The 72,089-nt window shown below is 37.4% G+C and overlaps 3 protein-coding genes, 1 long non-coding RNA gene and 1 pseudogene across 4 annotated transcripts; all 5 read right to left on the reverse strand.

Annotated features, from left to right (window-relative positions):
* Window positions 1-9,349: 9,349 nt before the first annotated feature.
* On the reverse strand, window positions 9,350-15,914 carry LOC110715032 (protein DETOXIFICATION 12-like). Its single transcript, XM_021893608.1, has 7 exons — window positions 15,407-15,914; window positions 11,601-12,145; window positions 11,428-11,514; window positions 11,237-11,293; window positions 10,892-11,130; window positions 10,398-10,603; window positions 9,350-10,189 (listed from the first exon to the last, which is right to left on the reverse strand). Exons 1-7 carry the CDS (start codon window positions 15,728-15,730, stop codon window positions 10,106-10,108), a joined length of 1,542 nt encoding a protein of 513 aa, XP_021749300.1. The 5' UTR covers window positions 15,731-15,914; the 3' UTR covers window positions 9,350-10,105.
* A 10,728-nt stretch (window positions 15,915-26,642) lies between these two features.
* Window positions 26,643-29,945, reverse strand: LOC110715041. Its single transcript, XR_002510197.1, has 4 exons — window positions 29,524-29,945; window positions 27,599-27,752; window positions 27,338-27,465; window positions 26,643-26,982 (listed from the first exon to the last, which is right to left on the reverse strand). It is a non-coding gene; the product is annotated as an uncharacterized LOC110715041 (long non-coding RNA).
* Window positions 29,946-41,417: 11,472 nt separating this feature from the next.
* Window positions 41,418-47,388, reverse strand: LOC110715048 (annotated as a pseudogene).
* Window positions 47,389-51,315: 3,927 nt separating this feature from the next.
* On the reverse strand, window positions 51,316-52,659 carry LOC110715676. Its single transcript, XM_021894280.1, has one exon. It carries the CDS (start codon window positions 52,657-52,659, stop codon window positions 51,316-51,318), a length of 1,344 nt encoding a protein of 447 aa, XP_021749972.1.
* A 453-nt stretch (window positions 52,660-53,112) lies between these two features.
* Window positions 53,113-54,261, reverse strand: LOC110715684. The gene has a single exon (XM_021894292.1). The coding sequence runs from the start codon at window positions 54,259-54,261 to the stop codon at window positions 53,113-53,115; it is 1,149 nt and encodes a 382-aa protein (XP_021749984.1).
* Window positions 54,262-72,089: the final 17,828 nt, after the last annotated feature.

Genomic DNA, 72,089 nt, shown 5'->3' on the forward strand with positions numbered 1-72,089 from the left:
GGTTCACTAATAAATAATAGGCATAACAATCAATTATCAATGCATCAATTCATCAGATCATAAAGGGCTTTCGCTACGTATTAAAATCACAAAATTAATCTATCGGTATTAAATCACATCTCTCAAATCTTGACTTAACCATTTATAAATTAATCTGCCTATTGAAACTAAGCCTAAACATCAATTCTCATCTCTCGAATCTCGAATCAATTTATATAACTTATACAATTAAACTAGGCCTAATCTAATTGCATAGCGCGCATTAAATCAATCAAGCATTGACAATCAACAATAATAAATTACCCCTTCATATTATTTATAAATCCCCACAACCCTAGAAATAAAGCTACTCACACATATTTAAATCTAAACTAAGCAAAGCAAATAAACAAGACATGATAATCAAAACAATTAAATTACTGAAAATAAAAGGGAAAGGAATCGTTACTAAAATAAACGGAAATATGAAATTGCATAAACCAAAAATGTTAAGAGAACAAGAGTATTAACCAAAAGCTTCAAACCAAAATCTGGAAATTAACTAATGAAAAGACGTCCGTCAATCTCGTTTAGAAAAGCCTATTTATACTTAACTAAAAAATCCTAAATTAAAGCAAATTAAAATTCACTAAAAACACTCCTCCAAAACACGCGCCCGGTCGGGTAGCATCTCGCCTAGCTGGGCCCGCCTTTTTGCTGGGATAGCCTCTGCTCGCGCCCGGTCGGGCGCACCTCAGGGCGAAGGGCTGCTTCTCTTCCTTCTTCCTCGCCCGGCCGGGCGCGCCTCAGGGCGAGGGCCTTCCCGATCAGGAGAGCTCTCGGGCAATCATGGGTCTTCGATTGGGCCGCTTTCTTGGCCCAATCTGGATTTACTCTTTGGGTCCTTGAAGCTCGGTCCATTGCCTCGAACTCTTCTTCGTCGAGCCCTTTATCACCGGTCTTAGGCTACGGAATATGGTCATATGAACGTGCTCCTACTCCAATGCTCGTAGTGGCTCCAATAAATCTGGGTAAATGCTCCAAATCTGCAATTTCCTATAAAACAATACCAAATCTACGAAAACACTAGAAAACGCATATTAGTAATAAAAGTGGCTCCATAGAGCCAAAAATACTCCTAAATGTGACCAAGGGACGGGGGTAAAACACTATATAAAATGGACATATCAGCGAGCATGAGTCACACCCCTTTACTCTATACAATCAATAACAATGGCATCAAGCACCATTTTGTCTACTGTAGTCATAGTTCTCTTGTTTTTTATATTGGCAAATGCAAATTGTAAGCAGTTAATATAATAATGATAATTGTATTGTTTATTAGATATAAGAATGCCATTTAAATTTATATTGTAGCGGCAAATAAGTTTTCCCTAAACGTGTATAGGTGAACACCAAGAAAAATTGAAGATAGTGGAGCATCAAAAGACTATGTTGAATAACATAGAAAATGAATTTGTTTCCGTAAAAGTATACCTCAATATATGCAGACCAACAACTCGGCATGGACCATTAGAATATTGTAGTCTTGAAATCAAATGTTATAATAATCAGGCTCAATGTTGTTAAGAATACAAGGATGGTGGCTGTATGAATTAGCTCTAGATTTAAAGCATATATAATAGTTATCCTTGTAATCAAAAGAGGAAAATTTATCATATCAGGTCTTGTTATGTGCATACAACATTTGAATCATGCTTTCGCCTCGCCATTTTGTGTCCTTGTTCAAGTAGAGTGAATAATATCTAAGGTAGCAGAGACCTCTATTCCTTTTTCAGTTAGGTTTCCTTGTGGACAAGAGCAACAGGTGGTGCCTACGTCACAGTTTCCTTTGGCTCCCACTTTGCAGTCCATGGATACTCCAGTATGATAGAGAATATTATTGAGATATTCTCCTCATAGGTTTAGGATATATTTAATATTTATATTATCATATGTTGACAAGTTTTCTAACACAGTTAGGATTGTCGTACATATTTTAATCCCTATAAATATTGATCAATGGAATACTCTCCGATTACGGAGTTTCAAAATCTAACATGGAATTAGAGCCAACTTGACATAGAGGTCACGGGTTCGAATCTCATCCACCCCCCACCTTTAAGTGGAATATTAAGCGTTGAGTATGAGGAGGGCCCATGTTGCATCCATACTTCAAGCCCAACGGGCTCTCGTGTGAGGGGGGGGGGGTGATAGAGTATAAAAACATAATCCTGGGCCTCAACCATCAGCTTAAGCTTTTGGTTTTAGTTGGTTCTTTAACATGGTATCATAGCCTAGATTTTTTTAGGGTTCCACAATTTTCCTAAAAAGATCCGTTCTTTTCCTCTCCTCCACTTTTCTTTTCTTCTACTCTTACGTGGTAATTGCATGCACTACCAAAACATCCTACAAACATCAATTTCTGGTGATTTGTTCTAGATTTTCCGCACGATAATTCTTTTTCTGATTTCTTTGGTGGAGCCTACATACTTCATAAATTGGTTTTTACTTGTTTAATTAACAATGGTCGGCGACGATGATGAACAACCAAAACAACCTCCTCCTCCTCCTCCCTCTAATGACTACCACCCTGCTAACGCCATTAGCAACATCAAGAACGAAGTTCCCAAAATTCTTGATCGTGACAAAGGGAATTATGGTAGTTGGGTTGAGCTTTTTGAGATTCATTGTCATTCTTGCAATGTTATCGACCATATAGATCCTAAATCTCCTCGTCCTACAGACCTCACAACAGCGCTGTGGAACCGCCTTGACTCGATTGTGAAAAAGTGGATCTATAATACAGTTTCTACAGATTTAAGAAGCACATTTTGTACAAGAACGCTACGGCACTGGAAACTTGGGATAGGCTCGCTAATATTTTTCAAGATAACGGTGAAATTCGTGCTATTTATCTTGAGAATCAATTTAACAATCTTTTTGTTGAGAATTTTCCAGATGTGTCTTCTTATTGCTAGAAATTGAAGGAACTCAAAGATCAACTAAATAACGTTGGTTAACCCGTGTCCGAGAGAACTTTGGTTTTACGTCTTTGTGCAGGTTTAATTGACTCAGACTATGATGGAGTGGCTCAATCCATCACTCAGATTCGACCTCTTCCCGGATTTGATGAAGCAAGATCAAGAATTTTGTTAGAAGAGTCTCAAAAATCAGCAAAAGACAACTCCGGACAAGCGTTTGTTACGCAAACGAACAACAACACCACCACCACCGCGACAGCCACCCAACAGCAGCAACCGCCGCAACAGCAAGGCAGGGGTGGTGGTGGCAGTGGACGTGGAAACAAAGGGCGGGTTGGCAAACCTAAGGGAAAAGGCAGAGGGTGTGGTCAATCCCAGCAATAACAGCCAACCCAAGCCCAGACCACCAACCCCAACCATCCAGGCCCAACTCAGCAGCAACTTTGGGCAAGTTTTTAGCAGTGGGCTCAGCAAGCCGCATGGGCCAGGCCTCCTGCTCCATTTCCGGTCCAACAAAAGAGGTCAATCCTTGGTCAGCCCAGACCACAACAAGCATATGCAGCACAACCCATTTATGGGCAGCCCATGACTCCAACGAACTTGGGTCGTCATTCTCTACGATGACTCTTCCAAACCTCGATAATCAGTGGTATGTGGATTCGGGTGCCACATCTCACATGACGAATAATGCCGGTAATCTCTTACCCCTGTTTAAATTAAGCACTAAAAATCATATTTTTGTTGGAAATGGTCATCATATTCCAGTAACATGTCATGGTCATGGCACTCTTCCCCATCCTAAAACACCTCTTATCCATCGTGATGTCCTCCTAGCACCTCAACTCATAAAGAACCTTATTTCAGTCCGTAAATTTACCACTGATAATTCTGTGTCTATTGAGTTTGATCCTTTTGGTTTTTCTGTGAAGGATCTTCATACAAGGAGAACAATAACGAGATGTGATAGTTTGGGAGATTTATATCCAGTTAGAACCACCAAGTCCACTCCGTCAACTTGTCTTGCTACTTCCCTCACTGTTGTTTCCCCATCTACTTGGCATAGTCGTCTAGGACACCCTGGAGCTCAAGTTTTTAGCTATCTTAAGTCTAAAAATTATATTTATTGTAATAAGGAGCATGACTCCACGTTTTGAAATTCATGTCAATTAGGAAAACATACTCGACTTCCCTTTGATAATTCTAATAATACTACAGTTTGTGCTTTTGATATCATACATGCCGATTTATAGACATCTCCCATTCGTAGTACTCAAGGTCACAAATACTATCTAGTCTTATTAGATGATCATACTCACTTTGTGTGGACCATTCCTCTAAAATACAAATCTCAAGTTTTTCATTCATTTATTAATTTCCGAAATTATGTTGAAACCCAATTTGAACGTAACATTAAATGTTTTCAATGTGACCATGCAAAAATGTTTTGAACATGGGATGCTTTTCCGTTTCTCTTGTACACACACTTCCTCACAAAATGGTAAAGCTGAACGTATAATTCGTACACTTAATTATATTAAGCGTACAATTCTCTTTCATGCGTCTCTCCCCCCCTCATATTGGTTTTATGCTCTTGAAACGACCACTTATCTTTTAAATATTTTGTCAACAAAAGCTCTCAAAAACAATACTCCTGCCTTTGCCTTGTTTGGAAAAACTCCTTCGTATGATCACATCTATGTCTTTGGGTGTCTTTGTTTCCCTAATTTGTCTACCACAGCTTCACATAAATTAGCTCCTTGATCGACAACATGTGTGTTCTTGGGTTATCCTATTGACCATAGAGGGTATAGGTGTCTTGATCTCACCACCTATAAAATAATCATCTCGCGTCACGTCATTTTTGATGAAGCAACCTTCCCTTTTCGAAATGTAGCTCAATTTCATAGCCAAGATTACGATTTTTTAGGTGATGATTCTCCCTCACCACACTTATTGCATCCCCTTATTAATAGGCCGAAACAAGCAAGCCCACAATCTTCTCTAGCTCAAAACTGTGGCTCACAAACCACAATAAGCTCACCACCTCACACAGGCCCACACACAGAGCAAACCCACTCACAGGTAGTCTGCGGCCCAAATCTTACCCTCGCCGCGGTCTCCACTACTTGCCCATCTATCTCACGCCTCTCCCTCACCCGCAGCGCACTCCCCTAGCCCATCAGTGCAACGAGCCCTCTTCCCACACCAACCTGGCTCAAGCCCACACACTCATCACACACCGGCTCAAGTCTATACACCTCCTCCCTTGCGAGGAGTGCCACCCATTCAACCAATATATCCATCACCTCAAATGCAAACCCGAGCACGCCATGTTATTTTAAAACCAAATCCAAAGTATGCCCATGCTTTAATTGTTCAACCAAATAGCCAAACTCCACAAAGATCTCCATTGCCAAAATCTCATAAACAAGCCTTGGCCGACCCAAATTTGAATGCGGCGATGCAAGATGAATATAGTGCTTTGATTGAATCGGGGACTTGGGATTTGGTACCTAGGCCTACAGGGGTAAATATTGTTAATTGTATGTGGATATGGAGTGTAATACCCGAATATTTTAAGATTTTATCAAATATATTTTATGGCTAAAATAAGATATTTTAAATTATTTTATAAATTCTTATACTCTATTTTTGTTATCCTTTATAAATTATCTTAAACCCTACATATATATATGGCCATATGTGCCGCCGTGGATGAAGAACTATGACGCAAGACAATTTTTGTACGAGTCTCAATCATCAAATTCAACCTCTCAATTCCTTATATATACAACACCTTTGATTATTCCCTGCTAGCACTTGTTTATCGTTCGGCAAATCATTGTTAAAAAGAGCTCTGACACATTAAACTCCCACCATATAATGATCCTCTTACTTTACAAAAATCAACCTTTTTTTTTATGCAAGTACACTATATGTGTTAATGTGCGATCTCATGTTTTCCGAAGGTAATCACACGAAACTTATTTTGGAGTTGTTTGTATTATATTACGTATTATTATGTGTGAATTGTTTAATTTATTATTTGTAATCTTGTACATATATATGATAAATTAGTATGGTATTATATGATTTGATTGGTTTTGAATAACGTATTATTTTTGTTGTATTGATTGATCATGTTATTATTATATATTTCTAGGGTTTTTAATGTTGCTGCTATAGGGAGTATTGTTTTATTGAAGTTTAGGGTTAGTAATGCAGAGTATTATTCTTGGGTTGAGAATTAATTAAATTTGGGTATTAGAATTATTGTCCTATAAGAGTTGAGATTACTATGATTGAATCAAGTTCGAATGGTTATATTATTTGGGAACATGTGCCATTATTGAGATATTATTGTTTATTAATCCGTGAATGGTAATTTGATCGATGTAGGAGATCAAAAGGTTGAAAATTATTATTTTGTTCTTGGTTTGAGGCTCGACGTTAATTACCTTAGTCCTTGGCATGTTGGTAAGGAGATAATGATCATGAGTTAAGAATGAGGTACAATATTTATTTATATTTTTCTATGGTCCCCTACAGTGGGATTTGACCCATATTGATCATGGTTTAAGGTGTTTTCTGGTTATTGAGAGTATTCAAGTTTTTATACTTGTTGGTTTGTTATTCGAATTACTCATGTCCAAGGCTCGGTATAAAACAAAGAGCGTGGCACACTTATGGGATAGATGAGTTAATTGAGTAAAGGTTCGTATTATTATTCGAGGTTGGGTTTGACAAAGGTTATTTCCAGAGTACAATGTGTAATGTAGTTTTGAACTACATTGTTTAATTGAGCTATTAGTGTTAATTATTCTATTATACTCTGTATTCTGATATGTGATGATTACTCAGCTTTTTGTTGACGTGTGTGTTGTTTTTGTTGTGCTACTTGTGTTTGCGGCCATGTCTTTTTCTTATGGTGGCCTTGCGACGATCTATTTCGGAATTTGTCCTTAATGGTGAGCAGTCTAGTTTGTCTAAACAGGTTGATCAAGTGATCGTAGCTAAAGGAGCTCAATTGTTTCGATTAGTATTTTATAACAAGTTTGTAAAGTTGTATAAATAGCTCACTTAGATTATTGAGTTGTAATTATTGAGATTTTGTAAGCCTTAGCACTTGACAAGTTGTTAAGTGTGGTGGTAATACCTCCGATTTAGGTGTATGCTTCCGCAGTTTTTTTTCAAAGGTTGTTTAATTTTCCTTTATTTATTATTTATTATTTTTTTATTAGCTAGTAAATTGGGGGTGTTTCATGGAGACATAAAGAAAATTCTAAAGATGACCTTGAAAGGCACAAGGCTCGTCTTGTTTATGATGGCCAGTCGTAGGAAAAGGGTGTTGATTGTGATGAGACTTTTAGCCCGGTTGTTTAACCGACTACTATTCATACTGTTCTCAGATTGGCTTTGGCTCGTAAGTGGTCAATTCATCAACTAGATGTGAAAAATGGATTCCTTCATGGTGATTTAAAAGAGATTGTATACATGCATCAACCACCTGGTTTTGTTAATAAACGTGTTCCAGATTATGTTTGTTTGCTCCGAAAGGCATTATATGGTCTAAAACAGGCTCTTCGCGCCTGGTATCAAAGGTTTGCTAATTTCTTGATCAAGATGGGTTTTGTCATTGCAAAGAGTGATACATCGCTTTTTACTTATCGTCATGGTAATGATATGGCATACTTACTTCTCTATGTTGATGATATTATCTTGACTACTTCCTTCGATGGGTTGCGTGAGAAAATGCTTACTCAGTTAAAACTGAGTTTTCTATGTCTGATTTGGGGTCTTTGAGCTATTTTTTGGGCATCTCAGTGACTCGTACACCATCTTACATGCTTCTTTCTCAAAAGAAGTATGCACAAGAAAGTCTTGAACGTGGAGGTATAGCTAGTTGTAACCCTGTTGTTATTCCTGTGGAGGCTAAGTCTAAACTTAGTCTTAATTCGGGTCCTCTAGTGAAGGATCCTACCAAATACCGCAGCCTTGCAGGTGCTCTTTAGTACCTCACTTTCACTCGGCCTGATATTGCGTATGCGGTATAGCAGGTATGTTTGTTTATGCACGATCCTCACGAGCCACATCTTGGTGCATTACATCGTATACTATGTTATGTAAAAGGAACCATTGATCATGGGTTACATGTATATCCTTCTGCTACTACACGGTTAGTTACTTATACAGATGCGGATTGGGCGGGTTGTCCTGACACCCGTCGTTCGACTTCTGGTTATTGTTGCTTTTTAGGTGATAATCTCATTTCTTGGTCATCGAAGCGTCAATAAACATAATCTAAATCTAGCGCAAAAGAAGAATACCGAGGCGTTGCTAATGTTGTCTCTGAGGCTTGTTGGCTTCGAAATTTTTTACTTGAGCTACATTGTCCTCTCCGACAGGCCACTCTTGTTTATTGTGATAATATAAGTGCAGTTTATTTGTCTACGAACCCGGTTCAACACCAACGCACGAAACATGTCGAATTGGATATTCATTTTGTTCGTGAGAAGGTTGCATTGGGTCAAGTTCGAGTACTACATGTTCCGTCCCGACATTAATTTGCTGATATATTCACAAAAGGCCTATCTCGAGACTTATTTTTGAATTTCAGATCCAGTCTTAGCGTACGACCTCCTCCTGCTATGAATGCGGGGGTGTGATAGAGAATATTATTGAGATATTCTCCTCATAGGTTTAGGATATATTTAATGTAAATATTATCATATCTTGACAGGTTTCTTAACACAGTTAGGACTGTCGTACATATTGTAACCCCTATAAATATTGATTAATGGAATACTCTCCGTTTACGGAGTTTCACAATCTAACACAGTATTGAAGTCTCGTCCAGAGGAAGTGATTACCTCTATTAAGAGAGAGGTCTCCCATGATGTGAAGTCTAGTGTAGCAGTGTCCTATGACCTTACTCACTTAAGATCTCCTGTGGCGAGGAGCGATAGTCGGTGCCCATTCTAGAGGTTCTGCCAGTTCCCATTGTATAATCGTCAATTGCTCCAGTGGTGCATCACGGTGCGGGGAACATGACTACCCTTCCAGACTTAGGCAATCATATGGAGGGAAGAGTTCACAAGGATTTGTGGGAAATGTTCATGATTCCAGTTTTCGGTTCTCCAATTTACATTCTACAGCCAAAACTTCGGGTCAACCATCTCACCTTTAACATTTATTTATCATCCTCGGTTAGAAAAACAAGTTCACTAGTTCTAGATCTTCTACAAGTTGCTAGCCAGGTGGTTCTATGGGAGCAAAGTGTAGTCAAGGGCCTAGTGTGGACTTCAAGTACACCAACTTGGCTGGAATAAAGTTTGCTCATTAGTGTCTTTCATAGGTTATTTCATAGTATAGTTTGTAGTATAGGGTTTTTTTTTTTTTTTTTTTTTTTTTTTTTTTTTTTTTTTTTTTTTGAAAACATAGTTTGTAGTATAGTTAGTTGGTACTCTTTGTTATTTTCTTTTTCTTTCTTTATGTACTCTTTGTGAAAAAAAAACACTAAAGACGTACAAAGATCCTCAGTCTCAACCATTAGGCCAAGACCTTATTGGTTACTACAACGTACTTTACCTTTTTTAAAAAGATGAAAATAATGTCACGTGAATATGTTGGGCTTGATCATATATATTCCATTTGTTACCCAAAAAAAAAAAAAAAACCACCTACTTTACTAATTGAAGGCAATTTTAAAGTTTAACTCGAAACCAACCTGAAATCTAGATCTAGGGATATCATAGACCGGAAATCGGACCTAAATCAATCGGTCGTGTTATTTTAGATCTAGACTGGATTGTCCACACCTCTAGTGGTTATTGTCCACCCTAGTTATTGACAATAGAGATACTTGAAAGTTAGAGCCAGCAATACAGAAGCTAAATGAGATTTTTCATTAATCTACTGATATGAGCACTAAAACTGATCCTCATACATTACTTTAGCACATACTCGTATAATCATTTCCTTCTACTTTTCATGATAGCACAAAATTGTGGCGTAAAGTGCCATTACTCACAGCCAAATATTGTATTGCTGTTTGTAATGTACGTGTATGCGACAAACTCCAACAGTTGCACCATTTGTCTGGAACTTTTGCTATTAAGAGACGGGATATGCTCATATGAAAACTAGTGAATCAGTAGTCGTTGCTCATCTATACTTGACTCTGATCCATAACTCGTTTTGGAAATTCTTTGCCATGCTTTATTTGCCTGTAATAGAAGAAATAAAACCAGCAGATAAGAAAATTGAAGGAAAGTGGTGAATCATTATAATATGGCCCAACTTATCCTACCAGATATGATTAGTATATTATGAAAATTAGTCATGAATATACGTTATCTTTTATCAGTTTCATATTTAACGCTTTAGAGTAAACAAATGCAACTGGCAGCAGTTGTCGAAAATGATTTGACATACCGCTTTTTCCCAGTTAGTACAGCATGTTATGATAGTTAAAAGAATTGTTTGTGCAGTAGCACCACAGAGAATCCCAATCCAGAGGCCTCTTCCTCTCATGTGAAACCAGAAGCCTAACATTGCAGCAACTGGAATTCCGAAAAGATAGAAAGCAGCAAGATTCACAAAAGCCCCTATATGTTGCCAGCCACATCCCCGAGCAACACCTGATTATTGCAACAAGCAGAGTTTTAACAACAGCAACAGGAAGTAACAACATTCCTTCCCTCCGTTCAAAATTAGTGGTCACATTATCCCAACCCTTCATAATTAAGAATACAACATGATTCTATACAAAAATCCTCTGAATAATTGTTTTTTTAATATCCTCTACCCATAGCTTACTTGAACCGTAGTAGCATATATGAGATCCAATCATTAACCATTATTATTTTAGAAATTGTGACGATTTTCACCAGGCATCCTGACTATTCAGCAAAGTTCTCAGTACATACCTGAAAGAACACCTTGTAGGCTGTCTATTATAACACTAATACAAATCCAAGGTGCCATTGTGGTGACATAATCTACAACTTCCTTTTCATTGCTGAAAGTGTAGCCAAATACTTTCCGTGTAGCGAAAAGGACTGAGCTAACAAAGACACCATTTGCTACAGCAATCACCAAAACTCCACAGGCAGCTATTCGAGCCCTCTGTGGGTTTCCAGCCCCAAGTTCATTCGAGACTCTGGTGCTGTATATGGGTCGAAAGGGAAATATACAAAAAATCAATCATCAAGTTTAAAATCAAGTCAAAAGTACTAGACCACACAAGGAATATTATTATTCCCAAAGCATACCTTGCAGCAGCTCCTACTCCATAAGGTATTGCATAGAGTGTTGAAATAGTTGTCAAGCTAATGATAAGGTACAAAAATGAAGTTAGTGTCAGTTGATTTTCAAGCAAGTTTGCCTTATTTTGAAGATGAGGATTCCTATTATTGTTCGTAAATGATGCAAAACGATTCAATTATGAAACTTAAAGAATTACCACACGGAAAGAACAGAAGTCTCAAGTTCTGGCTTTGGTAGAAGGCCTGATAGTAAAATCAGCAACTCAAATGACCACCATTCTAAACTGCAGGCATAAAAAAAGTAACGTAAATAACATAATCCTTTGAACTCCTACATACACCATAACATCTTTAGAGCAAAAGGACTTACCAAATCATTATAGCAGAAGGAATAGCTAAACGGAAGAACTCCCCAATTCCATGGAATATTTCCATAGAGAGTGGAGAACGAGTAGCAGCACACGAAGAAGAGAACTTCATGTACAACACCAGAAAAATCACATTCAACCAATTTGATATACCCATAGCAATAGCACCACCAAGGTTTCCCAGTCCAGACTTGAATACAAAAGCCCAACAAAGGGGTATGTGGAGACACGAAGTGGCACAGGAGCTTGCAACCATTGGCATGATCAAACTTTGGGATTGGAAAAACCGGACAAGAGGTTGAAGAACTGCATAAGCAAAGAGGGCAGGCAAAAGGTATGTTGAGAATTTACCAGCTTCACGCGATATTGAAGGGTCTTGACCAACAAAAATGAGGACTTCTCCCATGTAAATCCATAGGGCAGAGAGGGGGATGCACACTAACGTAAGAGAAAAAATGGCGGTGTATGTTTGCGTTCCCAGTTTCTTGTACTGTTGTGCTCCGTAAGCTTGCCCACTAATGGTCTCTAACGCGCTTGCCATCCCTAGCTGTTTACAAGTGCAAATGTTTAACAACTTAACCTCCAAAGTCTGTAACATTAAAATATTTTATATTCACTGAAAGAAATAAGATTCAAAATGCAGTTGATTATTTTTTTCTCATTTTATTGCATGTCTATTAATTACTGACTAGCATAACTAGCACAATGAAGATTCATAGAACTGATATTCCAAGAATAGCAGTTACTTTTCTAAGAGTCCATGTTAGCTGTTTACACTAAATCCTTGAAAATAAAATGAGTTAGATTAACAACTTCCGAGAGGCACTCATTAGAATATCCAAATACTTCAACTTTAATCTATCTTTGGCGGTTACACCATCAAAATTAAAGAAAGCTCTATAACAAAGAGTTAAAATTGGGTAGTAGTGAACCCAAAGGGAAAATTATTTAAATTCTCAGACTTTTAAAATGTTTAAGAAGAGCAATTTTTTACTTGATCATTACAGTTTTTTTTTTTTTAGTTGTGATTTTGCTTAACAAGTATCAATAACCCAGTATACTACTGCAATTGGCGAGTACAAAGTGACTATAAATTCCAGAAACAGAAAGTAATTGATAATTTGATAGTGCCTTTCATAAATATGAGGTGGGGAGTCGATTTCCCTTTTCTTCCAATGTTGGGGTCATGATCTTCATCCTTGAAAAAAAGGAAGGCTAAAAACAGCATAGTGCACTATTAAGATATGTTATTACCAAGCCTAAAGTGAATTTAGTAATCCCTTTGTCCATTTTTATTTGTTCCGTTGGAGTACAAATGTACAATTAATTTAACAAGTTTTACTTCAATGAAGTTGATGACACAGAATATTAGTTGGTCAAATATATCGTTTGTGAGTACTGAGTAAGCAACGATTATCTATGGTCGTTTATGATATGGAGCAAATGCAACGAGATAACCCAAAGAGAAAGTACCAGTAGATCATATTTAAAAGGCCGGAGGGAGTAGTTAGCCAATCATTCATCAGTTTTGTTTGTAAGTTGTAACTATACAGCCTAGTAAGTCCAAAGACAGTGACAAATGTGGCTTTCCAAGTTTAGGAGAAGCAAGCCAGGTAACTACAAATAGAAGTATGACTTGACATAAGACCAAGTTATTGCTACACTTGCTAGTTGCTATATTACCATGTACCACTACCTCATTAACCTTTTTTAAAACACAGATTCAAACTGTATACTGTCTTTTATAGGTTACTAATATATATGGATGAGAATTTATCAAGATGCTCTAAATCGAATTCTCTTATAAACTATCTTTTGTCTGCGACATACCAGTCCAAAGTCAATCAAGTCGGAATTATTTAGTAAATCAAATCAACAGATTTGAGCTTAATGATCCTGTTTAAAAAAAAAAAGAACTTAATGTATGTACTTGGTCCCCAAGAATATACCAATTGCATCTTATGACATAAGTAGTGATGTTAGTTAGTTCCATAAATAACTTAATTCTAACAAGTTGTATACCAGATCATTTGGTATTATTTTAGCCTAAGACCCAAGATTTTTTTTTGATTTCGAAACTTATCTAGTGGGGGTGTCTAAAGATAAGGATCCCTTACCTTTTCCTACTTCTAAGTACATGGCCTACATATATTGGATTAAAATAAAGATACGTATAAGGATTTTGCCGATGATTATTTTCTTTACCTTTAAAAAAATCCTAGACTGTAGTGCTCAATTATTGAAATACTTTTAATTAAGATTAAAGGCGTTTGATTTTAAGACATTTAAGGCCACTTTAATCAAAAACATTTGCTAAGGCCACTTTAATCAAAAACATTTGCTAAGGACACTTTCACTCTTTAGTAAAAGTAAAACCAATAAAATTCCTTATTACACTCAACATTCTCCAGAGCAATCGAAAGTGCATAGTACTCTATATCTCTTACTACCTTATTTTCAAAATAATGAACTTGTTATCTTAGGCAAATACTTAAAGAGACATGTGAGGGTGAGAGAAGTTCATAGGTCATGCTTGGTAAGACAAATATATTTTAATAACAGTGATAACTTTTGATACGTGGTAATTTGGTAGTGTGTCAATTATTTTAAACAAAAGATAAGGGAATATTAGTTTTTACTCGTACCATTTTATTCATCTATTCAAATATAAGATTTTTACACTTTTATTTTATATAAAAGGTCAAATTATTACATTAGACCTTACACCTTCTTACATTCAAATATTAGATAAAATTATACGGAGTACTTCACTATCTTCCATCACATATACTCTATAATTTTTCAATAATTAAATACTTCACTTTCTTCTTTCACGCCTATTTTTTCAATAATGTAACAATTAATAATCAAATTACTTATCAACTAAGATTATTTGCCGAGTGACTAAATTAAAGCGGGGAGTAGTTAGTACGTGACTATTAATTGTTTTAAGACGAAAGTAAAACTTCTTTGATCAACTTATTATTAGTGTGTGAATATAAGCATAAGATGTGTCCATTCAACAAATCAAAGGGTACAAAATTCATCATCTTTGATCAACTTCAAAGTTGCAAAATTCTTATTTAGTCAAGACTTTTAACAATGAGATATTTACCAAATATGTAAATAATTATTCTAGAAAAGGCTGTTGTTTAAATATGCGGCCAATAAAAAACGGTGGTTGCTATCACAGTTGGCTTCTCAAGGCACATGTTCATCCAATGGACACTTTTATAATTTAAAGTTTCCAAGATATTATTGATAGGTGGCAACAATTACTAGACTACAAAATTACTTATTAATCTAAAGTTTCTTTTTTTTTTTTTAAATCTAATTAATAAGCCTTTTCATACATTCATTAATGTTTGATTGTTATTTAATTGTATTTTAGTGTAATTCATGTGATTTGTTTGTGACATCGTTAAAATAAATCAACAGTAGATTTTTTTAGTGAGGACACTCTCTCTCTTATTTGCTAGTGCACTCAATTTTCTTGATTGTTTGTTCAGTTGGAGCATCATAATAAGCAATGCACATAAATAGTGTTGGATGTACAATAAACTCATACAAAAAAAATTACCCTCGAGTTCATATACCATAATGTATAACATAAAATAAATTATTAGTAGACATTCTAAAAAATACGGAGTATAGCAAATGTAGCGCTAAGGACTGTATACAAAGGCCATTTAATAAATTATACCAAAACAAAAGGATAGATACAACGAACCGCCTCAAAACAAGATAACCCATTCAACATGATTTGTATTGACTTACTTACTAAAAATAGAAAGGAAGGAGATAATACCAGAAGGCTGAAGCCGGTGACACCGCAAAGCGAAACGGCGATGGCGGTACTAGCGAGAGAAAGCTCGCCAAGATGACCAACCATTATCATAGAAATGACTTGTAAAAAATATTGAGATAGAACAACCGCAACCATTGGACCTGCTAACCAACTCACTCTCTTAATCTCTTCTCCAATATCTTTCCATCTTAGGAGTATTATTATTCTTTCCTGGGTTTTTTCCTCCTTTGATAATAACCCCTCTTCCATTTCTTCTCTCTCTTCAACTTTGGTGCACAATTTTTTCAGTTGTGTGCCGCCCCCTTTTTCTTTACTCAGATTCATATATATAGGACTATGATTATTATATTATTACTTTTTTTTTTTGTTTCGAGTTATTGTTATTATATTACACATCTCGTCTCATACTTCTTCCGCTTTGTTTTAAATGTTAGGAATTTTAAACTTAATAGTTTCATAATACTCTCTTTGTATTTTTTTATTTTAGGAAAATTTGATATAAATAATTCCAACTGTGCTCCATTTTCTTTTAATAATTAATACCAACTTTAAATTATTCTGGAATAATATCAACTTAAGAGCTTTTAATTTCTTCAATCCCAATTACCGGTGGGCGGTTGATTGGGTTATTTTTATTTTTATTATTTTTTCAAATGACACATATCACAAGTTAATTGGTTAAAAAAAATAAAAAAATAAAAAAACCCACCAAACCAAACCCCAACCACCTTAAAAGATCCGACCACCCGCTCAGCCCTGCCCCCTCCTTCGCCAAACCGTCGGCCCACTCCCACCCCTGGTGTCACCCCTCCGATAGCTTCCCTCTAAACCACCACCCCTCTAACCCCCACACAACCACCAATAAAACTCGTTCCCCACTTCGAAAACCTCCAACAGCCACTCCCCTTACCCCAAAACCCTAGCGGCTAGGGTTTTCGATGGTGGGGAAGGGGTAACTGTGGGTTTTCGAGAGGGGGGGATTTCAAGGGAGTTTCGAATGGAGGGAGGGGTTTAAATGGAGTTTCGGTTGGAAGTTTCGACGGAGGCGGAGTTCCGGAAAAGGGGGGGATTGGGGGTGGGGGTAGGTCGCAACACCGGCACGGGGGGATGGGGGAAATTGGCGCAACATTGAGGCATGGGAAGGGGGGTGGGCGCGACTAGCCGGCGTCAGCCGTCGGGGGTGGTAGGGGTGGGGTTAGGGTAGTCCGGTAGGGATAAAGGGCGGGTTTTCTGTTAATTTTTTTTTAAAAAAAAAAATTGGTTTTTATTTTCTTTTTATTGGACCAATTACAGCTAGACACGTGGCACATAAGATGTTGTAACAGGTCATTGATTTTTGTTGACCGGTTTGGAATTGAAGAAAGTAAACAACCCTCAAAATTGGGATTATTAAAAGTATCAATTTTTCCTTTGTTTTTTTAAAAGTGAAACGATTTGGCTTTTTGCGTTATTCACCTAATCTACTATGACTAAAAAAAAACAAATTTCGTATATTCTTGTGAATACTTGATGAAATTGTCTAAATGAATAAATTACTAATAAGAAAATTTGACTTTTACCACCTCCAAAAAAACCACTTATTGGCTTTTACCACCTACATAAAAAGTAGTTTTATATTACCACCACATAAAAAAACGAAAGTTGGTTTTTACCACCAATTACCTCCAACTTACAGATTCCGTCCATAAATCCATTAGTGGGGCCTACCATGTACACGTGTCACCATGTTATTGGGTAATTTTTTAAAAATAAAATAAAAATAAGGAAAAATTGCTTTAAATAATACGACCTTTCACCCGTCCGCTAAAAACAAGTCCACCTTTTGATTATCCCTGAATAATACCACCTTTAGTGCTACTTTGCTTTAATCAGGTAAAAAAAAATTGTAATCGGTTATAGCAAGTGAACGGGTGATGTGTCTTCCTCTTCCCCCTTTTGCTTCTTTTATTTATCCCTTTAATTTGTTCTTCGCATATTTCGCCATTAACACCTTCTCTCTGTTCCAGTCTTCTTTGTTCTTCGTATTTTTCTCCACTAAAACATCTTTTTTTTTTTAAAAGGTCCACTAAAACCTCTATTAAATGGTTGGCAAGAGGAAATCATCTAGTGGTTCTTCGTCAAGCTTTGCAAGGGAGGAAAACCAGAAAATTCGTTGTAGTTGTGGAAGTTATGCAGTGGTGAGATATGTAAAACAGGGTTCTAACATTGGGATGAAGTTTTACGGCTGTCCCTTTATGGCCGGTTTGTTATCAATTATAAATTGCTATGAATTTTATCAATGTTGATTAATTTGACTTTGATAGGTTTGTAATTGGATATTGTGTTATTGTAGGACACTCAATGTGAGATGTTTAGGTGGGTTAATCAGAGCAACCCCATGGAAGATCTTCAATATCATGTTTTGGAGAAGGAAACAAGAATTTGCGAGTTAGAGTATGAGCAACAGTGCAGGGATGATAAAATCAAGAGATTACAGTTGAAGAAAGATAACCTTGAAGAGGATGTTCAAGAAATGAAGAATGAAGTGTATGCGATGCGGGTAGAGATGATGAAGTGTTCGAGGAATGAGAAGAATTTATCCATGGCTTTGGTTTTTTCTTGGATTTTCTTTGTGTAGTCTTGTGTTATCTCAAATTGTAGGTGGGGTTGTAATTTAAGATTTCCTTCAAGATTTAGTAAGGGGACTTGGTTTGTCATCTTTTGGTATTGTATTTGTAGTTGTTATGCAGTTGCAATGGTGCTTGAATAATGAAATGCAATCAGAACCAATTTGATAACATAAGCCTTGTCTATATAAATGTGAAAGCTGATAATAATACAGTAGTAACTGCATATGGGTTGACATACAGAAGGATTGTTCAAAAGACTTAGCTTACACATGATAAATTGTTCAAAAGACAAAGAAATACACTAAATTATTGTTCAAAATACTTAGTGTTAATCATAGTGTCTCAAAATTACAGAATGTGAACCCAAATTTTTATGGATGTTGTTGATGCATTGTAGAGGTTTGTCTTGACTGTGTGGATATGTGTGGCTCTTGATTCCTTGCTCTGTTCCTTGTGAAGGGGGCTTGAAACAGAAATTTTAAAAATTAAGTTAACATTTATCAAAGAATAGATTAAGCACAAAATAGATGAAAAGCAGCTTACTTGTAGCACTGGGGTACCATCGGCACTGAAGAGCACACCAACCCCTCCTCTGCCTCTCCCCCTTCCTCCTCTGGTTCCTCTAACTGAAGGACCTGCATTTGCACCCCTAGCAGCACCTGACTGAGTGACAGCACCACCTCTAGCACTACCTCTGGCACCCCTACCACTGTAAATTACCCTTTCACCCCTGCCTAAATGAGTTGGTTGTGCTAAAGGTAGTGTTATCTAAATTAAGTACCAGCACAAGCAATTTATTTGCAAGAATGAGAAATTCCAAGTTTATATGAAATTAAGAGCTATCTAAATTAAGCAACCAATTTACATCATAAACATGCTTAATAAGGAGTAAAATTGTAGAAGATTAATGGTATAATCAAACGCATAATCCAACAATTGTATGCCATAATTAATCAAGGTTTAAGGATTTAAAATTTTTTGTTCCAAACGAAAAATCTCTCGAAAATCCACTTTCTAGGTAGATTTTGGCCTTTGGAAGCCATTTTTTAACACTTAGTGAATAAAGGTTGATTTAGAACATCGATTCCACCTAAAATTCATTATTTTTGAGTCGAAATCTGGGTTCATAGTTATAAATTAGCAATAATACAATTTTAATCCAATTAAAACTGAGGTCCTAACCTAATTAGGTTGCTAATCTAGAAATTTAAATCCATTTTAAATCACCTAATTAATTTTTAGTTGTAAAAATTAATTGCAAGAGGCTCTTATACCGTTGTTGAGTTTTGCGGTGTCCGACACCGCACGGAAACAAAACCCGCAAAAGGATCGCATGCATAATAATTACAACATAACAACATAGCATGCAATTAAAGAAAGCATAAACACATAAAGGGAAGATAGAGAAAGAAAGGATAAGAGTAGCTCACCTTTGACGTGTGCTTCGCTCGTATCACGAGTTCAGACTTGAAAAATTTCGAGACTCGCAAGTGCAAGCCCTCCAATGTCTCACACCCTCGTGAACCGAATCGGCCCTTACCCCGTAGCTTAGACGAGGCTAGACCAAAATAAACTAGAGTATTACAAACTTAAAGGCTTTCTCACGCTTTTGGGAGATACCTTATTGAGAACTCAAGTGAGTGATCCCATTACCGACCCAAGGTGGGTATTTATAGCGAAATGCTCCCAAAAGTTTCCATCAACTTTCCATGTGGGAGAGTTGTTGAAATGAGAAAAAGGTTGAATTAATACACTCGTTTAATCGTCCCAAGATCTTAGATGTTATCATAATAAGACGAAACACGGGATTTCTAGACCCATTTCAAGTAACATGAATGAAAGGGTCTAATGCTAAAAAAAATAAACAAGTCATCGAAGCCACCCAATATTGGGGGCTACGACACTCGAAAATATAAAATGGGGGCTTGAAAACCCGAAATATAGCCAAACTATACCAGTTCGATGATGTCTTCAAGAATTTCCTAAACTAACTTGTTTACGCAAATCTTGAAATCTCATGTTTATAAGTGAATAATAATAACTATCGATTATTATTATCATTGATAAAACTAATTTTGCAACTTAAGCATGACAAAAATAAACATGAGTCGCAAGAACAATTTCATGCCATTATCAAGTTCAAAAATTCAATCCTAATTTTAATGCATAATTGTTGTACTAACACTTCAATCTACATTAAAATTAACAAGTATAGTCCATGTGAGAAAAAAAAGAAATAAGTTCAAGCACGAATTCGAACTCAAACAAAGAAAAACTCATATATGCTTGTATACACTCATACGGACTCGATACTTTACCATTTCACATGAAATTTGTTGCTAGATATTCCTTAAACATGTCACAACAACATAGAACAAATTCATGAGAACAAGTCGAATTGAATACTCCCAATTACAAAAATTAAGGTTCTTCTTTCGATTTTCCCCATTTTATTGACCAAATTCAAAGTTTGTCACAATAAACAAGGGGTAAGATTTACTTTCCTTAGCTTCAAACGACAGCAAAATCGGAGCCCTAGAGAAAGAGATAAAAAATGGCAAATGACGAAGAAGAGCACGAGCCGCAAATTGTGTTTCTTCCAGAATTGTTCATTGTTTAAGTTATGCGCGCAACTCAAAAAGTTGCGTGAGACAACTGCGCGCAACTCACAAAGTTGCGTGAGACAACTGCTCGCAACTTCTAGTATTACGCGCAACACTCCAACGCAACCCTCAAAGATTGTGAAGTCTTCCAAACCAAACGTTTTAGCTCGTTGAGTTCGCGCCTTGACATGCTTTCTCACGAAGTTTTTAAAACCTTCAAAAACCTTTTATTGCTTTGCATCCAGTAGTCTCTTTTCTTCTTTGATAATTTTTTGCATCATCCTACATGCGCACCGTGCTTTGTGCCTTCCCAAGCATACATTTTGGATATTTTTCGGAAAGCGTCTAAAAACTATCACGTAGTGTTGCTTTACGTAAAAGCTCACATAGACAGTTTGGCATTTCTTGTGCTGCCGTTAAAGAAATGTCACGTTTTTTGTATTTTTGTTGTTACTTAAGAAAAATACCTCGTACATGCAGCGTAAAATTGTACGGCGTACATATAGCGTAAAATTGTATGGTGTACGTGCTACGTAAAATTTCACTAGCAACGTGATCTACCTCTCGTCAAAAAACGTAGAACCCTCTTTCTTTTAGGCGTTAGCTTAACGAGTCTACAAGGCGCGCTGACCTTCGGGGCAGACGACCCCCATTGGAAGCAAATACGGTTAGCTTAAAAGTTGTCTTGCTTTACCAGACAGTTAGGGTGTCCAACTACCACCTGTATAAAGAGCGGCCCCAACTGAAGCTGCACCTATTTAGACACGTGCCCCTAGTCCTGAGATGCGTGTTTTCATCTCGTGGACAAAAATGTTGAGGGAGTTGTTGATTTTCTTCTCCTTCACTGGATTTGGATATGTGCCTCTAGTCCTGAGATATGTATTTCCATCTTGTGGACATCGAATATTTGTTTTGGTAGCGTATGTCAATATTTTATTCAAATGTTAGGCTACGAATACCAAAACGCCCCCCCCATTTATCATCTTTTCCTTTATTAAAATCATGGACTAAAGTTTCAATGACCGATCGAGGGACTTTAGACCGCTGATGACATATTGAGAGGGTATCATCCTCTTTTATTTTTTTAAAACCAGGTACCTTATCTTAACATGACATCACCCAGGACAACCTTTACTTGTAAAAGCGTTCTACACTGGCAAAGGGTCAATCTAGATTCTTTAGCGCACTAAAATAAGAAAATCCCTTTTCTTGTCTTAGTAGCTACTTATCTTGAACACTTAGCGAATCGAGAATAGTTTTGCCATTCTCAACACTACTGGAAGATTCCTTATCTTTAAGAAACTTCGCAGAATGAGTCTCAGATTTATTTCCTTGACTACTTTGATCATCATCTATTCTCGACTCGATCAAAGTGGGGGTTAACTATAAACATCTACTTTTGGTCCCCTATCCCGACCAGAAGTGCTATGACGATAAATAATTCCATCTTTGTGCTGGATTAGAGTAAGGAATGCTTATGGACTACTAATTAAGGCCTAAACACATAAAACTAGCTAGCTTGACCCAAACGAAATGAATTAAAACTCACTAACACTAAGCCCGATCAGAAATTAGGCCTTATCATGAGATTAAACCTAATTTCGAACGGATTTAGAGCACCTAGGTTAAAATCTAGGGATGGCGCAGAAAAATCCGCGCGCAACTTATGAAGTCGCGCTGGCGTGGCGCGCGCAACTCCTAAGATTCTACGCGGCACCCAGCACATCCCCTTAGAGATGCGCTTACCATACAACCCCGCGCAAGACTGGAAGTCGCACTGCCTTGAGGAGCGCAATTAAATCACTTGCGCGCAGCAGCCGCGCGCAACCTATAGAGTTGTGCGCGCCACCTATTGCGACCGAATCTCCGAAAGCCTAAACTCACCCATTCCCTATAAATAGGGGTTCAATACGAGCCTTAAACACACAGAAAAATAGCCTAAAAAGTCAGCAGTAACATCTTTGTGAACTTATGCAATTATCAACCCTCTTGTTCTAAACACTAACCCTTTAATTGTTTTGTTCTTACGGTGGAGGTTCCCCAACAAGAAGGTGTCCATAAGCATTCTAAACGAAGATCTAGCAAGGAAAAGTGGTAATTCCCGAGCACTTAGATAAATCACATTACTTTTCTTGTCCTAAATCACTTCAATTAATTAATTAATGTTGCTTGATCACGTTAAATAAACATTTAATTAATTAATTTGACATAGTATTCGTTAAACAAGACTAGAATTGGACAAATTAATTGATTGTTTTATCACCTAAGCCAAGGCGAATCTTGTTTATTATTGTTCTTTCACGAATTTGGAATACATAAGAATAACGACATTCGTTGTAATATAATCTTTATGTGATTAAAGCGTGTAGCTAAAATCAACTTAGTTTTAGGAACCACGTTAAAAAATGTTTGGTGATGAAATTATGAAAAAAGAAGAGCTATTAGAGGCCGCACTTGGGATAGGATAGTAATTCCCTCCTAAAGGGAACGTTATTTTAGTACCTTCGCTCCTAAACTCATTTTTGGTACAAGTAGACCAATTTGGGCATGGGTAAACTTATGATTTCTATTAACTATCCCTTGAATTTTTCTTGGGAGAAAGACATGAACAAGGTTTATGAGTTTTCCTAAAACTCATTGGCGATTCCCTATTAGTTTCTTACAAAAAATCGTAAAGATAAAATCAATTCTAATAAGGTCCCCTAAACAATCAGGAATTCAAATCCTAACACACCTTTAAAAGTGTAAAGTCCTAGGCTTTTAAAAGGCCATGGGCATAGAGAAAGTGGGATCCCCAACGAGGGGCTACCCTCCTCACACCAGGCTGGTTTTATTCCAAGAAAACACATTGGTGACAACATTCTCTTGACTACTGAGTTGATTAAAGGTTACACTCATAAATTCATCACCCCCATATGCATGCTCAAGGTTGACCTCAAGAAAGCATATGATTTAGTTGAATGGAGTTTCCTTGAAACTGTTCTTGGTGAACTTGGCTTTCCCATTAGAGTGATTAAATAGATTATGGGGTGTATTAGCACTATCTCTTACTTCATTCTTATTAATGGTTTTCCTACCCCCTTTTCCAAGTTTAGAAAGGTTTAAGGCAAGGTGATTCTATGTCGATCACCTTTCCTTTTTGCTATTTGCATGGAGTATTTATCTAGGTGTCTGCAGGAAATGGTAGCTAATCCTGAGTTTAACTTTCATCCTAATTGTGAGAAACTTAGTCTCACTCATCTTATGTTTGCAGATGATCTTCTTTTATTTTCCAGAGCTGATGTTATTTCTGTCCAGCTTCTGTTAAATGCTTTTTAGAAGTTCTCTCAAGCTTCTGGTCTCTCAGCAAACTTGCATAAGAGTGATGCTTATTTTGGAGGTGTTGATGCTGATTTCCAAGCTGCATGTCTTGTTGAATATCTTAGGTATGGTTGCTGGTAGTATTCCTTTCAAGTATTTGGGTGTTCCTCTTTCTTCAAAGAAGCTTACTGTCATCCAATGCAGGCCTTTAGTTGAAAGGATTACTTCTAAAATTGACTCTTGGACTGCTAGAAATCCCTCTTATGCTGGTAGATACAGTTAATTAAGAGTGTTTTGTTGGGCATCCAAACATATTGGGGCTCAGATTTTCATCTTGCCAAAGAAAATTCTTCAAGAAATGGAAGCTAAACTTAGATGCTTTCTTTGGACTGGGACATGTAATCCTTCTAGAAAATCTTGAGTTGCTTGGAAGTTTCTTTGTCTTCCTAAATCTTGTGGTGGCTGGAATATTACTTCCCTAGGTGACTGGAACACTGCTAATGTCACTAAGATCCTTTAGGATCTGTCTCATAAAGCAGACAACCTTTGGGTGAAATGGGTTGTAGGCGTCATTCGAAGCGTACCTACTTAAGCATGTGGCGAATATGCTTGGCACTCTTAGGAAGCGGGATTTGACATATACGATTAGGGACAACGATTAGGGTCAAAACAAAATAAGGAGCCGTCAACAAGTTTTTTAAGGAACTTGTAAACCAGTCACGGATCATTTAAGGCAACCACGATAAAAGGACAACGATAGGCAACAATGATTGACCCGTGAAGGTTACACCCCATTCATAATCCATGAGATTACTAACTCCATATGGTTCGGAACCACGAAAGGAGGATTGGGGATGATGGTACGAAGTGAGTCATGGAGTCACATTCGCCCATATTGGCCTCTGCTCGATTCTTATTGTGAAAAGTATTTTCAGCAAACTCAAAGGCACACAAACAAATATTTAATTTGCTCCAAACTAATATTAAGCTAAATTGGTTGAATGTTAATTCACCCATATAATTCTAAATATTGTGATCACTTGATTAAACAATAAGATTAAAAAGGATCCTAAACCGGTCGTCCAAATTATCTTATTAGGCGTTATATTTAATTACATATTCCCTGTAATGCAATATGGTGATCATAAATATAATAAAAATCAACATCAACATTGGAAGCAATTTAACTATAATAATAACGATTAGTATATGAAAATCATAACAAAAATCGTTAGAAATATAATAGGAACAAAAGGAACATGATTCCTTACTTTGATTGTATTTGTTTGCAACTATAAAACAATAAATGCGTTAGTAATTTCAAGGAAAATAATAAACAATCAATGGAAATTAAATTAAATTAAAGTAAGGTTGATTTGGGGCCAAACCCTCTAACAGTTCTACCTTTCACGCCTTGGTTTTAGTGTAGAACTTCGAGTAAAGTACGGACTACGGAGAGTGGTTAAGGGATGTATTGTGAGAGAATAGGGAATGCTAGTTTTTAGGCTAGAGCATAAGAGAGAAAGAGAGAATGATTTTGTCTAAGAGAGGAAGAGAGGATTATTTGGTGCCCGAAAACTAAGAAATCAGCAGGGTGATGCACAAAACCATAGAATTGAAATGCGCCGCGGAGAAACCCTAGAAAATTGCCGCGTCACGGCAGAAATTGCCGTGACACTGTGCAAATGGCCGTGACACGGCAACTCTGTTTTCTAAAATTGTGCCCAAATTCATTTTAACCTTTTATTTAACATTTAAGCATGTGATAATAGGCGTCGTTTCAGAGTTCCGGACTTATTTAGGGTTTAATATTTATTAATCGGACTTAACTAATAAGTAAAACGAAATGAAGTAAAAAGGGTTTGAGCTAAGATGATGGTTGGACTATGCTTTAACTAAACATTAGGATTGATCTGTTGACTGATTTGTAAGCTGTGTTTGATTGAATGTAGATTTTAAGTACTCCCGAGATTAAATACTCGACCCGACCAATAATGGCGGTGAAAGGTTTTTCACCATCGGGTTTGGTTTTGGGTAGAAATTTTTAGGTGTCTACAGAAGCCCCCACTTTGACTGAGTTTGTAGAAACGTGAGTTTCGAAAACGATAGTCAAAGTAGTCGATTGGGACGGAGAATGATTTAAGACGTTCTGCGATCCTAAATCATTCTGTATACGCCGATACCTGCAGAAGAGCGTTAGTTCCACAGATAAAAGAGTAAAGGGATAGAATGCGCATCTGACATCAATACATGGCACAAATATGTTTTGGTAGTTTTCTACGCCTCGAGGAATCCACCGGATGATAATTTTCCACGCATCGGGAATTCTATTGCGAACCACTACGCCTCGAACGATCCACTAGATATAACGCGAATAGCTTCCACGCCTCGAGAAACATGTCCACTAGTAGAAAAAGTGGCATTTGCTACGGTTATTTTAGGGGCATTTGCTACGAATTTGAACCGTAGAACTAGTGGCGTAGCGAACAAGGAAAACTATTTGCTACGGTACAAAACCGTAGCAACTTTAAGTTTTTTGAAAGCGTTTTTGCATTTTTTGCTATGGTTTTTTTTAAAAAAAAAACTGTAGTCTTTTGCTATTTTTTGCTACGGTTTTTTGTCTGAACCGTAGCATTAAGTGGCTCAAAAAAAATATACTCCGTATTATTTTTATTTTATTTTTTTGCATTTTTAAAGCTTAAATAGTGATGATTGTATAACATATACATAATAAAAGAATAAAATTCATAGAATTTATCTTAGTTTTACAATGTAAACTTTTTACAAATAACAAAACTTTACAAATAAGGCTAGCAGCCTATTCAGCAAACGAAAACATCAACAACATCAACTTTGGACAGCAGCATATGGACTTTGCACAGTTTGATTGAGTACGAACACAAGCATGCTCGATCACCTCACGAGTAGAAAAAGGCAAATAGGCACTGGCCGTTCAAAACCGACTTAGGGCACCACAGAGGCAGATCAGCAGCAGCACAGAAGTAGCAGCAGCAGCAAAGACAGAAGCAGCATCGATGTCATGATGCATCAAGTGCAATATAACCTGTAATATGATGCTTTAGAGAAAACTCACATAATATAAAACTTCATTGACACTAGTGAATTTAGCCTTAAGACAAAAATATAGCTTTAGTGTTCAGATTATTAGATTTTTCTTCCGACAGCTAACATAGACATGAACACAAGCCAACCTCAGAAAATTCTCCTATTTGGCTCAGACAAATTCCCTAATTTCCAGAATATGACTAAACCATGTACGTAGTATAATATCAACGATTCTTCTGTTCCAAACACATTCACTCCATCACTCAAAATCTCCTTCCATTAAGCAGCAATAATAGTTTCTTACTAAAACAATCGAACAACAAGCTGATGACAGACGGTGTTGAACAACTTACTTGAATTAGCATACCCCATCTGATCTATCAACGTAGCTTACAAAGACAACTAGGCTACCTTGAGTTGGAAACCCAGAGAGACATGAGACTTGAGCCTAGAAGCTTAGAGATGAAGTGCTCTTCCGATCCTGCAAAGAGAAGTAAATTATTAAACAACAAGAATTGACATTCAAGTCTTAATGGCTTAAAAAGTTGTTTCAACTCAATTAATTAATTATAACTTTTGATGCTTAACTTGTTTTGATCATGAAAATGCCATACCATACACAACCTATTGAAGGCCTACATGCCCACTTGAAGGCCTGAAGACTTATGTCATTCCAGAAAGGCAATGATTCATCCAAGGATTGTATTTCTCAAACACCAGAGCAAGTATCTTCTCAATTTGATACTCCACTTCAGCTAAGATGCGATTCTAAGCAACCATTAAGCAATGCATCAGGGACACAAAATTTATTCAAATGATAAGAATAACAAATATCATTAAAAAAAATACCCTACAACAAGCAAACAGTGACCAAGTCTAGACCTAAGTAAGAAAATTACCCCCAAACACCAAGAATCAAAATGAGAGAATGATTAAACGCAGGGGAGTAGGAGACATTCTGAATTCATCCAAAAACTACAGCCACCAAAATTCATTCAAATCCAATCAACCCCTTCCCCACTAAACAAACCCCACAATATTAAGGCACCATGTTCATAAAAGTCAGATAAATAAGATTGGACAAAGTAGAGAGCTGATATATTTATTTCTATTAGAGAAGATGAATACAGTATGATCAAACCACAAAAAGGCTATTGATACCTTCCATTAAGATGTCTTACTATCATAAACTGATAAATAAATGATTTAAAAGAAAGATAAAGGAGAGGAGTAGGTTATATCAGAGCATAAAGAATGCCGCCCAAATGCTAAATAACATGCTTTGATAGAATTTGGCAAACTTGTGAAGGATTATTAGTCTCATCATTTTATACAGATCAGTTAGATTGATCAAAATGTATAAACAACACAAGATCAGACATCATCTATTGATAGTATACAACTACTATACAATCATAAACTTGAAATTTTGCCCACAATAACCACACACTAGCAACAATAAAGAAACAACACCAATAGCAAAATTAATAGCATCAAAGAAACAACACTGACAGCAACTTTAATAGCTAGCTAGCATCGAAAACAATATTAATAGCACCAACAACAATATCAACAACAACCACAATATTAACAATGGAGGCAATAACGAAAGTATTCAGAATAACCAAAAATAAAATAAAACCAATTAATACCTATCTTGGACAGAGAAGTGGAGAAGAAAAGAAGAGCATGGAATTCAATTGAGCAAAAACAGTGGATAATGAAACAACTTCTTATAGGTCCTTTCACAAAACATTGAGACAAAATATCAATTGGGCAATATTATGTTTGAAAATTCAACATAACCAAGTACTCGATAATTAGCAAAGATCAGTTATTTTATAACTCCAACACAGAGTAGTTACAATTGATTATCAGGGCTTTAACTTAATATTATTAAGCCAGGTAGGAAAAAAATAAAATGTTTGTTACAATTGATTATCAGGGCTTTAACTAGGTTTGATTTTTAAATTTATTAAAATAAATAAAAGGGTACAAGATCAGGCCCAAAAAGCAACTTAAATAAACAAAATTATAATCAGCAATAATAACCTTGCAAATCTGAAAAACAGCTTTAATCTAAACTTGAATCTTCTCTCTTAACTTGAATCTAACTTGTAGAAACAGCTTAAATCCAAACTAATTAGCAAATTAAATAACCCTCAAAGAAAAACAACACCATTTTTACCTAATTAAGAACTATCACAAAGTCATATATTAACAATTCTATGCTCAATCGTTACACACAAAGCTAACAGAAAATTAGTCAAGAATTCACGAATTATCCAAATTTTCTCCACAATTAAAAACCCTTAATCTCAAATTACAGGAAAAAAAAAAAAACCTTAATCAGAAGATATCAAAGCGAATTAAAGAGAAACTCATACTTAAATAAGCAGGCAGCAGTTAAAGATTAATAAATTCAACTAATTTAGGAGAGAGAAATTTGAGTATGAGAATGAAGTAGAGCTAAATTTGTAGTGTTGTATTGAAAAATCTGGGGAAAAGAATCCGAATGACGAAAACAATAGAGATTTACCTTGGTTGATTTTAACGAGCATGAAGAGCTAACACCTTCAGAAGCAAATGCGAGAAGAAGATGATTGAGGGACGAAAATGCAGCAAATCACCTTCAGCAATTGGTGTCATGGCGACGGCGACGGAGTCTCGAACCAGAAGTTTTAGAGCGACAGATCTGTGAGGATGGAGAGGAGAGAAAAGGAGATTATAAAGGGGTTTGAGATGAAAGAGAAAATCGGAGTAGGGGTTTGAGATGAAAGAGGGACCACGGAAGAGAAAGCAAGGCAGAATCCCGGCAACCCGAATCGGCGGCAACCCAGACCGGCGGCGATGTGAGTGAGTTGAATCTGCGGCGGCGGCGTGGGTTGGTGAGTATTGAACGGGAATGAGTTGAGAAAGGAGGAGAGTGAATTGAGGGGGGGCTGGTCTTCAAAATTAAAACAAGGGTTTTCTTATTCGGATTTTTCACCGTATAACATTGAGTTATTTCGTAATTCACCATATACTAGACAAAAATTTTTAATACACCAAATAACACTGAGTTTTTGGTAAATGTCACAACATGCCATTACCATTAACGGTATTAGTCATTTACGTTAATTATGCCATGTGGTATTTAGTCACTGAGTTTTTGGCAGCTTGTAATTGGTGATTATTAATATTATTTATTTAATTAACTAACTTTAAAAAAATAAAAATAAAACACCACCAACTATGCCACCCAGCCAAAACCCCAACCACCCTAAGAGTTCCGGCAAGCCGCCCAGCCCAACCACCTCCCTTGTCGAACCACCGCGGACCTCCCCCTCTACTAGAGTTGCTGCTCCAGCCACTACCATCTAATCCACCATCCCCCCTCCCCGAAACCCCGATGCAACCACCAATAAAAACCCTCCCAATTCCGGCCACTAGCCAAACCCCAAAAATCACCGCCCTGCGCCGCTAATTCCCTCCCTAGGCGCCGGTTTGGGGACCCCCAACCTCCTTCCTTATCTCCTTTTCCCGTTTTTCGACGACCACTCCCTCCCTTGAAATCTCTTCCTCCACTCGAAAACCCCTTAAAACCACCTCCCCCGGAAAACACCAAACCCTTCTGACAAGCGCACTTTAGGGCGCGCTTTAGAGCATATTTTAGGATGATTTTGGATGTATTTGGGGCCGCTTTGGCCGATTATTACCTTGTTATGCTTACGTTCCCCATATTACGTGCTTCACGGGTTTTCGGTTTGTTTTTGATGTGTTTTCAGGTAATATCAACCGAGTTTAATCGGATCCCGAGCCCTTGATGCGTAACCGAGCTAGCCTTGACCGGAGTCCGAGGAGTTAAGGAAGTTCAAGTGCCGTGCATTGATTACATAGCACAGGCAGCACGACCGTGTTACCATAGGCACACCCGTGCTGACCTATAAGCAAGCAACCCCAGGCAAGGCAGCACGGCCGTGCAAGCCAATAGCACGGCCGTGTCAGTATCCACGCACCCGCACGGCCGTGCAGGCCATTAGCACGGCCGTGCCAGATGTTGCCCGTGCCCGTGTCAGCTTCAGTATGAGCCCCGTGCTAGAGCATATTCAGCACGGCCGTGTCATTTTTAGCACGGCCGTGCCAGGAAGCTGCACGGCCGTGCCATATATAGCACGGCCGTGCCAAATTGAAGAAGAAATCCGGTTTACCTACTGACAAGCTAGCACGGCCGTGCCAAATTCAGCACGGCCGTGCTGATCCAGGGTTAACTGCGCGCTTGACTTCTCCGAATTAGAAGACGTATATAAGGCCCGACTTTAAGAGAGATTTGGAGACAGTTTTAGAGATAGTTTTGAGAGCCTTTGTAGAGAGTTATTGGAGAACGTTCTTAGTATTAGAGATTCATTAGTTTTCTTAGAGATATTTCTAGGGATTTTAGTTTTCTTGGATTGATTTGAAGCAAGATTTGCGGAGATTCTTTGTATTATTCATTGACGACGGATATCAAAGTTCTGAACTTTTCCATTGATTCGCATCAATACAATTGGTATTATTCATTCTTGTTTATTAATCAAGCTTTATTATTCCTTAATCAGAATTCATGTTTATATCTATTATGCTTTTGGAATTCATTATTGCTTTGATTATGAATATGTGTGAGTAGTCTCCTAGCTAGGGTTTCGGGATGAAACCCGGCCTAGGTAATCTATGTAATTGAGGGTTGATTTTGATAAACGGATTGTGATTAAATTGATTATATGCGATTGCATGTTAATTCATTATAATAGGAGTAGCTAACCTAGAATCTTGAATTTGATTGCATGACATTCTTGATTTGAACAAGAGATTGTGAATTGAGTATTTCATTATTGAATGTGGTTTGATTATGTATCGAGTAATGTTAAGTGCATGAGAAATCCAAGCTTAGTATTGCCCGTTGTCTTCCTATCACATGATATTGATCAGACTTATAGTCTTTGCATATCCCGTTTGTCTTTGTGATTCCTTGTTTCTTAGTTACCAATGGTTAGGCGGATTCCCGTTCTCCCTAGTGTCTTAGTTTATTGATTTATTCCATCTTATTAGTAGTATTTTAGAACACCATTTTCCATTGATTTCGAACTAGCTTAGGTTTAAGATTGATTAGCAATTACTCTCGTTCCTCGTGGACCGAACCTTTATTTGCCATTGTACTTGGTTATAGGGTGTTCGTATAAGTATTGTTTGATTGAGAGTTAGATTGTAGTGACCGATTTAACCCTTGTCACCTTCTTTCTCAATCTTCAAAGGACAACTCTTATTCTTCAGATTAAACCCAATTACAATTTATTTGATTAATCAATTCACGAATTGAAGACATTAATGAAATGTAATTGCTTGAAAATCGTTGCGAAATTGGGGTTGCGGTTTTGGTTGATGTGTATTTTTTTTGATTGAAATAGAGTTTGTTTGGCTGCGACTGGGGTGGCTGTGGTGTGGCCAGAATCGAAAAGGGGAGAGAAGGGGTGGGAGGCCGCCGGCGCGCCTGCCGAATCTGGCCTCGGCGGCAAGGGGGTTTGGCGGTTAGGTGGCCGGAATGGGCTGGCTGGTGGTGGGCTGGTGGCAGCATGTTTTTTTTTAATTATTTTTTATTATTTTTTGGTTTTTTTTTTATTTGACAATTAATTAAATAATTTAGAAAGAAACCAATCACGAGCTGCCACGTGGCATTATTAGCCTTAATGACTGACGGTGTTAATGTCCGTTAGTCATTAAAGGCATGTTGTGACATTTACCAAAAACTCAATGGTATTTGGTGTATTAGAAAATTTTGTGTGGTATACAGTGAATTACGAAATAACTCAATGGTATACGGTGAAAAATCCGTTTCTTCTTTTATAATTTGGGCGGGGTAGTTTATAAATGTTACGCTTATAAAAACCGTAGCGTTTTGATTTAACGCTACGGATTTTAGATTAACCGTAGCCTTTTGTTTGTTTTATTGATGTAAAATTACTAAAATATTGCTATGATTTTTATATTAACCGCAACAAATGTGGGGTGGTAAAAGACAATTTTTCTACTAGTGGTCGTAGACTCCTACGCCTCGAGCAATCTACTGAATGATGATTTTTCACGCATTGGGAAGACTAATATGAGATAGTTTCCACGCCTCGGGAACCCTATCGTTAGCTCCTATGCCTCGAGCAACTCACAAGTGAAAGGTGACAAGTTTCCACGCCTCGGGCAACATGTCGTAGATTCCTACGCATCGAGTAACTTACAAGTGAAATTCCATACTGCGGGAATAACACTAAATGTCCACGCCTTGGGACGAAATCGCCGACTTCTATGCCTCGAGAGGTGTGCAACGATTGAAAATTTTCCACGCCTCGGGGAAAACTTGTCTGATAATAAAAATTACAAGTCTCTATGCCTCGAGAAACTTGCATTGTGAATCGTCCACGTCTTGGGACACAATTGCCGACTTCTACGCCTTGAGAAGTGTGCAACGATCGACAATTTTCCACGCCTCGGGAAAACTTGTCTGATAATTACAAGTCTCTACGCCTCGAGAAACTTGCAACGTGAATCGTCCCCGCCTTGGGAGATGATCACTAGGTCTTTAATAAATGTCTGATGATGATTATTCGACTGTACCTAAGACTTGCAAAATAGAATTTGCCAAAGGACTCGTATAAACAGTGATTGACTTGACCAACTGACTTGACACGACATGACATGTGTATGACTTGTGACTGTGTGTATATGTATGGTTTGAGTGTGTGCGCAGACACAAACAACTGAAAATGCAAAAATTTCCGTCATTTTTTGTCATGAGTGGAGGGTACTGACTTTCTCCCAAGAAAGAAAGACGTGAAAAATGAAATAAGACTTTTCAAACTTCCCTCAATAAAAATTTTGAAAATGTTTTTGAACTTCCCCAAAAGAAAAAAGATGGAAAATAAAAGAAGTTTTGTACTTCCACGCCGAGAAAATTTTGAATTTTTTTTTGAACTTGCCCTAAAGAAAAGACATGAAAAAAGGAAGAAGTTTTGAACTTCCTCGTTGAGCAAAGCAAGATGGCATGGATTTTCTTCATGTCAAATTTGAAAATAATGTATGCACGATGAATGTTCGTAGGCCAGGAGGCTAAGGACAATTACATCATGTGACATGATCAATGAATGCACTTAGGTCATGAAGCTAAGCACAGTAGTTTGTTGTCTATTTATGTTGCTTAGGTCAGGAAGCTAAGCATCATATAGTGTATGAAAAACAACCTTGATGAACGTTGCTTAAGTCTGGAAGCTAAGCATGTATACAATGGTGATTGTTAAGTATTGCTTAGGTCAGGGAGCTAAGCAAGTGTAACAATGACTCTTAGCTTGATGAATGTTGCTTAGCTCAGGGAGCTAAGCATAATATGTAATGTATGCAATAGTGAATATTACTTAGGTCAGGAAGCTAAGGAAGTATTCATTGATGTTTTTGGACGATGATCAATGGCGTTAGATGAATATTATCGTGAAGCATGCATGGTGTGGAACTAGATTTCATTATAAGGGGTTCCTAAGGGAAGGAGGATATGGCCATGAATATGTGAATGAAGTGTGTGAAAGTGATACTAAGGCTGACTACAAAGGCTATGGTGACGGAAATACATGTGAGAAGAGTCAAAGATGATGACTCTTTAGGCTAGGTAAACTAAGTGATGTGGTTTCAAGCCCCTAAGTCTAGCTCTAGATGGATATAGGGATGAGCATTGGAAATGTTTTGACTTGATCATATATGAATGAATGTGGTCGCACATCAATGTGAGGTTGCCTACGTATCCATTAGGAATCAGGCCGAACGTAGCTCTAGCCGAACTTTGCACAAGTGTATGTACACCTCAAAGAGGTCTTTCAATGGTTGTAATGTAGTTAAGGCCGATGGTGTAAAGAAGAAAAGGGTAAAAGGCTCAAGACCCGAGATAAGCCCCCCAAGATGTGTAATTGAGTTTTTTGAAATTTGGAATTTGCAAGTTTTATTTTTCACTTTTTTTTTTGCTATGAACTTTTGTTCTTTTTATTCTTTTGAATCAATGTGGGCAATCTCGGATCATGCGGTCCATCACTCGCTTAGTATTCATGTTTCTCAGGCACGGTACCAAGCACTCGATGAGAGACGCAATACGAGACGTGTTCATATTAAAGACATTGGAACACTTTCCCTTAGACATTGTTTTATTTTTTCTCTTTTTTATTTATTTATTTTTTTTTCTTTGAACTTGCTTTTGAAAATTACACCAATTACACCCCTTCCCATCCCAAGGTTAGGTGAATGTGGGTTGAATAAATGAGGCCAAACGTTAGACGAGGCTCAAAGTGGTTAATGAAAAAATGGGATATGTGTTTGAATGGTAAAAAAGGGAATAATGGGTTGCAAAGGGTGCCTCAAATCATTGGTGTACCTTGTGTTTGGTTCAGCAATTGATTTTTTTTTTAATGCAAAAATGACATGATTGAGATGTAAAGGAAATATGCTCATTTTATTAATGGAAGAAAAGGTGAACAAACTAACAAAACGCTCAAACTCAGAAAGATACTACGCTAGACTTGAATAGGGGGAAGGGGATATAAATGAAAAAACAAATCATGAAATCTTGTGCTGAGGCTTCATCTCGTTCCTTGTCTTCATCACTTCTTGCCGCCTGGAGAGACAGGAAGTTTATTTGCATCTACTAGATCTTGAATAACGGCCTTCAAATGCCAACATTGTTCGGTAGTGTGGCCTCTTCCTTGATGAAACTTGCAGTGAGCATTGGGATTCCACTTAGGGCTCCTTTGGTCTAATGGGTGTAATTAGACCTTAGTTATAAAGACAATCAAAGGTAGCATCATAAGTCATTCCCAAAGGAGTGTAAGTTCTCCTTTTCCTTGAAAGAGGAGTGGTAAGGGCTGGTACTTCATTGAGATCGCACTGGCCTATATTATATTGTTGGTAGTGTTTCTAGGCTTGGAAGACGAAGAAGAAGGAATGTCGTTCTTCTTGTTTTTCCAAGTGTTGTTGTTATTATCGTTACCGCAACCAGTTTTCATCAACTCATCCTCGATGTTAATACCCTTTAGATAAGTTTTTGCTTGAATGTTACACTTGTAACGATTCATAAAACTCTCAGTGACATCTTCCCAAGTATACTTGGGATCCAGAGAACAAAACCATTATAGGCAAGCATGCTCCAAGGAGAGAGGGAACACCGTAAGGAAGAGTGTTACATCCAATCCCCGAAGAGCCATGGTTGTAGTGAAAAAGCTTCCAAATGGAGTCTTGGGTTGTCAGTAGGTTTGAATTTTGGCATGTGTACAGTGGGGAACTTTTCAGGGATCCTGTCCTTTACAACCAAAGCACTGGAAGGTTGTTCCACGTAGATGACATCTTCAGAAATTTGGCTCACCTTTTCTTTTAACCTTTTGATCACTGTAGCATGAGTGACGATGTTTTGTTCTATGGTAATAACCTTGGTGGTAAGGATTTGCATCATAGCAGAAAGTGCCTCGATGGACTTGTTAATGTTCTCAATATCTTCTTTAGTGGCCATTGGAACAGACTTAAAGTAGTTTGAAGGTGATAAATAATGTGGAGATGACGGAACTTTCTTTGGACGCCTCTTAGGTCTAAGAGGTTGTTGTGGTAGTGACTCGAATCATACCAATCTACCCCTGCTCCTTGACCAAGTACTGTGAAATAAAACAAATTCACTTCATGGTTTGACTCACCGCTAAAATAGGAAAGAAAGGGGGATAGATAGACATTTGAAAATAGGTGAGAAAAACTCAACTCATTTTTATTATGACGGAAAAAAGGGACGCATGCATGAACCTAGTATACGATCATAAACGACATGGTTCACAACTCGAGTCGAAAAATAAAGTGTGTGGATTGTAATTGACTCGTGAGTGATTAGGTGATGTTATATGACTCGTGGTGTGATCGCATGGCTAGACATGTAAACAATAACAAAACGACTGACGCGAGGACCAAAATAGCACGGAAGACTAAAATATGAGCTGACTGGACTATTCCCTGGGTACCGCGCCATGGTACAACTATTGTGGCAAGGCAGACTATACCGTGGTGCGGTATAGACTGCTGTGACACGGCAACTTTTCCGTGACACGTTAAGCAATTTCAGGCTCTGTTTTGTGCATTTTTCCATTTTTTTTTCAATTTTAGAGTTTGCGCTAATTACTAAGTGAGTACGGTCCATTGGCATTCATTAGTCGTAAATTAAACAAAATCAACCAACACCATAGGCAAAGAACGATTATTAAGGTTAGGATTAAACAATCAAAGATGCACACGTAGGGCACGTAGTCACAATGATTCAATGAAGTTCGTAACCTAAGGTGAAGTTCTATCTTCGACTATGGTCAAGCTTATTTGGGTGTCAAAAGGGTACCATGGTTAAGAGTTTGGACGCGTTAGCAAGGCAGCCTCCCTTGAGGGTGTATCCCAACAGGCGGCTCCGCAAGTTCGTGATGAAATCGAACTTGACTCCATGGTTTGGGTGGATTTAATAACTCGGATGAACCCTTATTGTTATGAACGTTTTCAGGTTGATAAAGCTTAAATCCCTCGGGGATAAAAGTATGCAGAACACATATGGTTTTCAAAAAAAACGAAGGAAGCTAATAACGAGAAAAAGAAAAACCACTGGAGCGTTTTTAAGACTGTCGTGCCACGGTACAAAAAGCTGCGCCACGGTACTTTAATTTGTGAAGTGGCACGACAATTTTTCCATTGTGCGACATAAATAAAAATGCAACAGTGCTTTATTTTTTCGATCGCGATCAGGTTATTCGATTTTTCCTACGAGGCGAATCTAAATACAATGTTAAAACGTCAATGCATATGCAAAATGTGCCAAAAATCACAGGAATACGATTCAAGAATCTTGCAAGTCTCATCCACTCATCTCAATTAAATATCGATCACTCAAATCGATAAATAACCAAGAAACCTCCCTATCAGAGTCGCCAAATTGCAGGCGTCATTCGAAGCGCGCCTAATTAAGCATGTGGTGAATATGCTTGGCTCTCTTAGGAAGCGGGATTTGACATATATGATTAGGGACAACGATTAGGGAAAAAGAAAAGTAGGGAGCCGCCAACAAGTTTTTTAAGGAACTTGTAAACCGTTCACGGATCATTTAAGGCAACCACGATAAAGGGACAACGATAGGCAACAACGATTGACTTGTGAAGGTTACACCCCCTTCATAATCCATGAGATTACTAACTCCATATGGTTCGGAACTATGAAAGGAGGATTGGGGATGATGGTACGAAGTAAGTCATGGAGTCACATTCGCCTGTATTGGCCTCTACTCGATTCTTATTGTGAAAAGTATTTCCTGCGATCTCAAAGGCACACAAACAAAGATTCAATTTGCTCCAAACTAATATTAAGTTAAATTGGTTGAATGTTAATGCACACATATAATTCTAAATATCGTGATCAATTGATTAAACAATAAGATTAAAAAGGATCCTAAACCTGTCATCCAAATTATCTTATTAAGCGTTATATTCAATTACATATTCTCTTTAACAAGAAATATGGTGATCATAAATATAATAAAAATCAACATCAACATTGGAAGCAATTTAACCATAATAGTACCGATTAGTATATGAATATCATAAAAAAAATCGTTAGAAATATAATAGTAACAAAAGGAACATGATTCCTTACTTTAATTGCATTTGCTTGCAACTATAAAACAATAAACGCGTTAGTAACTTCAAGAAAAATAATAAACAATCAATGGAAATTAAATTAAATTATAGTAAGGTTGATTTGGGGCCAAACCCTCAAACAGTACGGACTCCGGGGAGAGCTTAAGGGATGTATTGTGAGAGAATAGGGAAGGCTAGTGTTTAGCCTAGAGCATAAGAGAGAAAGAGAGAATGATTTTGTCTAAGAGAGGATTGCCCCGAAACTAAGAAATCAGCTTCGTATTTATAGAGGAAATGAGCAGGGTGATGCATGAAACCCTAAAATTGAAATGCGCCGTGGAGAAACCCTAGAAAATTGCGGCGTCACGGCAGAAATTGCCGTGATACGGCAGAGATTGCTGTGGCACGACATTTCTGCCGTGACACGGTAACTCTGTTTTCTAGAATTGCGTCCAAATTCATTTTAACCTTTTACTTAACATTTAAGCATGTGATAAATAGGCGTCATTTCAGAGTTCCAGACCTATTTAGGGTTTAATATTTATTAATTGGGCTTAATTAATAAATAAAACAAAATGAATTAAAAAGGGTTTGGGCTAAAATGGTGGTTGGACTATGCTTTGACTAAACATTAAGGGGCCGTTTGGTTTGCACGGGGTAAACGGAATGGAATGAACAAAGGGAATGAAATGGAATGGAATGAAAATCCCTCAAATGTAGTATGTTGTTTGGTTGTAAAAAACCAATGGGAATCACTAGATTCACCACCACCACACCCACACACCCTCACCGCGTTTTCGAAGGTTGTGGTGGCTGGACGGAACCCTAACCCCCATCTCTACCCCTCGCCGCTCAGACCTAACCCCTCCAACTACACGGTGGTTGACTTAGAAGGGTTTCTAGGGTCGGGGTGGCATTTTTGAGGAGAGGGGGTGGCGTTTTCAAGGGCTATGCGTGGGTGTGGGGAAGGTTTTCCGGGGAGGAAAGGTAGTTTCAGGGGGCGGCGAAGGGTTAGGGAGGGGCGGTGACTGGTGCGACGTGGGGATGGCTGGGATTAGGGAATTTTTTCGAGGGAGTTTAGGGGATGGCCGACGAGGGGTGGTGGAGTTGAGGGATGGCCGGCGAGGGGTGGGGGAGGTGCGGCGAAGGGTAGGCGGTGGTGCAGTTTTTTGGTGATGTGGGTAGGTAGGAGGGTTGTGGTATGGTGGTGTGGTGGTGGCCAAGGAATGGAATGGAAATACCTTGGGGGGGGGGGGTGGGGAATGAACTTGAAGGGATTTAGGGGAATGAAGGGGGAAAGGGGAAATGGAAAAGTAGCCTAACAAACAACAACAAAGGGAATGATTCCCGTCGATTCCCATTCCCTTTGTTAAATACTCCCAATCAAACGGCCCCTAAGATTGATCTGTTGACTGATTTGTAAGCTGTGTTTGACTGAATGGGGATTTTAAGCACTCTCGAGATTAAATACACGACCCGACCAATAATGGCGGTGAAAGGTTGTTCATCATCGGGTTTAGTTTTGGGGTGACATTTTTAGGTGTCTACATGGGTGCACATATATTATTTCAACAAGAAGGATTTTTGGAGATTTGTTTTCCCTAACAAGTGCTCTTGGGTGCTTAAGAGGATTCTGAAATGCAGAAATGTTGTTGAGACTGTTGGTGGATGGGATAATATTGTTGAAAGAGGAAAAATGCAGATCAGAAAGTTATATAAGTTTCTAATTCCTCATGCTCCTAAGACAGATTAGAGAAGAATTATTTGCAATAATAAGGCCTCACCTAAGAGCGTATTCATTACTTGGCTTATTTTTTGGGATAGACTTGTAACCAAGGATAGATTAACCAAGTGGCATATACCTTGTGATCCGATCTATTTCTTATGTAATGTTGTAAATGAGAGTGTTGCTCATCTATTTTTTTACTGTTATTTTTCTAAGAATGTTTGGAAGCAAATTCTGGAGTTACTTGGCTTTTTGAGACCTGTGTAGGGATTTTAAGTTGAAAAGCAGATGGCAAGTAAAATCTACAGGAAAGATACAGCTAGAAGCAGGCTCTATGCTATGTGTTTTGCTGAAGCCATTCATGGTATTTGGTTACAGAGGAATTCTCTAATCTTTACTAGAAGCTGCAAGTCTTCTACTCAAGTTTATAGAGATGAAATTTTTAATGTAGCTTGTAGATGCACTGAGAGAGATAGGAAACTTTAGCTTATTTAATCTTTTTGTCCTGTTCCTAGGCTTGGTGAGTTCCCTTTTGTGAAAGTGCTTTCTAGTTCAGTTTTGCTAAGCTGGGTTTGTTCTAGTATTTTGCTAGCCTTGGTTTTTGGTTTGCTTGTCGGGTTCAGGCACCCTTCTTAGAAGGTGGTCTAGTTCCCTAAGTACAGTTGTGTTGTTCTTTTTATTTTGGTGAATCCTTCCTAGAAGGTGGCATCATTATATTAAGAACTCTAGGTGTTTGGTTGCCTTCTTAGGCTTGTGTAGTTGGGGGGTGCAACTTAACTTGCTATAAGTTGTACTTGTTCTTGATCTCTTTTGGTAATAAAATTTTGATTTACCAAAAAAAAAAAAAATTTATTAAGTTGCACTTTTTCAAGTTTTGCTTACCTGTGTTACTTGGACTCGGGTACCCATGTTCGACATGGGTATATGTCCAAGTGTCTGACTCGGCTATTTTGTGAAAAAAATTCTATGATTTTACTAAAATGAAGTATCTAAGTGTCGAGAATCCGACATGGGTACTTGAGGTAAAATGAAGAGTCAATAACTCCCTACTTTCTGATTACTGAAATGTCATACTTTCTACAATTTCTTACATCTACTAAACAATCACTAAGAGTTACTCTAAATTAATTTATCAATAGCCTCTGCTCATTGAGTTATACTCCATTGCTTACTCCTGGTGTTTCTTCCCCAACTCTCTTTCTTGCTTTCTTTGCCTATAAAACAACCATAAACTTTATCAGAACAAATTTAAATGGTGATTATATCACCACTATGGCAACTTCAAAGTATGAATTGTCAATAATTAACGTCAAACTATGGTACAACAAAACTATTAGAACATGTAAGCATGATATTATTTTCAAGTCAGATATCGCTGTTGAGAAACATGTATAAGCAAGACCAACCTCCTCTTCCCAATTGGCACGACTAGTAATAATAGACATAAGAACCGATTGTGTCAAAGCACCAACCATAATTCCCATCCAAAGGCCTCTTCCTCTCATTTGATTCCAGAATCCTAATGCAGCCGCAACTGGAATTCCAACAAGGTAGTATGCAGCAAGATTCACGTAAGAACATGTACGTTGCCACCCACACCCTCTAGCTACACCTGAATGTTGCAACATCGTATCAACAGCATTTAGTCAGTCGTGTTTTGCATTCTTTACAGATAATATCATTACAGAAATGAGAATGTGGCCAACTTTGGTAAAAATAAAGAATAAATAAACAATTTCTGATGCCAATGTTATTATTTCCTTAACAAAAGTTTGTAAACAGCAGAAATTTGAAAATAGATACCTGAAAGAACTACCTGCATGCTGTCAGATATGACGTTAACACAAACCAAAGGTGCCATAGTGGTGACATAATCTATAACTTGCTTCTCATTGCTAAAACAATATCCGAACACTCTTCGAGTAGCAAAAAGAAAAGAGCTACAAATCAAACCATTTGCAACTCCCATTGCAACAGCTCCATAGGCTGCTATGCGAGCTGCCTGTGGGTTTCCTGCCCCAAGCTCATTGGAAATTCTCGTGCTGTAATTTAGTCATTCAGACCCATAAACAGAAAAAATATTGCTCAAAAGTTCATTGGTAATGCAAAATATAACTTAAACCTGACAAGAGAATGTTCTAGGTATTTCTCTTTCATTACACACTATATCTAGAATATGAGCAAGAACTTTTTTTTGTCTAGTACACACCTTGCAGCTGCTGAAACTCCATAAGGTATAGCAAACAATGTTGAAATGGTTGTCAAGCTAGTAACAAATTGCACAACAAAAGGGCGAGTTACATTTACTAGGAAAAATTGAAAGAGCACCGAGTTAACATACAGAGAATACAGAACAATACCACACAGAGAGAACAGAAGTTTCAAGTTCTGGATTTGGTAGGAATCCTGATAATAAAATTAGCAGCTCGAATGACCACCACTCTAAGCTGCATAGAGATTAAATCATAATTAAAAGAATAGTTGTAAAAATTTATTGAGTGCACTAGAGAGTAAGAGATATAAGAGAGGTTACCAAAGCATTGCAGCAGAGGGGATAGCAAATCGGAAAAAACTCTCCTATTCCATGGAACATTTCCAGAGAGATTGGAGAGCGAGTAGCTGCACACGAGGGAGAGAACATCATGTACAAAGCCAGAAATATTGCATTTAACCAATTTGATATACCCATCGCAATAGCACCTCCAAGATTGTTAAGCCCAGACTTGTATACCAAAGCCCAGCAAAGGGGTACATGCAGGAGTAGGGTACCACAGGAACTTATAAACATAGGCATGACCAAACTTTGGGATTGGAAGTATCGAACCAAGGGATCATAAACAGCATAACAAACAAGAGTGGGCACAAGATATGTCATAAATCTGCCTGCTTCATGTGAAATGGCAGGATCTTGGCCTAAGAAAACGAGAATATTCCCCATATAAATCCATATGACAGAAAGGGGGATGCTGAATAGAGTGAGAGAGAATATGGCAGTGTATGTTTGAGTTCCTAGTTTCTTGTACTGCTGCGCTCCATAAGATTGCCCGCTTATAGTCTCTAATGCACCTGACATCCCTAACTATGATCGAACAAACACAATTACCTGAATTACGTGAGAATTCAGAAAGTTAGATGATCCCACTAGTATAAATTATGTAGACAGTAAAAGTTTCCCCTGCTTAGTTGCTTACTAGTTACTACTACACTTATTTATTCAAGTAGCAAACATCTTCATTATAGTGTTTAGTTGCTTACTAATAATGTTCTGTTTTTCTGATCAAAATTGTGAATCGCACGCTGGAGTACTGGATACATACTTTGAAATTCTACCACAACAGCTTTAAATATATTAACAGTTCAATTTACATGAATATCTTTCTTATAGTTCCTTATAGAAGTGTAATAAAACTATTTTTTTGTAAAGATTTCAAGAACGATCAAGCAATACACTTTAATGAGTATAGTCGGTACAGATATTGGTTAAAATGGCAATAAAAATCAATTATAAAGACAACAAATATTTGATTCAGTATGAGTAATTCAATAGTAAGGAATGGCCATAAGGAAAGAGCAAGATTAATAGCAATGCAATGTCATCAGTTCAAGACTTCAAATACAGTATGTTAATATTTTCCTCCATCAACTCATTTTGGATTTTGACAATCCACCATTAGGACATATAAATCACTAACTATTTATACAATTCATTGTTACAAAGTACATAATAAACTGAATCGTTAAACTCGACTGTTTCGAACCGATCCAAAAAGGAACGGAATCGTTAAATACCCGTTTTATGGAAACCGAAAACCGACCCGACCCAATTTTTTCTAACCTGAAACTGAACCGAATTTGTGCGAACCGTTACTAACCCGACCGTTATCAAGCCAAACCGTTACAACCCGAAACTGAAAACAACCCGAACCGATTACGTCTGAACCCAATAGTAACCCGACCCATTCTAAATCGAAAACCGTTTAAACCCGGCAAAAATCCAATAAACTTGAACCGGTCTAACCCATAACCCGTTGTGACCAAACCGTTTATAACCCGTAACCCGTTATGACCGAACTATTTACGACCCGTAACCCGTTGAGACCGACACGTTACGACCGGTAACCCATTATGACTGAGTCGTTTACAACCCGTAACCCAATATATTTATGATTTGATCCGTTTCAACCACTACTCGATAAAACCAACTTATTTATGACTTAACTTAATTATAACATGACCCGTTCCTACCCATTATCTGACTAACTCGATTCGATAATAATCTGACTCGATTCTAACTAAATATGATTTGGACTGAAACCTGCTTCAAATTGGGTAAACCCGTTTTCAAACCGACCAAGTTCTATCCAAATTGATTATGACCTGAACCGATAATGATCGGGTCCCGGTTTCACCCGATCTGTTTTGAACCGAAACCCATTTTCAAACTGACCCGGTTTAACCTAAACTGATTATGACCCAAACCGATTACAACCTGACCCAATTAGAACCCAAACTATTTTGAACCGAAACCCACTTTAAACTGGCTAAACCCGTTTTCAAACCAACTCGGTTCAACCCAAACTAATTATGACCCGAACCAACTACAACCCGACCCGATTAGGACCCGACCCGAATAGAAACTGCAATAAAAAAAAACCAAACCGAACTGACCCGATGTTTTTCAAAATCGACCCAAATCGACCCGCTTATCATTTCAACCCGTTATAAACCGACCCGTTATAACCCGAAACTGGTAAATCCAACCCAAATCCGAACTGTTTACCCAAATTGACACCCCTATATGTGATCATGTTATATTCAATTTGATACTGCCTCCGTCCTCATAATTGTGCTTTTAGACTTTTAGATTAGGCCAAATTAGAAAATAACACCTGTTAAAAGACCGTATTTTGATTTTAACACCTTAACATTTCAAAGTTTTATTATAACACCTACTAAAAAATTAAAATTTTGGTTTCACCACCAGAAAACGGATTCCGTGACGGAAATTTTGCATGGGCCCCACAAATTAGCTTACCCTCCAAATTTCTTCCTATTCATTTCGACTATCACCCAAAATAGGAAAATGGTAGAAAAATTATGAAAAGTGGTCCACCTAAATTATGTATTAATGCTAACTGCCCAAAAAACTGTCTCAATAAATGATTAAATTTAACTCAAATTTAATACTCAAACAACAACAAACAACCCCTCAAAAAATAAACTTGTTCATCATCTCTCTCACTTTCTCTCTCCTCTGCTTGTTCAACGCTCTTTTACAGAGCTGTAGAAATTTGCTCTAAACCAGCTTTATATACTGTTATTTTTCTGGGTTTTTGTTTTCTATTAGCAAAATCGATCGAAAATTCTTCAATTGCAGCAGATCATGCCATGGTAAAACAGTAAATTACCCATTTTGATTCGTGGATTTGGGTTCGCGTGGGTGAGCTAGGTGAGTCGAGAGTTTTGGTTTCGCGGTGTGATGAGTTTGTGTTCGTGGTGGTGGGTTCGTGGTTCTGGGTTCGTGGTGGTGGGTTCTGGATTTGAAGGGTGGGTGTTTCTAGGTGGCGTCGGTGGTGGTGCTAGGTCGTTCTGTTTAACTTTGGTGGTTTTGTGGGTTGGTGGGTGGTGAATCGTGGGTTAGGTGGGTGGTTCGTGGGTGGTGGGTCGTGGATTTAGGTTCGCGTGGGTGAGCTAGGTGAGTCGGGGGTTTTGGTTTCGTGGTGTGATGAGTTCGTGGTTCGTGGTGGTGGGTTCGTGGTGGTGGGTTCTGGATTTGAAGGGTGGGTGTTTCTAGGTGGCGTCGGTGGTGGTGTTGTCGCCGGCGAAGCAAGCAGGTCGCCGACGATCTGGGGATATTGATTACGATTGATAATCACTGGATTGTGAAATTGATTTTCTAAAATCATAGAAAGCACAAATAAAAGTTAAAAACATCTTACTTCAGAATGTTCAATGGAGGAGAGAGGTCGAAAGCTGATTCAATGGAGGATTCAGAATGCGCTTCAATGGAGGAGAGAGAAATGGAGGGGGAGGGGGGTGGGGGGAGAGAAGGGGGGTGCAGTCTGTGGAGTGACTCAGTGAAGCAATTTGGGAATGTGGGTGATAGTCGAAATGAATAGGAAGAAATTTGGAGGGTAAGCTAATTTGTGGGGCTCATGCAAAATTTCCGTCACGGAATCCGTTTTCTGGTGGTGAAACCAAAATTTTAATTTTTTAGTAGGTGTTATAATAAAACTTTGAAATGTTAAGGTGTTAAAATCAAAATACGGTCTTTTAACAGGTGTTATTTTCTAATTTGGCCTTTAGATTATTATAAAATTAGAGGTGTCAAAAATTGCCCCAACCTGATTCAAAATGAACTAATTTATGACAATATATGCAAGGAGCCAAAGAATAATAATTTATCATGGCTAAAACCCGAAATCACCCAGCCCAACTAACCCGACTCAAACTAGACTGATAACCCAAATCTGACACCTTGGATTTATAAATTTCAAAAGTAAAGAGTGGAGAGAGAACCATACCAAGAGGCTAAAGCCGGTGACAGCAGCAAGAGAAACAGCAAGGGCAGTACTAGAGAGGTAAAGCGGGCCGAGATGACCCACCATCATCAATGTAACAACTTGAATCATGTACTGTGACATCATCACCGCCACCAATGGACCTGCCACCCAACTCATTCTTTTCATTTCCTCTAATATTTTTTTCCATCCTATTTTTATTTTTATTTCATCTCTTTCTTTTTCAATCTCGTTTAATAGCAATTCCTCTTCCATTCTCTCAATTCACTCTGTATTGTAGTGAAATGCTGAAGTTAGTTTGCATTAACCAACTTGAACTAACCCATATTTTATGTATACTTAAATAAGTTATTCTTGTTTGACTTGTGATCTTGGGTCGTCGTCTGATAACACTAACATAATTGGAAAGTTTAGATCAACTAGTATATCCCAATTAGATTGCACAAAAAAATAAAACAAATTCCCACTTGGATTAATTATTATCTTTCAAGGCTTATGATATGAAGGTCGGGATCATTGTAAACTCGCATTTCTAAGATAATGTTTTTAAATACTACTTACATAGAGTAGGTGAGACAAAACTTTAAATAAATCGAGTATAACAGATAATAACGTGCATTTGTTGTAAAGTTATCGTAATAGAATTAATTTTTAGGCTTTGGCGACAATGTTCTAAGTTATTGCACTAATTTTATAATTCAAATCCTCATTTTTATATTTAAATTTGAAAGAATATTATTGTATAATATGGCAATAGCTTATTGTTTACGCTACATTTTAGTTCTTAAAATTAGAGTTGAGGCCTCGAGAGTTCAAATCTTATAAAATTTTTATTTTTAAACTTAACTAGGGTGGCTAACGCGTGTCATGCGCGCGCCATAGCTAATCTTGTTCGAGAGCTTTTTCAATTGTTGGCTACATTAATGAGGGAAAACATGTAAACAAATATTTTAGGGGTATAATTGTCCGCACACAATTCTTAATAGTTTTTTCTTTTTGTAAAAAAAGACAATTAACATTAATGAAGGCAAAAAAAAAAAAAAAAAGTTGTGTTAAATTGTGACTCGAAATCTAGAAAGCTGACTTTGAATGCATATATCTCTCAAACTACTATTGATTTTGAGGTGATTCAAGTTGGATATGATAGCTTGTTTCAAGAGCTTTCCGACGGTAGGTCAAATGCCCAATTCCGATAAGAAACGAGAAAGTTATGGTCGTTTTACGAAGACTTGACGAATTTGGAAAGTTGCGACGAGGTTGCGAGCTATAGCTCTATGCGAGTGAGCTATAGCTCAACCCTATGAAGACTTGCAGCAGGCTTGAGCTTGCTGTTGAGCTATAGCTCGGTAGTTCGGTTCTTCTAGGATGATTTATGGAATATTTCCTAAAATTATATCTTTTCTATGACAACTATTTGAGTATATTTGTGGAACAATATAGGGTTTTTTTTTTTAATTAGGGTTTTCTTGTGTTATAAAAGGACCTCTAGTTGATCAATTAGATCTTACCTTTTGAGCCATTAGATTTAGGACTCCTTGTATTATTCTCTCGTTCTTTCTCCATTATAGTAAAGAAGCTCTCGAATCCCCTACACGTAGATTTAGGTCTAATTTGACCGAACCACGTACATCCTTGTGTTATTTGTTTATCTTCTTTATTGCTTTTCTCGTTCATAATTTTCATTGACTTGTTTCGCATTAATCATACTTTGTCAAATTTTGGCCTATGGAAATTGAAGATGAAAGCCATCTTGGTTCAAAGTGGATGTCTGAAGGCTCTTGAAGATGTATCCAAAAGCCTTCGGGCATGACGTTGGATAAGTGGGAGGAGATCGATTTGAAGGGTCTTTCGGCAATTTAATCATGTCTCTCTCCAATGATATTTTGAGAGAGGTTATAAGGAGACGACTGCTACAAGTTTGTGGTTAAAGTTGGACTTACTTTATTTGACAAAGAGTGTGACCAACTGTCTACTACTCAAATCTAGACTTCATGATCTTCGTCTAGAAGAAGGTAAACCGCTTAAGTCTTATTTAGACGAATTCTTCTCTATTAATATGGATTTGCAAAACATCGATGTTGAGATCGATGATGAGGATATGGCTATTAGGTTTTTGTGTTCTTTACTGCCTTTGTATATGCACTTTCAAGATACTTTATTGTATGGTATAGATGATTTGAGTTTGGAGAATTTTAAGGATGCCTTAACCCAGAGTGATGTAATTGACGATAAGTTGGCTAATAAATCTAATAATCCGGCTCAAAATAATGAGTTGGTTGCTCATGGTGGTAATAAGAATTTTGGTAAAGGAAAAGTTTGTAACTATTGTCATATGAAGGGTCATATCATAGCCGAGTGTTGGAAATTGAAGAAGAAGAATGAGGAGAAGTCCAATGAGGAAAAATCCACAAATATTGCCAACACCGACGATGATTATGTTTATGCACTTTAGGGTTATGAACTTCAGGGCTTTGGTTTCTACGATCTCTTCAAGATAAGTGCCTCTTTGAGATCTCACAATGAAACGAGAAACCGTGTTGATTTTTGGTATGGAGTCTATGATAGATTGCTTTTGATTTTTGTTTTAAATAAAGTAGAAATCTTTTTTATGCATTGGAATTTGTTCTAGTTATGCTATTTCTTATCTCAATTTAGGTACTTTTATGTTTCATTAAGTACAATTGCAATTTAGAAATTCTTGATGTAATTTTTATTTTCTAGAATTGCTTAAGTTTTTAATTTGTTTTTGAGATGAAGAAGTGTTTGAAGAGAGTTTGGTCTATTTTGATAAGCATGCTTGGTGTCGGGACATTATACTCTCAATCTAGAAAATGTGATGGTTTTGTATATAGAATTTTGTGTTCGGAGACGCACCAGTTGACAAGTTATGGAAGATGTCCGTTTTGTTGATTGCCTAATGTGAGTAGGTTTATGGAATTTTGTTTAAGGTTGAGGTTCTTTGTTTTCTCATGAGAATTACTTCTTGGTTTTTTGGTTCAAGGTGGAGTTACCTTGTTTTTTGGTCGATTTCAAGTCAAGGTGGAGGTTTGTTAAATTGTGACTCGAAATCTAGAAAGATGACTTTGAATGTAGATATCTCTCAAATTATAAGTTATTTTGAGGTGATTCAAGTTGTAGGTGATAGCTTGTCTCAAGATCTTTTTAACAATAGGTCATATGCTCAATTTTGATAAGAAACGATAAAGTTATGGCCATTTTACAAAGACCTGACGAAACTGAAAAGTTGCGGCGAGGTTGCGAGCTATAGCTCTATGCGAGTGAGCTATAACTCGGCCCTATGAAGACTTGCGGCAGGCTTGAGCTTGCTGCCGAGCTATAGCTCAGTAGTTCGGTTCTTCTAGGATAATTTATGGGATAAATTCTAAAATTATATCTTTTCTATAACGGCTATTTGAGTATATTAGGGGAACAATTTAGGGTTTTTTCTATTAGGGTTTCCTAGTGCTATAAAAGGACCCTTTAGTTGATCAATTAGATCATACATTTTAAGCCATTAGATTAAGGACTCCTTGTATTATTCTCTCGTTCTTTCTCCAATATAGTGAAGAAGCTCTCGAATCCCCCACCCGTGGATGTAGTTCTAATTTGACCGAACCACGTAAATCCTTGTATTCTTTGTCTATCTTCTTTATTGCTTTTCTCATTCATAATTTTCATTGACTTGTTCCGCATTAATCAAACGCAATTACACCCTTATTTCCTAACACTCTGTATATACACATTTTGAAGGGTATAAATATTAGCACACTATTCATAAGAGTAATCGCATACTTTTTATAAGTAAGAAAAATTGCAAATTGTGATCCAAAAAGTGGAGTTAAGACCACTCTCAATGGTGAGCAAAAAAAATGCTCACCCACTCTCTCTCTACCCACTTTCTCTCTCAACAAATCAATTTTGCTCATGGGCAAAATTTTTTTACATTTCCTCTCCCAATGGTGAGCAAAAAAAATGCTCACCCAACACTATCTCTCTCTTACTTTTTCAATACCCCACCATTACTTTCTCTCTCCTACACAACACTTCTTTATTTATTTATTTATTTCATTTATATTTTAACAATGTTACTCCAAATAAAAAAAAAACTAATTCAAATTTGTGTAACTTATTTTTTTTATTTTTGTCTTTTTTATCGTTAAAATTTGTCGTAAAATTAAGTACGTTATATAAAAAAATTATAAAAAAAAGCTCATAATTTTTTAAATGTTTTTATTTATTTTAAAAGCGGTACAATACTAGAGAACAATTACATTTGCAATGTCATGCGTATTTAAACTTAGGAAATAAAATAAACACAACAACTAAAAAATAACTCGACTGCGTACGGAAAAGTAGCTACGCCATAGTACTTGGCTTTATTTAAGTCGTCTAATTTCTCCCTAATTACGTGGCCCGTATCGTTGCCAAATATGTTCGACTAAATCACGTTTCAGAGATAGATGAATTTCTCTGTCACGGAGGGAAGCTTTTCGCTGTAGAAATGCGTTGAAGTCAAAGTTGGTAGGTCGGCCTACGTTGAATTCAAACGGTGGCGTTGTAGATGTTGATGCTGGTGTTGATTCTTGTTGATCTTCATCGTAGAAGGCTCTTAGAACTTCGGCTCGAGTGTAGTTGTGGCGCTCATCTTCAACAATCATGTTGTGCATAATGATACATGCTTTCATTATGTCTCGCAGTATGTCCTCATCGTACGCCAGTGACGGTTTTCGTATTATTGCAAATCGAGCTTGCAAAACACCGAATGCTCTTTCAACGTCCTTTCGAGCAGCAGCCTGGTGGTCAGCGAACAATTTATCTTTTTGAAGTTGAGGGGTTGTGATACCCTGAACAAAAGTTGCCCACTTCGGATAAATACCGTCGGCTAAGTAATATGCCATGTTGTATTCATGGCCGTTAACGGTAAAATTTACCGGAGGAGCTCGACCATGCAGAACCTCATCGAACACTGGGGAACGGTATAAGACATTTAGGTCATTACAAGATCCAGGAATCCCAAAGAAGGAATGCCATATCCATAAATCCTGATCTGCAACGGCTTCCAGTATTAGCGTTGCTTTCTTGTTCCTACCGGCGTACTGCGCTTTCCATGCCGTTGGACAGTTCTTCCATTCCCAATGCATGCAATCAATGCTGCCTATCATGCCCGGAAAACCACGCAGTTCATTTTGATGCAGTATTCTAGCCAATTCATCAGCTGTAGGGTTTCGCATGTACTCGGTTCCGAACTGCTCAATGACACCGGTACAAAAACGTTGAAGGGCAACTCGAGCGGTTGACTCACTGATCCGAACGTATTCATCCACGGCGTCCGCAGCCATGCCATAGCCTAACATTCTTATCGCCGCTGTACATTTTTGCAGAGGTGATAAACCTAACCTTCCAGCTGCATCCCTACGCTGCTGGAAGTACACATCACCTTCAACGACCTTGTTCATTATACGTACAAACAAAGGTCGTTGCATACGAAATCTTCTTCTAAATTGGGTGGTGTTGTACACAGGATTATCGGAAAAGTAATCATTAAACAACCTGGCATGTCCGATTTCCCTATCTCTTCTATTCGTACCCCCTCTAGGTTTTTTTGAAGAGTGTTGGGATTGTGTTTGGGGCATGAGGACAGATGGGTGTTGGTATGTGAAGAGTTCATCAACAAGTTGGTCATATTCTTCAGTATTTGAAGAAGATGATCTTGAACTTGAGCTTGATGATGGTCTAGAATACATCTCGTATTACTATTGTTACTTGATGAAGGGGTGTGGTTGTGGATATGTGCCATGCCTATTATATATAGCAAAAATATCAAATGAATATGTGGTTACAAATCTGAATGACCACACCAAGTAAAGGAATCAAATTTTCAACCACGGAATAGGTATACTATGCTAGTTGACAGTGACAAGTCTTGAGTGCAATAATGTCGGTATCAATGACACAAAGGTAAAGCATTCTGATAAAGTGAATATAGGAAAACGTGGCTGTACAGTGACAAAGATTTAAAGCAATTATGTCGGTATGACTGGAAACTTAAATCAACTTGTTAAACAACTTGTCATTCAATATTGGAAAATCAGAATACAAGTGTACATCTTACATTGAGATTAACCACACCACTAATACAACTTCAAAATAAAAGACTAAATTACGCTTAACAAATAAAAGACTACAACCAATCATGCTTAAAGGCCTTGTAATTTACCCAGTAAAAAATTCTTGTACGACTCTTCTTCAGATGTGAGTGGCGTAGGAGAATTCTTCAGAGCTTGCAACATATCAAACCAGGTTTTCATCTTATGAAAGTCAAGTTCCTCCCTTTTCCTCTGTTCCTTGTCTTTTTCAATTTTGATCCTCTCTTCTTTCAGTATGGCTTCCCTCTCGCGAACTAAAGCGAATTCCTTCATTCGTTCGCTAAGCTCAGACGAACCACTTTCTGTTGGTACTGCTTTCCCTATACGCTTCGCCGTTGCCTTCTTGACACCCTCGGGTCGCTGTAAACCGCCAGATGAAAAACCATCTGTAGGGGTATCCGCCTCTACATCACCTCTGGACCTCTTCCCACTTCCAGCACTACCTTCTTCCTCAGCATCAGAAGCGGCTTTTCTTTCCTTCAAGGACATTGACCATCTTAGCTTTGGTCTCCACTTTGGGTCCTTGTTAAGCATTTCAACCGCGTGAGGAAAAGTGAAATTGCGACCTTGGGCGACATGAAAAAGCTTCGCCGCACTTTTCATACGATCAGCTTCATTGTAACCACTCCCTCCCTCCGGAAGTCTACCTGCTTCATCATAGCAAGATATCCATTGCAGTGTGTCCGCTGCCAACCTTCTCCAATGCGACGTCAGACTCTTAATAGGCCTTGGCGGAATTATATGCGGCTTCTGCGTATGCAAAGTTTGGTATGCTTCGTGTACATTGCGCCATAGGGTAGTTGCTTTTTGGCTTGTACTTTTAATAGCATCCTCGCTAATCTGCAAGTACAACCCAATTAGAGCTTCATCTTCCGCCACAGACCAAACACGGGCAGCTCGTGCAGGAACCTGGTTGGGTTCCAACAAGCGAACTGGTGGAGGAGGATACTGCGGCGTCTCTGGTACGCTTTCCTCTTCGCTCTCATCGAACATTGTGTTACTACCAAGATCAGTTTCAGGTGTACGATCTTCATTCGCAAGGTTTTGTAGGGGAACCTCAGTGGGTGTCTGATGCAGTGGAGGTGGTTGGGACGACATATTGCCCATTCTTTGCAAGAACAATTGAAACTCGGGATTAGTTAGGAAATCATCACTATAACCCGAAAATTGTTGACGGAAATTTGGGTTGTTTGGATCCATTCAAAGATTCTGCATCAAAAATCACATATGTACTACTTATTAAACAAATTAATTTGATAACAAAAATAACAAAAATATCAACAACTTTATAGCAACAAAAATAACATATATACTACTTATTAAACAAATTAATTTGATAACAAAAATAACAAAAATATCAACAACTTTATAGCAACAAAAATAACATATATACTACTTATTAAACAAATTAATTTGATAACAAAAATAACAAAAATATCAACAGCTTTATAGCAACAAAAATAACATATAATAACAAAAATAACATATATACATTACATGCCATACAATATTTAATTTTTCTCCACAAAATAACATATATACTAATTTTAACACATAACTACATGTACATATTAAAACCAAACATATATTAATTTTATTATGTAACTACATTTATATATAGCAACAAAAATTAGCCAATAATTGCAATTTCATTTCGTGGCCTTCAATTTTTGTTTTCCATAAACTTACATATATACTAATTTTATTAAGTAAATACTAAAATACGTTTATATATAGCAACAAAAATTTACCATTAATTGCAACAACACTTTAATAACTACAAATATAGAAATTTATGGACAAAATATAAACAACTTTGTTAATAATTACATATTGCAAAAAATTACATGGCCTACAATTTTTTTTTTTTTTTAAAAAAAATCACATATATACTACTTATATTGTAAAACTGATAATAAAAATTAAATTTTTTTTTTTACCTCAATATGGATTAATTGCAACAACAATATTCTTCTACAAATTTCAAATACTTTTAAGAAAATAAAATTTTGGAGGATTTTTAAGTGTTTACGAAATTATATCAAAATATATCAAAATGCATGTCTATTTATAGAGAATTTAATTTTATGGCCGTTGGTATTTTTTTTTTTTTTTTTTACAAAATATTTTTTTTCAGAAAATGCATTATAAATAAATAATCGTTGCAAACGGCTAGTATTTTCTGATTGGCTGGCTGCCTACACCCGCCACGTGTCGCGTCTTCACTAGCTGCCTCACTGCACGCGTCAGCCACCCAACTTTTTTTTTTTTTTTCTGATTCTTCACTGCACGTGTAATCTCCATCTTCATTATTGTACCGTTTTATTTGTGTTTGCCAGCCAGCTGTGGGCCCCACTCCAATTACTATTCATCAATAAAAATGCTCAAGTTTTGAGCTTTTTTGGAAATGCTCATGAGCTTTTTTTCCCATTTTTACATTTGCTCACCATTGTAGCTCATGATCATTTTTTTTACTCACAAAAAATTCTCATGAGCAAAAAAAACACTCACCATTGCTAGTGCTCTAAGTGTAATACAAGAACTTCGCTTTTCTATTTTTTCACCTTTAAGGACTTCTCACTTTTTTTTTTCACCTTTAAGGACCTATGATTAATTTTCATGTCACTTAACTCATTTGAGCTCTGGCCAAAAACTTATGTCCTTCTATCAACAAATGTTAGGTCCTTTTCATTCATTAAAAAAAACTCAGTCCCTTGTAACAGTTTCTAAAAAAAAAAAAAAACAATTACCATGTTTCTTCCCTAACCCTTTGGCTGTTGCCAGTGGACCTGGCCGTTGCCCTTGTTCACCAAGTAGAACACCTCTCCAACTCCACCCAACTTCAAGCATGAAAGAAACCCACAACCTCTAATTTGTTTTCCCCTAATTTTCATCAGCATGGGCGAAGTCAAGATTTTCAAGTCCCGAGGGCCGAACTTGTTAGACAACAGATTGATTGAAAAAATTAAAATGTACTAATGTGTTTACTAATAAAAAATTTTATTTAAATTGTACTCTACGATATTTCATAATAATTATCAGATTAAATTGCATATAACCCTAAAAGTTTGATATTTCATATTGAATCTAAGCAATTAGCCTTAAAGTCCATTCAATAAAAAAAAAAAAAAGAGAAGCCAGAATTAATAATATAAACATATTAACCAAGTAAACAACTAGTCACAATCATGTAAATTTCACAAAAAAATTTAATTGAATGAAATTAAATCAATTCCAATTCCAAATCAAGCACAAACAATAGGAATAATTGATTTTCTTATCTTTCCTCTTTTTTTTTTTAACAAATTATATTAATCGAAATATCTATATGCCACTACTTCTGTATTAGCCACAATTAACTCCTTTTGCTTCTAGCGGAAAATCGCAGCAAATAAAACGAAATACTAGAATTTCCTACCTTATTTTTTCTTTTGATTTCTCAGATATTGAATGACTAATATTACAAAGTATGAAGCATGATAAGTTAAGAATGGTGGATCGGAAAAGAGTTGATAAAAGAGAAAGGGAAAGGTGAAGAGGAGAGAGGAGAGAAAAGTAATAAAGTTTAGTAGTTTCCAAGAAAAATTTGTACATATCATCGAGGATGTCTCAGGCTCTAGCAACTAAAGTCGAGAAAACCTCTAGCAGGGGCAAAATAGGAAATTTGTGTTTAGTAAGGGTAAGAAGGTAATTGAGCAGACTTGGCTTCCATGAGAAGTTTTGTAATGGAGGCACGTGAAGGGAAACACCGTTTTCCGTTTCTCATCTTCTAAAAAGAATTTAAAATATAGAAGTTCCCTCTCTATGTACTTACTCTGTCACTCTATTTCGCGTTGTTCTTCTCGCTTCGCTTCTCTGTTGACGTTCTTGTTCGTTCATTTTTCATTGTTCGTTGGTTGGTGGTTGTCGTTGTTCTCGATATCGTATTCTCGGTAATACAGGTAACAAACTTGGAAACCGTAGAATTTTAAAATGAGTACTGTGTGGTTATTTTTGTACTTTTTGGCGAAATTCGAAATTTTGAATGCATGTACTGAAATTATTGTTAAATGGGGTTATTATAGATTGTGTAAATCAATTTGGAGTTATTTGTGTGAATACAAGAAAGATTAGGTGTAATTCTGTCCAATTTTCCCGAAAATGAATTTATGTTCTAACAATTTTGAAATAAAGCTGTGTAATTGATGTGCGGAAAACCATGAAATTTGTTTTTACTAGAGTGTTGATGGATTTGGGCTTGTCCTATAATTCGGAAATTAGGTTTTATGTAGAAGTAATCGATGTTTGGAAAACCATGAAATTTGTTTTTACTAGGGGTTTTGATGGATTTGAGCTTCTAAAAGTTCAATTGATATGAATTGCAAATTTGTTAGTTCAAAGTCGATTGATGTTGGTATTTGAAACCTTAATTAATTGTTCAAAATTTCATGTCCAACAAAAAATACAAGAATTTGAGTGGAACTAAACCTCTGATATTATTTCAAAGTATTTATATGCGGATATATTGGACTTGTGAAAGTTCAATTGATGTAAAATGCAGATTTGTTGGTTCAAAGTGGACTTATGTTGGTATTTGAAACCTTAATTAATTGTACAAAATTTCATGTTTACAAAACTAAAAAATTAAGAATTTGAGTGTGGAACTAAACCTGTTGTTAATAATGATGCAAGTATCTATTTGAAGTTAATAAACACAGTTTATCATGTAGAGGGACAAATGGGACGAAAAAGGGGTGGTACTTCTGGTCCAACTATTGGTAGTGGGGCAAAGTTAGGGTGAGTAACTGTATGTTCTGTCTTATTGTTTACAATTGGGGGGATTAACCTTTATAATTTCTATGTTTACTATTGCAGCTTACAATGAAGGAAGTGACAGAGGATCTTCCAGGGGTGGAAGGTGTAAATGTTGCTGGTGATAAAAGCAAGAGAGGTGTTGCTGGTAAAAGAATAGGGCCAACAGAGAAGAACATACCTGAGAAAAGCAGTACAAAGAGGAAAGGAGAAGGGGTTGAACCTTATCAAGGGACCTTCATGAATGAGTTGTTTGCTTCTGGCATTGGGGGGGTTGAACAATTTGAAGATTCAAATGGTGGTGGAAGTGATAAGTCACAACAAGCAAGTGAATATGGCGGTGGAAGTGATGAGCAGGGTAGTGAGGAGGATGAAGAATTGCAGCATTTGGAGCGGAAAATCAGTAAGGGTAAGGCTGAAGCAGGCAAGTTGAAAAAGAAAATGGCGAAAGCAAGGGAAGCTAAATTGATAAATGCTGTTAGGGCTAGGGTTTTGGATCCACAGTAGGCGGTAATAGTTCGAAATAAAGTATAAAACTTTGTTTTTTGCATTCCATTATTTTATTTTATAGTCTGAAAGGTTGTTGGTTTGTATATGTAGGCGGTTGATAATCGTCCACTTGGAATTATTATGATAGAAAAGGAGAGGGTAGTAGATACCCAATCACATTTTTGTTCCAAGGTGTGTTTTCTCGACATTCATTCATTGATATGTGTTATGATAGGAAATTCCCTCCTATATTATGATATTGGCTAATATGTGATGTATTGAACAGCCTGCCAATGTCATATGCCGCGTGGATGCATTTAACAAGCTTGTTGATGGACTGGATCCAACAAGGAAGATGGTAGTTTAAGACATAGGGTTTGGTTCTTTTCTGAACCTGAAGTTGAACCGATTCGACAGGAAGTTTTGCTACTGGTTGCATATTATTAGGGTGGATCCTGTGAGTTGTGTGATGTGATTTGGAGATGGCATGGAGTTGCCTTTAAGTCCCATGTAGTGGAACTGTGTGCTAGGAATTCCGTACACACGTGAGCTAGTGCCGCTGACTTGTGAAAAGCTGGACTTAACATGAACAAAAGAGTTAAGCTGATTGGCAAGTGGTTTGGACTTGTGGATGCATAGGGAAGGACACACATCTCATTTGGGTGGGCCATTGAAGCGATTCAGTTAGGGTTAGAAGAAAAGGGGTATTCAGGCGGGCTCCTAGTTGATGATGATGATGTGTTGTATTTTAGGACTGCATTTCTTGTTGCTTTGTTGGGCCAAGTATTATGTCCGTCAACCGACAACGGTAATTTTTCGATCTCGTTGGTGTCGGCTGTTGCAGTGGCTCATGATGCGGAGCTGTACAACTGGGCGGAGTTTAGCCATGATTGGCTGATGGCATATTAGACAAAGTTTTAGGCCAAGTTTGAGATGTATGGGTTTGTAGCTGGTTGTGGAGGGTGTACGCTGTTTTTACAGCTGTTTTACGTGGATCATTTGAGTTTGACTCCAAATTCATGGGGTGAGATGCTGAGGATTGATGTATGGATGTAGGAGAGAGTGAGCGGTGTTATTGAAAAAGATAGGAGGTTGTATGTAGACATCTACTTTTGGTCCCCTGTCTTGACTGGAAGTGCTATGTCGATAAATGATTCCATCTTTGTGAAAGATTGGTTTAAAGAATGCTTATGGACTAATAATTAAGGCCTAAACACAAAAACCAACTAGCTTGACCCAAAATGAAATGAACCAAAGCTTGTTAATACTAAGTCTGATCAGCAATTAGGCCTAATTCCGAGATTAAACCTAATTTTGACGGATTTAGAAGCACCTAGGTTAAGATCCAGGGCTGCCGCAGGAAAAACCGCGCGCAACTTAAGGAGTCGCACCGGCCTGGCCCGCGCAACTCACAAGGTTGCGTGTGACACCCAGTGCAACCCCCACTGATGCGCTTGCGGAAGATTCAGAATTTCATAAATATATTGAATCGAATCTTACCATAAAGCCACGCGCAAGACCATAGGTTCCACTGCCTAAAGCAGCGCGTCTAATTCACTTGCGCACAGTAGCCGCGCGCAATCTATTAAGTTGCGCACGCCACCTGCTGCGGCAGAATGTTCGAAACCCTAAACTCACCCACTCCCTATAAATAGAGGTTCAATATGAGCTTTGAACACAGAGAAATTAGCCTAAAAAAGCAGCAGAAACTTTGTGAACTTATGCGATAATCAACTCTCTTGTCCTAAACGCTCACCCTTTAATTGTTTTGTTCTTACGGTGGAGGTTCCCGAACAAGGAGTCCATAAGTGTTCTAAACGAAGATCTAGCAAGGAAAAGTGGTAACTTTTAATTAATTAATTAGTGTTGTTTGATCACTTTAAATAAACTTTAATTAATTAATTTCACATAGTACTCTTGCGTTAAATCAAGACTATTTGAATAATTAATTGATTGTTTTATCACCTAAGCCAAGGCGAATATTGTTTATTTCTTGTTCCTTTCACGAATTTGCATAATAAAGAATAACGACATTCGTTGCAATGTAATCTTTATGTGATCAATGCTTGTAAATAAAATCAACTAGCTTAGTTTTATGTATAACGCTGCATATATTATTTGGTAATGAAATTGTGAAAAAGGAAGAGCTAGTAGAGGCCACACTTGGGCTCGAATAGCGATTCCTCCCTAAAAGGAACGTTATTTTAATTAGTACCCTCGCTCTCGAACTCATTTCTGGTACAAGAAGACTAATTTGGGCATGGGTAAACTTATGATTCATGCTAAATATCCCTTGAACCGTACTTGGGAGAAAGACATGAACGAGGTTTATGAATTTTCCTAAAACTCATTGGCGAGTCCCTATTAGTTTCTTACAAAAAGGCGTAATGATAGAATCAATTCTAATTCAAGGTCCCCCAAATAGTCAGGAATTCAAATCCTAACACACCTTAAAAAAGTGTAAAGTCCTAAGCTTCAAAGGGCCATGGGCATAGAGGAGAAGGATCCCCTACGATGGGCACACCCTCCTCACAATGGCGAGTCCACTTGGGACTTAGAGGTTAGAAGATTAGTTCTTAGTTATGGTTCAAGGTTTCCAACTTAGGTTACCTATGAGTCGTAACGAGCGCTAACTTGGATAATCTCTAGTTAGAGAGCAAGACTTGAACGCATAATATCTTCCTTTTCACAAAAGTAAAAGCCAAATAAGCATCATTACATCATGCATAATCATAAGCACCTTCTAAACATTGGGGATTGGCTCATTAACTAGGGGTTGCCAACATCAGGATTTTATCCCAAAATCAATTACAATCATCCCACCCATATCGCCAACAAAATGTTGGGAGAGGTATGTCATAGGTCAACACGTTGAGTAATTGATTCGTGCATCGTTTCTTAAGATATGGTACCTTTGACACCCAAAACCTTGACCTTAGAATGACATTATGTGCTTTAATGGTTTTCTCTTATGCTTATGTGATTACATGACTATTTGCGACGTGTATAAGATAGTTTTTTCCTCTTTTTAGTCTTAAGTTAGGTTCCCAACTACAAAGTTGTCCCTTTGTTGTTTTGAGTCACGTTCAAGGGATACCATGTTATTAAAAAAAATGTTCAAAAAAATCAAAAATAATGAAAAAGAAAATACCATCATTCAAAAAATAAATCCTGCTCGAACAGGTGGCGCGCGTAACTCATTGAGTTGCGCGACTACACCGAGCACAAGTGCGGGGGCTGCACTCGCCAACCGCAAGTGACCCAGTAACTTGCGCGTGCCTTCTGCTGCGAGACCATTTTGATTCCTTGTGAACTATTGGCTTGTTCAAATAATATCGTTATTCATGAGTTGTTAAAAGGCGATGATATCTCTTTGAACGTAATTTGCGTCTTTTTTCTTCCTTTCTCTTTCTTTTCTTTTCTTTTCTTTTCTTTTCTTTTCAAAAGCAAGTGTGTCAGTTTTCTTAACTTCTTGTACTTCCTTTAAGGCTGGTTACCAAGCTTGGGAATGAAGACACCAAAGCACTCACATTCTACGTTTACCATCAAATAAACCACCCCTTTCGAACCATCTCCCTTTGTCAACTCATCCTAATCCAACAATGTCAACCATCGAACAACTCCCAGAAGAGATTATTCGCATGAGAGAGGAAAAGGCTCAAGAAGCTGAGGGTAGAAGAATTAAGAAAATCAAAAAGGCCGAAAAGAAAGAGGCCGAGGCTTTAGCTATAAAACAAAAAATGGATGCTTTAGCCGAACGAGAGAAGACGTTAGAGAAACTTGTTCTTCGTTCTACAATGGGGAACAGGTACTTTGACGCAGAAGAGTTTGCTCCTCCTGTGGGACTTACCATACCTAAAAAGTTTGTAGCCACAGACTTACCAATATTTAAGGTGATCAATAATCCAAAATATCATCTAATGAGTTTTACTGACACCATGGCTCTAAAGGGAGTTGATCCTAAGCTCTATGTTTTGGCATTCCCTTTATCTCCAGACCCAGCCGCAAGAGAGTGGTACTATGGGCTAGATGTCAAATTCTAAAGTATATGGGAAGATGTAGTTTCAGCTTTCATCACCTAATATGAGAGTAACGTAAAGTTCAAATCAACTTTGCGTGAACTTGATATGCTTAACCAAGGCGACGATGAAGGTTTCCTTACTTTGTATGGTAGATGGCGTGAAAAGGTGGCCTACCTTGCCCAAATGCCGCCTGAACTCGAGTTAGTACAAAAATTCATTGATAATTGTGATGAAAAGTACAACAAACATCTACATTACCTTAGTCTAGACACTTTTCAATAGGTCTATTCCGTGGCCACTAGGATTGAAGATGATCTTGCCAAAGAAAAGGTAAACAAGCCTTATCATCATCAACCTAAGAACAACTACAAGAAGGGGAATGCTAACACTTCATCCACTATTGATGTTTTTGCAACGTCCACACAATATAATAATAATGGTCCTCGAAAAAGGTGGACAAGGGAAAGAAGATTTACACAATTCCCTTTAACTTATAAAGAACTATTGGAAAAATAAAATGAAAAGGGGTTACTCTCACCAACTGGGCTAACACCTCCTCCTCCCATAGAAAGAAGAAATCCTCAATGGGATGGCAATGCTTACTGCACTTATCATAGGGGTGTTGGGCATGATACTCAGCGTTGCTTTGTTTTAAACCACAAGTTTCAAGATCCAGTAGACGGTGGGAAAATTCCCACGCCTAAGCCTAACAATAATGTTTCCCCATTGGGAATATTTCATATCGATAAGGACCATGTGAGGAGTGATAAGTTAAATCCCTTGGATTACATCACTCCCATAAGGAAACCTCTAACCACAATACTCATAGGGGCAACTTAATGAAGTGTGTGGATTATGGGACGACGACTTTAAAGAACTATATGTCTCTAAATATGCCGCCATCCCACCTCCACCTTGTCTTCAAGTTGAAACAAGTAGAGCGCTTGATTGGGATCAATTTTTGGGAGAATTGCAAGATTTGTCAAACCTTTCCCCTAGATGAACAATGGCATCAAGTACAACTCATGGAACATTTATAACTGGAGGCACATTCAACACCTCTAGAAGAAAATTGATTCACGAGTACCAAGACTAATCCAAACGAGATAGATCACCTAACTCGTTCTGGGCAAGTCTATCAAACACAACCAAATGGACCTTCGACCAACCAAGGTCAAACTCAAAATCCAATACCACCTCTTCTTGAGGTAGAGGATCCATTGGTCAAACAACTTCATCAATCTAAGGCGAATGTAAGCATTTAGGAACTCCTAAGTACCTGTAAGGAACATAGGAATTTTCTAATGAATGCTTTAACTGCTTTATCTGTAAGTATGAACACAACTCCTGAGAATCTCATTAGCTTTCTTACTAGCGAAAAATCTAACAAATCAATCATCTTTACTAGTGATGATTTGCCATCAAAAGACACCACTCACAATAATGCATTATATTTAACTGTGGGGTTCAAGAGATACAACATCCCTATTACTTTAGTTGACAATGGGTCCGCCGTTAATGTGTGCCCATTACGAATCGCAAAATATCTAGGCCTAGACCCAGAAAAAGATTTTCATGCAACAACACAAAGCATTAGGGCCTACGATAATTCAAGGAGATCGGTGTGTGAAATTGTTAAGCTACCAATTATCATAGGCCCAATACAAAAGATGGTTGAATTCCATGTCATGGACATAAAACCTACATTCAACCTTCTTCTTGGACGTCCTTAGATACATGAACTTGGAGCAATACCATCTTCGCTCCATCAAATGATTAGGTTGAACTATCAAGGTCTTCCTATGACTATACATGCTTCTCCTCTCAAAGTCGCAATAAACGATCAATCTCTTTTAGAGATAAATCATGACAATGATGAAGAAGATATGTAGGGATTCACTGTGGAGGCTATCTGCACACTAGAAAGGGATGAAAATCTTGAATTACCTTTCAAATTTGATCTATATTCCACCCCAATAGTAAACAACATCTTGTTCAAGATTAGTTACTTTCCTGGGATGCCTTTGAGAATAGGAATGAAGAAATCTATCTTACTTCCTATCCCAAATAAAAGCTTCTCCTTTGGATTGGGATATAAGCCAACCAAAGAAGAACTTGAAGCTCACGATACCAAAATAAGGGCACGTAGGAACAACAACAAGAAAAGGACTTACTCCCATCTTACAATCAAACCCTTAATGGACAATTCATTAGAGAGGGGGAGGATTACCCATGCTATGACTTTCCAGAACCACTAGTTCTTGAAGGAATCAAGAAGCCTGGATTTGAGATTTTTCACGATTGCTACTTCTTGAATGATAACTTAAGTGTCACTTAATCAAAACCCAACTCCAGGGTGCTATGATAGGCAAGCCTTTAACTTGCTATTTGGACTAGAGCAAAACCATGTTGCTATCATAACCAATCAAAATGCCATCCAAGACGAAGCTTTCAACCCTACTTCATTGATCACCCCTTTCAATAATACCTTCAAGCATGGAAGGAGGAAGACCTTCAAATGGACTAACCACAAGGGTGACAAACTGGAAATAACCACAGGCGATGGACAAATGTTTGAAGAATCCGACAACAAGTCTTGTTTAGATTTTAAGGAAGCTGAGAATTTAGGCCTTGTGGCCATTACTGAGTCTTTACTTTCTAGTTCTAAGGACGAGGATCCCAAAAAGGATTCCTCTCTTGATGTACTTTCTTTTGATTTCAATAATATGAGCTATTTTCGAGTATATGCCTACTCTTGAATCTTTTGAATGCTATGATAATCAATCTAGCGAAGATGATGATATTAATAAATTGATTGAATTAATGAATGAATGAGAACAAAATAATCCTTTGATCAAAGAAACTGAGACGGTCAATATAGGAACAAACGAAAACAAGAAAGAAGTCAAAATTGGCTTAACCTTAAACCCGGAAGAGCGATCGACTCTCATATCGATGCTTAAAGAATTTGAAGATGTGTTTGCTTGGTCATACAAGGACATGCCTGGAATAGATAGGGAAATTGCGGAACATACCATTCCCTTGAACCCTATGTCTAAACACCAGTAAAACAAAAACTTCAACAAATGAAACCTGACGTTGCTTTAAAAATAAAAGAAGAAGTACATAAACAATTGGATGCGGGTTTCATTCGTGTATGTAATTACCCAGAATGGGTAGCAAACATCGTCCCAGTCCCTAAAAAGGATGGACGAGTTGGCATGTGTGTCGATGGACCTCAACAAAGCTAGTCCCAAAGACGATTTCCCTGTACCACATATTGATATATTGGTGGATAATACGGCTGAACACGCGATGTTATCCTTCATGGATGGATACGTAGGTTACAACCAAATTCTAATGGCAAAAGAAGATGAAGAAAAGACATGCTTTATTACTCCTTGGGGTACTTATTGCTACACAGTTATGCCATTTGGTCATAAAAATGCAGGAGCTACGTACCAAAGAACGGACTACGGCTCTCTTGCATGATATAGTGCACAAAGAAATAGAGGTATATGTGGATGATATGATCATAAAATCCAAAGATAGAATGGGTCATGCAAAACCTTTACGCAAATTCTTCACTTGAATAAAAGAGTACAAGATGAGATTGAACCCATTAAAATAAGCTTTCGGAGTAACTTCCGGCAAGTTACTCGGATACATAGTAAGCACAGGTGGTCTTGAGATCGATCCCTCGAAAATAAAGGCAATCATTGACATGCCTCCCCCATAAACAAAAAAACAAATTAGGGTTTTGGAAAATTACAATACATTAGTCGATTCATTAGTAAGGTGACATTGACTTGTGAGCCAACATTCAAAAAATTGAAAAAAGAAGAAAAACATGAATGGGACGACCAATGCCAAGAGGCTTTTGAGAAAGTAAAAAGCTATCTCAAAAGTCCTTCAGCTTTAGCACCACCAGTACCCAAACTACCTCTTAGAATTTATATCCCTCTCACGGACACGGCCACAGGAGCCATGCTCGTACAAGAGGTAGATAAAATAGAATGTGCATTATACTATATAAGTAAAAAGTTTATAGAATATGAAACAAGATATAACACTTTAGAAAAAACATGTTTAGCATTAGTTTGGGCAAATAAAAAACTACGACATTATATGCTTCCCCACACCACTCATGTGATTTCTCAACACAATCCAATAAATACACTACTACATTTTTGACCTATTGCAACCCTCAAATCTGTTGCATTAGGCGTCATAATCCGTGGCATTAGGCCTAATGCAACGACCATGTACCGTGGCATCTGATGGCGTTGCAGTAGGTCTAATGCAACGGCATATGAAACCTAATTCCACGGCATCAATGATCCGTTGCATTAGATCAACACCTGATGCAACGGCAACATTATTGTCGTGGCATTAGCTATAATACCTAATGCGACGGTTTCCTATACCTAATGCCACAGTTTCCTATACCTATTTCCACGGTTCCCTAATTAACAACAACAACAACAACAACAACAACAACGACATCAACGACATCAACAACAACAACAACAACAACAACAACAACAACAACAACAACAACAACAACAACAACAACAATAATAATAATAATAATAATAAACAATACAATTATAATCAATTTTTTTTAAGAAAATCAGAATTTATTAATATAAATTAAAAGTTTGTACATTGTTATCTATAACAAAAAATTACAAAATTAAATTATCACTAGTTAAACTAAGAAAAAAACAATTAAAATATTAAAACTAAATCATTTTGTCCCCCAAACCATATTTTCAGCAATTGTTTGGGCCGCAATATCATTTCTTTCTCCCACTTCTCCAATTTCTCAAGTAAAGCAATTCGGGAAGCACCTTCTTCAACTTCAGTATCCACCTATTTTACTAGTACTTGATGATGTTGAATGCTGCTGGAGCTCTTTGCAACTCAGTGTTCAAAGTTTCCTTAGTCGAGTCCAACTCCTGTAATAGCAATCGTTGTTGTGCTCAAGCAATTGTTTACACTTACATCATCCTAAATATAGGTCAGTTCGTTCTTATCGTTGAAAACTAATTAGCTCATGAATATTAATTGCAAGCTATACCAGTAAAAAAAAAAAAAAACAAAGTAAAAAATCAGTGTAGTCAATTCCCTACAACCTGCATATATCAAATAAAACCCAAAAACCTTACAAAAACACAATCCAATTTCAAGAATTCAAAATAAAAAAAGAAGATAAACATCTATCATTCCTCTTTTCTCATATATAATTCAAGCAGAAAAAAAGAAGTAAAAAATAAACTCGAAGTTCCGAAAGTTTATTCGTGTACCTGCATGCTGTTCAATAACCATAGTTTATATACTTATAATAAGCATCGTTAGAATACCAATAATTTGTCTTTAAGGAGGCTAGACATAATCATATACTTGAAGGTTTTTATTCTCTCTTAATCTCTCACTCCCTCTCTCAAATGACTTAGACAAGAGTGAGATATTATTCATATTTAATTAAAAACAATCGAACAACTGTATTATTTGCACACCCACCAGCCTAAGATCCAAACTCCAAAAGCCACCTTCTAGGAAGGGTTCTTTTAGAGCTCGAACCAGACAAAGGCTCCCCGACCTCAAAGGAAGGGAGCTACCCCCTAGGAGGGGCACCCCCGTCTTGAGGGACGGTACAAAAACAACCACTCCAAACACCAACAAAAACAAGCAAAACCAAAACAACCAAAGATACACCAACATGCCAATACAAAACAACAAAATAAAATATCAAAAAAACCCAACAAAGCTGACAACACTAACTGACAGAAGAGCACCAGCAGCAAGAAGAGCAGGCATAGGCAGCAGCTAGAGCAGTAGCAACAACAAGAAGAACAGGCAGAGGCAGAAGTTAGAGCAGTAGCAACCCAACAGCAAGAGCCACCCCAAAAGCAACACAAAGCAGGTGGCAGCAGCTCCCAACAGAAACAGACTCAAGGCAGCAAGAGAGCCTTGTAACACTACCATAGTACCCGCAACAAAATATAGACTTAGATAAGCTAATAAGCAAAGGGGATTATGTAGGGTTTCAAGAGTTCAGAGACTCTTAAAACAGAAGGGTTTTCATGAATCAAAACTCGTTTCCTACAACAAATTAAAGCATTTAGGCAACCTTTTATTAAATAGTAGCACAAATTGGGGCGTCGCTGCTGTTTTCGATGAAACCCCCTATCTGAAGCTTTTCCTTACAAAGTTTTCCTCAAAATATCTAATGCTTCAACCTATTTAAAAGGCAGAATACTTTGGATTCGTAAGTCCTTCCTTTAAAATACGTACATTTAATCCATTAAGGCTCTATGTTTTATTGCCTTTTTATTATTATAAGACTAAACTAAAACATATCTACTGATTGAACTTATCAAAACTGATTTGCACAGATTAAAACTGGTTTTCACTAATCGAATCTGATGCTTATTGGTTAAAAATGATGTTTTCTGAATTGATGAGTTGAGCACAGTTTACAGATAAGTATTGGATATTACAAGTTTATAACTAATTTAAATCGGATTTTACTTAGTTTAAGAGAACAGGGCTTAGAATGAATATCACTACATCATATGTTCATTACATCACAAACATTATTTGATAGCATCCAACCAAAAACCAGCAGCAGCCAACCAAAAACAACAAGCTAAGGGGGAAGACATCAGGGCAGCAGGCAGGGGAGGGGGAAAGACAACAATAACTAACAGTAGGGCAACATCCACTATAGAGGTAGCGTCAATAATTGAACAACATACAAAACATCACAGCTACAATAGCTTAACAATCACCATAAAACGACCCTAACCGACCATCTACTGCCCCAAAAAAAACAAACATTAACAACTAACCACACGTATCAACAACCACAACATGCTGGATCAACAACAACAACTACCAACCACACTATAGCCTAAACAGCATAACACACATGTTGTTTCAACAACAACAACCAAGATTAATTCTAAATAATAGATACCAACTCTTTCTTATTACTAATAGCCATATCATAATACAACAGCAACAACAATAACACATGAACAACAACAACAAAAGAACAACAAAAAATTGGAGAAATCCTCCAATAGGAACTTCTCATACTCTTATTGGAACAACAACAATTAGGGAGAGCAATTAGGAAGAGCAAATAGGAACAACAACAATTAAGGAGAGCAAATTAGAAGTACAACAACTTGGAACGACAAAACTTTCTCATTCTCTTAATACTATAATTTTTTACGGAGAGCAAATTGGAATACAACAGGAATTTCATAATACATGAACCAATAACAATAAAAGAACAACAATTTCATAATTTCACAATTCGAACAACAATTTCATAATACAACAACAACAAAATAACAACAGCAACAACGATAACACCAACAATTATCCATCTCGCCAGTAACCCAGGTTACTGGTATATAAGGATGATTAATTCTTCCACCACCTAAACAGGATTCTAAAAAAAAAAATTGCATAAAATGAACTAAGTTAGGGTTTCATAGAAATAGTTACCAACGGCAAAATTAAGCCCGTTTAACGAGCTCAAAGGGGGCACTCCAAGTTCACATCATCATCATTGCAAGTGATTTTATAAGGAAGTGATGACCCAGACCCAAAACCAAACCCTAATTCCTCGTTTTCGCCCAATTGTCTTCGCTGAAAAAACAACATTATGAAATAAAAGGCTCATAAATTCAACAAAATCCCATAAATGGCACAAAAAAATAATACTAATTACTAATTATTTTCTTGCAAATACACCACAAATCAATAAGAAAGTAATCACAATTCAAGAAATTACAAAATGGAAGCTTCCTATCATCACAGATCAAGATAATCAGCACTCGAATTCAACATTGCAACTGCTTTCAATCTATAAACCATCACTTACAGCAAAATCATCCCAAAATCTACCATTAATGCCGCATAAAAACATAATAAAACCCTAAAAACCGACAAAATGGAGCAAACAAGTAGCAAATTGAACAAAATTTCCACAAAATCTCGTCAATTAAATTAAACATAGTAATTGTATGAATTCACAAACAATGAAGAAAATTAAGGATCTAGGGTTTGAATTGGAAAGGAAATAAACCATAAGTTGAGAAAAGAGATGAGTGGAGGTGTCGAAATCATTGCGAAAAGAAGCAGCTTTGAAACGTTCGAAGCTCTGAGAAATCTCAGTGAATTTAGGATCCATTGTTACCGAATTTGCAAATTTCTCTCTCCTCTTTTCTTTGGTTTAAATCTCCGACAGCAGCAACAACTCCATCAACCGTAGACAGTAGCTCCGAGTACTCGAGGAAGTTGGGCTATGGCGAGCGAAAACATTAACAGTGAAAAAGGAGATAGAGAGGGAAAAAGACCTTATCTTAGTGATCAGTGGTATCAGATTGTTGGGTGACAGAAGTCCAGCGGTGTCGGAGCTGAGCAATGGTGTCGCCGGCGAAGGCGAGAGATCCAGCAGTAAGTGCTTGTTTAAGAGGGAAATTGTGGGCGGCGTTGGGCTGAGAAGAAGACTCCGAAGAGGAGGCGTTGTTTCTATGTCTTGTTGGCTTTCTTCCTTTGTGACGGAATGGGTTAAAAGGGTGGGTGCTCCACCATGAACCTCCTAAAGCATCCATTCTTTCTTTTGGTTTTTGAATTACTCACTGCTCACTACTCACTGTTATTCTATGGGGCTGTGGTTCTTATCATTTGCCTAAATTATAACAATGAACCTCCTCATTTGCGCCCAATTCGTCAACAGAGGTGGTTTTGGAGTGGTTCCGTGGTGGAACCCTAACCCTAACACCACCGTGCGTGGTGTTTCACCCTCAGAAACAAGGCCCTCAGAATTTTTGAGTAATTTTCCTCTTAGAATTTGGAAGTAATTATGAAGAATTGGGAAAAATATGAGAATTGGGGAAGTACAGAGAGAAAATTGGGGAATATGTTCAAAAAATTTGGGCAAAAAAATAGAGGGAAGTACTCCGCGCGTTTCCAAATTTTTCATCATACAATACACTGCCGTGGCAATAGCTCCCTTTTTTGTTGAAATAGTTAGGCTAACGCAACGGTTCTTTAGAGCCGTGGCAATAGCTCTACCTCTAAGAACATTAGTGTTAAATCCGTGGCAATAGCCTTTTCTATTGCAACGGCAATGAAAATATCGTTGTATTAGCCTTTATTATGCCGTTGCATTTGGTAAAAAATGTAGTAGTGAAAATTTTTGTTTGAACAACCACCCATACAAGGAAGAATATCCAAGTGGTTAGTGATGTTGGCCGAATTCGACCTCAAATATATTCCTAAAAAATCAATAAAAGGAAAAGTAATATCTAATTTTCTAGCCCAACATCCCAATTAAACAAGTCGTAAAGAAACCACTCATCTTCCGGATGATGAAATTCTCATGACACAAGATGACAAATGGGTAATGTACTTTGATGGCATATCCAATCAAAAAGGGTGTGGCGTAGGAGTGTTACTCATAAGTCTAGAGGCTACTAATAATGTCTACCAATCTTTACCAAACTAGACTTTAAGGCTACTAATAATGTCGTAAAATGTGAAGCGTGCATTGTTGGATTAGAAGTAGCAGCTAGCATAGGTGTGCAAAAATTAGAGGTATATGGAGATTCCAGTTTAATAGTAAATCATATACTCAAAAATGGAAAATAAAAAACTCCACAATGATATTATACCAAGCATACCTAGAGCAACTCATCGAGC

The sequence above is a fragment of the Chenopodium quinoa genome, unplaced genomic scaffold, assembly GCF_001683475.1.
Source record: "Chenopodium quinoa cultivar QQ74 unplaced genomic scaffold, ASM168347v1, whole genome shotgun sequence".
NCBI classification, from domain to species: Eukaryota; Viridiplantae; Streptophyta; class Magnoliopsida; order Caryophyllales; family Amaranthaceae; genus Chenopodium; species Chenopodium quinoa.

Coding starts and splice junctions, on each gene's coding strand:
- LOC110715032 (XM_021893608.1), bottom strand. CDS start 15,730: ATGAATCTGAGTAAAGAAAAAGGGGGCGGCACACAACTGAAAAAATTG. Junction 11,294..11,427: donor ACTTCTGTTCTTTCCGTGTG/GTAATTCTTTAA, acceptor CCTTATCATTAG/CTTGACAACTATTTCAACAC. Junction 11,131..11,236: donor GGAGTAGGAGCTGCTGCAAG/GTATGCTTTGGG, acceptor ACCCATATACAG/CACCAGAGTCTCGAATGAAC.
- LOC110715684 (XM_021894292.1), bottom strand. CDS start 54,261: ATGGATCCAAACAACCCAAATTTCCGTCAACAATTTTCGGGTTATAGT.
- LOC110715676 (XM_021894280.1), bottom strand. CDS start 52,659: ATGTATTCTAGACCATCATCAAGCTCAAGTTCAAGATCATCTTCTTCA.